This window comes from Rattus norvegicus, chromosome 17 (genome assembly GCF_021556685.1).
Source record: "Rattus norvegicus strain SHRSP/BbbUtx chromosome 17, alternate assembly SHRSP_T2T, whole genome shotgun sequence".
In the NCBI taxonomy this organism is placed as follows: domain Eukaryota; kingdom Metazoa; phylum Chordata; class Mammalia; order Rodentia; family Muridae; genus Rattus; species Rattus norvegicus.
Window position 1 is genome coordinate 56,836,302 of NC_141550.1, and position 72,089 is coordinate 56,908,390.

At 39.9% G+C, this 72,089-nt stretch overlaps 3 protein-coding genes across 6 annotated transcripts; 1 reads left to right on the forward strand and 2 right to left on the reverse strand.

Annotated features, from left to right (window-relative positions):
- Positions 1-22,553: 22,553 nt before the first annotated feature.
- On the reverse strand, positions 22,554-29,240 carry C17h7orf25 (similar to human chromosome 7 open reading frame 25). Of its 4 annotated transcripts, none has more exon segments than NM_001014010.2 (3): positions 22,554-24,441; positions 26,138-26,213; positions 29,218-29,240. In NM_001014010.2, a coding segment is annotated over 1 exon segment (1,266 nt). In that variant the 5' UTR covers positions 24,182-24,441; positions 26,138-26,213; positions 29,218-29,240; the 3' UTR covers positions 22,554-22,915.
- A 4,665-nt stretch (positions 29,241-33,905) lies between these two features.
- Positions 33,906-44,296, reverse strand: Psma2 (proteasome 20S subunit alpha 2). The gene is given in 8 exon segments (NM_017279.2): positions 33,906-34,163; positions 34,251-34,308; positions 35,601-35,674; positions 38,040-38,121; positions 39,401-39,523; positions 41,436-41,568; positions 42,192-42,268; positions 44,250-44,296. Coding segments are annotated over 8 exon segments (705 nt in total). The 5' UTR covers positions 44,291-44,296; the 3' UTR covers positions 33,906-34,046.
- A 209-nt stretch (positions 44,297-44,505) lies between these two features.
- On the forward strand, positions 44,506-47,374 carry Mrpl32 (mitochondrial ribosomal protein L32). The gene is made up of 3 exons (NM_001106116.1): positions 44,506-44,669; positions 46,047-46,228; positions 46,953-47,374. The coding sequence occupies exons 1-3, from the start codon at positions 44,543-44,545 to the stop codon at positions 47,205-47,207; spliced, it is 564 nt and encodes a 187-aa protein (NP_001099586.1). The 5' UTR covers positions 44,506-44,542; the 3' UTR covers positions 47,208-47,374.
- The last annotated feature ends 24,715 nt before the right edge of the window (positions 47,375-72,089 follow it).

The window sequence follows — 72,089 nt, forward strand, 5'->3', positions numbered from 1 at the left end:
CCTCAAATGCAAAAGCACTTACATTTGTAAAAGAAACATTACTATACCCCAAAGCACACATTGAACCTCACACAGTAATAGTGGGAGACTTCAGCACCCCACTCTCACCAATAAACAGATCATGGAAACAGAAACTAAACACAGACACAATAAAGACAGAAGTTATGTCCCAAGTGGATTTAACAGATATCTATACAATATTTCAAACTAAAACAAAAGCATATACCTTCTTCTCTGTACATCGTGGTACCTTCTCCAAAATTGAGCATATAATTGGACACAAAACTAGCCTCAACAGATACAAGAAGATTGAAATAAGGCTATGCATCCAATCAGGTCACCACAGCAGACTAAGGCCAGTCTTCAATAACAACATAAACAGAAAACCCACAAACACATGGAAGTCGAACAACAGTCTACTCAATGATAACATGATCATGGAAGAAATTAGAAAGGAATTAAGGACTCTTTAGAATTTAAAGTGCAACATACCAAACCTTATGCGATACAATTAAAGTGGTGCTAGGAGGAAAACTCATAACTTTGAGTGCCTCCATAAAGAAACTGGAGAGGTCATGCACTAGCAGCTTAACACCATCTCTGAAAGCTCTAGAACAAAAAGAAGCAAGTATACCCAAGAGGAGTAGATGTCAAGAAATAATCAAACTCAGGGATGAAATTAGCCAAGTAGAAAGAGAACTATACAAAGAATCAACACAACCAAGAGCTGGTTCTTTGAGAAAATCCACAAGACAGATAAACCCTTAGCCAGACTAACCAAAGGACACAGAGACAGTATCTAAATTAACAAAATTAGAAATGAAAAGGGAAACATAACATGAGAAATGAGGAAATTCAGAAAATCATTAGATCCTATTAAAAAAGACTACACTCAACACAACTATAATATCTAGATAAAATGGATGATTTTCTAAACAGATACCAGGTACCAAAGTTAAGTCAGATCAGATAAACCATCTAAACAGTTTCATAACCCCTAAGCTCTTATTAAAAGACTCCCAATTTAAAAAAAAGGCCAGGACCAGGTGGTTTTACTGCAGAGTTCTATCAGACCTTCAATGAGACCCAATACCAATAGTCTTCAAACTATTTCACAAAATAGAAACAGAAGGAACACTATCTAATTGGTTCTATGAAACCACAATTAAGCTGATACCTAAACAACACAAAGATCAAGAGAGAGAAAGAACTTCAGACCAATTTCCTTTATGAATATCAATGCAAAAATGCACAGTAAAATTCTGGCAAACCAAATGCAAGAACACATCAAAATGATCATTCACCGTGATCAAGTAGGCTTCAGGGATGCAGGATTGGTTCAATATAAGGAAATCCATCAATGTAATCCACTCTATAAACAAACTCAAAGTAAAACACCACATGATCATTTCCTTAGATGTTGAAAAGAGGAGGGGCAGGACCAGATGTGGGAGGAGACGGAAGAGAGGTACAGAGGGTTAGGAAATTGAACAGAGGTGTGCAGCAGAGGGAGATGGGGAACCAGGGGGTAGCCAGTAGAAAATCCCAGATGTCATGAAAGCAAGAGACTCTCAGCACACATTGGGGATGACATCAGCTAAAATACCTAAGAAATGGGAGAGAGAACCTGAAGAGACCACATCCAGAGGTTAGGCACAGCCCCTGGTTGAGGGATGAGGCCACCCACCTACCCCAAAAATATTAACACAGAATTCCTCCTGTCCAAAGGAAATGTAGGGACAAAGAATGGAGCAAAGACTGAAGGAAAAGCCATCCAGAGGCTGCCCCACCTAGGGATCTATCCCATCTGCAGACACCAAACTGCCCTAGCAATTTGGCACTATTGTTGATGCCAAGAAGGGCTTGCTGAAAGGAGCCTGATATAGCTGTCCTGAGAGGCCCTGCTAGAGCCTGACTAATACAGTTGGAGGGGCTCGAAGACAACTATTGGACTGATCATGGGTACCCTAATAGAGGAGTTAGAAGAAGAACTGCAGGAGATAAACAGATCTGCAACCCTATCAGAACAACAATATCAACCACCAGACCCCCCCACACACAAAGAGCTCTCAGGGACTAAACCACCAACCAAAGAGTACACATGGAAATGCCCATGGCTCTAGCTGCATATGTAGCAGAGGTTTGCTGTATCTGGCACTGACGGGAAAAGAGGCCTTTGGTTCTGTGGAGGCTCGATGCTCCAGTACAGGGAATTGCTAGGGCAGTGAGGTGGGATTGGGTGGGTAAGGAAGCACCCCCATAGATGCAGGGTGCAGGAGAGGTGGAATAGGGGGTTTGCAGAGGGAAGGTGGATAACATTTGAAATGTAAATAAATTAAATAACCAATGAGAGAGAGAGAAAGTTATCCTATAATGAGATAACAATGCACAATTAGGCCTTGCATAATCCTAAATAAAAAGCCTAGTACTAGGAAAGGGTTTTTCTGAATTGTTGATCAATAAGGTTCCATAGAACCCTACCCCCTAAACATTCAGGGTATTGACAATATTGTTAGTCACTTTCCAGAACTTGTCAATAAGACATATTCTTGAACATATCATATACTTGAGTCATAATGTTGATGGTGTACACGAATAACCAGATTCGTTGTAGCATTTTCTCTGTATACAGTTGAAATTCTCAACAATAGGGAAAAAAATCAAGTACTAAGAGCCCCCTAAAAGCTCAGTGGTTAAGAGTACAAGCTATGAATTACCCTAGTGCCTAGAACACATGAAACTCAAGACAGATGATCAAAATGTGAATGCTTCACTCCTTCTTTAAAAGGGGAACAAGAATACCCTTGACAGGGAATAGAGAGGCAAAGATTAAAACAGAGACTGAAGGAACACCCATTCAGAGCCTGCCCCACATGTGGCCCATACATATTCAGCCACCCAATTAGATAAGATGGATGAAGCAAAGAAGTGCAGGCCGACAGGAGCCGGATGTAGATCTCTCCTGAGAGACACAGCCAGAATACAGCAAATACAGAGGCGAATGCCAGCAGCAAACCACTGAACTGAGAACAGGACCCCCGTTGAAGGAATCAGAGAAAGAACTGGAAGAGCTTGAAGGGGCTTGAGACCCCATATGAACAACAATGCCAAGCAACCAGAGCTTCCAGGGACTAAGCCGCTACCTAAAGATTATACATGGACTGACCCTGGACTCTGACCTCATAGGTAGCATTGAATATCCTAGTAAGATCACCAGTGTAAGGGGAAGCCCTGGGTCCTGCTAAGACTGAACCCCCAGTGAATGTGATTGTTGGGGGGAGGGCGGTAATGGGGGGAGGATAGGGAGGGGAACACCCATAAAGAAGGGGAGTGGGAGGGGTTAGGGGGATGTTGGCCCGGAAACCGGGAAAGGGAATAACACTCGAAATGTAAATAAGAAATACTCAAGTTAATTAAAAAAAAAACAAAAAGAGTACAAGCTGTTCTTTCAGGAGACCCAAGTTCTATTTCCAGCAAGCATGTGGTGGCTCATAACCGTCTGTAACAATAGTTACTGGTGATGTGACATCATCTACTGATCTCCAAGGGTATCAGGCACCAGTGATGTGCACAGACACACATACAGACAAAACACACATATACATAAAGAACAGAGAATGTTTAAAAGAAACCTAGAACAACAGATTGCCCTAAGAAAGAAACTATATTAACTGATGTTGTAAAATAAAGCTTACGACATTCATGGCTTTTTTTCCCCCAAATTTGATCTTTTCTTTAGTTTCAAAGAGAACCAGTTAGTTTCCACAAGATAGTCATGCAATGTTTCCCTACTCTAAATTGACAAAAATTTTTGTGACAAGGTCTATCTCAGACAACCAGCTTTTGCAATGTTGTCAAAACAGGGCTATTGACCAAATGAAGCAATGACTCTGGCATAAATGCTGTAATACATGTTAGAAGCGTGCAGTCATACTACTATTACATAGGAAAGGCTTAGAGCACCCCCATGTGGTCAGTATGGATTAAGACAAAGCCAAGGCTTCAAAAGTGGCTCGTGCTTCCTTACTTTCTCTTTATTCCAAATGGCAGCTATGTCTGGTGTTTTTCAAGACCATTCACCACTGAATCTCACACTCATGTAGGTTAATCCTCTCTCCTCAAAGGTAATAAAAGATAAAATTCCAAAGACACCATTTTTTAAAAAGAAAAACAACCAAGCAATCGGTAACGGTGTTTCTAAAATGAGTAAGTTACACTTATGGCTTTATACATTATCTCTGTCAGATAGAAGAGTTTATGAGGATAGACATAGACTCAATGGCACACCATTACAGTAAGGATTGTGGGAGGGGGTAGCTGGGATGGGGGGCAGTGAGGTGAAACAATAGCCCTACGGTGTGACTGAACAACTTGCAAACAAGAGCAAAATCATCGTAAGACATATATACAGGACTGGCTATTAAGTAATACAAACTAAGAAGTAAAGAGAACACTAGCATTGGGGTGACTGCCAGCACAGCTGCCCTGAGTGGAAACGTTCTCCAATCTCTCCAGCTTTATTAAGTCCCATGTGGTACTGGTCAGGAAAGCTGTTGGTCTTCGAAGCCTTAATGTCCTTGACTTTCTGATATGTGGGAAGAAGGGAGTTCTGAATATTTTCCCAGTAGTTCTCTGAGACCCCTGTACTCCCTCACAACTTCCACTCCTGCAGGTAACAGGTGTGTGAATGGTGGCACTGCCTCTAAAGTTCCACTGTTTTCTTCTGCTGTTTTTTCTGTTTTCTTCTTATTTGAACTGTACAATATACATTGAGAACCAATGTTGGAAGGTGAGAATGGGAAACTATAGAATGACAAGGTACTGGGGAATTTTCTATGGATGTACTTTAAAAATAACAACTTTCAGCAAACTCTATGAACTGTGTCCAGAGTTAGAGAAATACACATCGAAACAACATTGAAATTTGATCTTACCCCAGTCAGAATGGCAAAGATCAATGAAACAACCACCAACAAATACTGACAATGATGAGGAGAGAGAGAACCCTCCTTCTGGTGGGATGCCAAACCAGTGATGCTATTATGGAAATCACTGTACAGAACTCTCAAAAAGCTAAAAATAAACAGTATAATCCTCCTTGCCATATGCCCCAACGTCTCAGCATTTACTCCATAGATCCTTGCTCAACTGTTCATTTCTGCTCTATTCACAAGAGCTTAGAAATGCAAGCAACCTAAATGTCCTTCCACTGATGAAAATGCATAAATATACACCATATATATATAAAATACTAGTCAACTCTAAGAAAAATTAAATTATGAAATTTGCTGGTAAATGGATGGAACTAAAACCTATCATATTGAGCAAGATAAACTGTAGGGTTACCAGGCCTGCCCTCTGCTCCACCATAGGGTTTGGCATGGTGGACATGGGAGTTGACTCTACTTACCCCACACCATCTCCAGGCAGGTGGGCTGTAGGAAAGCCCTGGGACACCACTCTGGGGGTGAGAGAGCACAGTCTGAGGTGTGGTACAGCTGGAGCTGGCTTGGGGGTCCCCAGGCCTGCAATGAGGCCAGGGGCTATCTGTTTCTCAGGCTCTTTAGAAGCCCAGGCGCTGCTGGATGCTGCGGAAGAGCTGAGAACGAAGTGGGGACCCACAGGCTGGATCCAGTCCAGGGCCGGCGGGGACAGGTGGGGTAAGAGGGAACTCTGGCTGGTCCCACAGGGAGAGAGTTCTTGGCTTGATGGTTGCGGGCTTGGTAGGTGGCTTGGTTTGGAGTGCAGAGAGGCCTTCTACAGGAGATTGTTTGGCAGCTCCATAGACAAAGGTCTTCTCCTTGGCTCGCCACAGTGGATTCCAATGAGAAGAGACCGTCCATGGTTTTAAGGCATTTATTGTCATAGTGGAAAGTGGATGAGTAAAATCATATCCCACTTCTCAGGGTGGGCCTGAGATTGAATGTCTTTTGTAGGGAGGACTGTCTAGGAAGGAAAAATTATTGGCTAAGCCCTCCAGGCCTTTAGGTACCTTATTAAAATGAAGATCTGTCTTGAGCCTATATGACCACAGATCACATCTTCTACATGTGGAGGTCCTTGGGGTGTTGCCCTTATATGACTGATGGCCACAAATCCATGGGGGCTGGGGCTAATGTCAGGGTCTAGGTATCTGGGAACAGGCAAAACTCCTACCATCCCTTCAGGTTGTCCAGGATTTCTAGCCTTAGCTCACTCAATCAAGGACCAGGCTGCCTTTCATGGTTCCACAGTAAACCAGACCCAGGAAGACAAATATCACATGTTCCCTCTCATCAGAGGCTCTAAGCTTCAAACCTTCAGAAATGAGTACCTGTCCTAGACTAACCAGAGAAAACAGTAGTAGAGACCATTGTCTGAGTAGGGGATAAGGGAGCAATGGCAGAATATAAAGAAATCTGACAGGGAGACAGGAAAGCAGAAGGCTAATTAGGGAGTGGGAGATAAATACAGGAGAAAGGAATATAAAATAGCAGTAAGGATGTCTGAAAAGGTCATAAGCAATCACACTGTTATCTAACTACTTAAAAAGTAAACCCTATAATACACATTAAGTCCCCATATGATTATTCATATATAATTTAAATAAATTTTTCTCATCTAGGTTAATAATGCTTCCTTCAAGAGTTAAAGACTCCTTTTTTGATTTGTTGGTAAGAGTTGTCTGAGACACTCTCAAAACATTACAGATTATTGCTATTGCCTTAAATTGCCTTCAGAAGAAGGCGAGTCCCTATTGCTGAAGATACCAGACACAGACACAGAACCCAGAGCCCTGAGCTAGAACTCCCTGAGGAGTAGCTTCTAAGGTATCAGAAGTGCTATGCAAAGTTCCTAAAATAGTAAACAAATAACAGCCCTACCCTGCTGTAATGCCTATGACCAACAATGACCAGAATGGCACAGTAACACTAAGGGTGCAGAAGTGGCACTAATACCTTGATGGTAACCAAAAACTCTCCAATTGGATTTAAGATCTTCTTAAACAAGAGGGAAATCATGCTTGATACTGGACACCTAAATCATGGATCTTGGAGGAGAACCTACAACCACTTTAGTAAAGCAGCACAACCCCTAAATACGTGAAAAACATCTGTCCTTATACCGTCAGATAAGTGTAGTTCTCACATTTGTTCAAAGAAGCAACCAATCAAACATCAGACTTGTGGAACACATTCTCAGTGGGAACATCCATAAAATAACTCCTGCACCTAAAGCTTGGAAACATTGTGAAAGAGAAGGACTGCACGATTGTAATAAAGAGGAAAACAGAGTTTACTGTGATATTGTGTCTCCAAGGAATGTTAGACTCTGCAACAAGAGTCTCACCAACATGACTGCACATAGCTGAACAAGGACAGTAATAATAAATACCCAAATCCAGGCAGGGAAAGGCCTGTGAGGCCTCAACCCTACACAAAGAACTACAGGCAAGCAAATAATGCTGAGAGCTGGAGAAATAGTTTTCCTCCAAGGAAAAGCAGATTAGTTGGTTATCCACTACCAAATGGTCAGTCCTGAAAACATACACACAGAGCATTACACAGACTGAATTTAGGAGTATATGTGTATATCCATATATCCGCATGCATATGAGAACAATTAATGAAAAAAGAGGCCATGAATTTGGAGGAGAACTAGGACTGTTATATTGGAGGATTAGGAGGGAGGCAAGTGAAGAGGGAAAGATATTAGAATCTTAAAAATAAAATAGTAAAAAATAAGCACTTAGTTTTTTAAAAAGATACTATTTTTCCATGCTTTTTGAGTTTGATTAAAGTTGCTTTCATGAGCATGGTCGTGAATGAGAAGTTAATTGCTGTATCATACCCCCTTTCTCATGGCTCAGGGACCATTGAGGAAGTGGGGACATGGGGTGAAAAAAAACTATAAAAGCAGAAATGCTATATGATTACAAGAAAACAGTATGTGTGTACTAGTTTTGTCAACACAAGCTAGAGTCATCAGACAGGAGAGAACCTCAATTGAGAAAATACCTCCATAAGATCAGGCCATAGGCAGCCATCTATAGCTTTTATTAAATTATTGTTTAATGAGGGAAGGGCCCAGCCCATTATGGGTGAGGCTACCCCTAGGTTGTGGTCTTGGGTTCCATAAGAAGACAGATTGGAGAAGCTAGGACAAGCAGGCCAATAAGTGCCACCCTTCTATGGCCTCGACATCAGCTCCTGAATCAGGTCCTGCCCTGTTTCAATTCCTGCCCTAACTTCCGTGAATAATGAACAGTGATACAGAAGTATAAGCCAAATAACTTCTTCTTCCCACCCCCACCCTCACCCCCAGGTTGCTTTTGCTCATAGTGTTTCAACACAGCAATAGAAACCCTAACTAGGACACAGCAATTTTTTTTCCATGTGGAGAGGTTTAATGAGAGAAGAGTAGAAGAGAGGAAAGGTGGCCGGCCATGGGCACGTGGAGGGGGAAATGGGGGCAAGAACAGAGAAGAACAAAGAGCAAGAGGGGTAAGAGGGGTAAGAGGGGGTAAGAGAGAGTAAGAGGACACAGCATTTTCAAGATATAATAAAGTATTTGCTCATAAAAACTCATAGTATTTGTGGCAGCATGCACAAGACCTATGCAAGCTCAAGAGAGATAAAATTCCACATTGAAAAAGGAAGGTAAGAAGTTACTGGTAACTAATAAATCCCTAGAGAGGGAGAGTTAGTTTTCTTTAGAGGTGTGTCCCTGGAAGATCTAACACACACACACACCACACCACACCACACCACACCAGTGGATGGCCACAGGGATAAGAGTATATGGACAACATTAATGGAACTTGGTGCTTTGTTGTTGTTTTGCTGCTACTGTTTGTTTTGTTTTCTACATACAACTAATGAACTTGCTGAGGAAATCGTGAAAAAAGGACCTCACTCACAATAGTTTCAAAAATACATTAAAATACTTTGGGATAAAAATATGGAAATGAAAGACTTCTGCAATCAAAACTTTAAACCCCTGAAGAAGGCAGTTGGCAGCATAGCACAATAGGTAAAAACTCCTTCTTGACTCTCAAGCTTGACAGTCTGAGTTTAACCCTTAGAAACCACATAAAAGTGCAAGAAATGAATTGACCCCACAAAATTTTCCTATGGCCTCCATATGCATGCCATACACAATAATAAGAATAATAATAAGGAAAATATCAGAAGATTGAAAGACTCCCCAGGCTCATGATTGTCAAAATTAATGTCATAAAAAAGAATATATTTCTGAAGTCAGACGCAACATAATCTCTACCATAATTTCAATAACATGCTTTACAGAACACACACACACACACACACACACACACACACACACACACAACCATAAGTTGATATGGAAATGCAAAGACTTTGAGTAGCTAAAATAATCCAAACAGAGAGAAGAATGCTGGGGGAGAGGGTGGTTACAACTTCAATCTGGGGTTACAATACATTGATGACATGTTACTAGCACAAAGGCAAACATGTGACCCACTGTAAATGAGTGTGGGTCCAGATTAAAGGCTACATAGCTCCAGCAACCTAATGCTGAACAAAGGTTTCAAAAACCTAACATCGGTGAAGAGACCACCTGTTTGACAAACAGTTCTGGAAAATTAGATCTCCATGTGTAGAACAACACGAGATCTCCCCTTCTCACGCTTTACAAAAGTCCATTAAGGGTCACTGAGCTAGCTCCTGACCCTGGCACTTGCTATGTAAGCCGAGTCACCTGCATGTGACTAGTCTTACATGAGAACCCATGTGAACCAGTTCCACAAAGTTGTTCTATGACAAGTTCCATGACAGGCACGCTCACATATACTTATCATGAACATACACACAAGTAATAATAAGAAATGAAAATAATGATTCAGAATGGAACACATACCTTAATGAAAGTTCTGACAGTCTGTCACAGAAGAACATAGGTAAAAACACTACAGTGCATGCCCATAAGCAAATACTTTCTGAAAACAAATTGAATTGCAGTCAATACATGTAAAATCAAACAAATGAAACTGAATGAAATTTAAAGGCTTCTAAATGTGAAGGAAGCTGTGGGCAGAAGGGGAGAAAAATCTTTGCCAATTATATATCTTTAACATAGGCTTAATATTTAGAATCTATAAAGAATTTAAAACATTAAACACTAAAAAAATAAATTGGTAATTGGGCAAAATAGTCAAACAGGCAGCTCTCAAAGAAAAATAAATAGCCAATAAATGCTTTAAAAAATATTCAATATCCTTAACCACTGGAAGAACTGAACCAATATTGAGAATCAATCTCACCCTAGTCAGAATGGCAATGGTGAAGAAAACAAATGAGGTTAAAATAAACTGCTAGGTCTTTAGTAAACAATGTGCTGCTAAGATTGGGGATAGGAAAAACATTCTTTTTTTTTTACCACTTTTTTTTATTAACTTGAGTATTTCTTTTTTTTTTTTATTAACTTGAGTATTTCTTATATACATTTCGAGTGTTATTCCCTTTCCGGGCAAACATCCCCCTCCCCCCTCCCCTTCCTTATGGGTGTTCCCCTCCCAACCCTCCCCCCATTGCCGCCCTCCCCCCCATAGTCTAGTTCACTGGGGGTTCAGTCTTAGCAGGACCCAGGGCTTCCCCTTCCACTGGTGCTCTTACTAGGATATTCATTGCTACCTATGGGGTCAGAGTCCAGGGTCAGTCCATGTATAGTCTTTAGGTAGTGGAGTAGTCCCTGGAAGCTCTGGTTGCTTGACATTGTTGACATATGGGGTCTCGAGCCCCTGCAAGCTCTTCCAGTTCTTTCTCTGATTCCTTCAACGGGGGACCTATTCTCAGTTCAGTGGTTTGCTGCTGGCATTCGCCTCTGTATTTGCTGTATTCTGGCTGTGTCTCTCAGGAGCGATCTACATCCGGCTCCTGTCGGTCTGCACTTCTTTGCTTCATCCATCTTATCTAATTGGGTGGCTGTATATGTATGGGCCACATGTGGGGCAGGCTCTGAATGGGTGTTCCTTCAGTCTCTGTTTTAATCTTTGCCTCTCCCTTCCCTGCCAAGGGTATTCTTTTTCCTCATTTAAAGAAGGAGTGAAGCATTCACATTTTGATCATCCGTCTTGAGTTTCATTTGTTCTAGGGATCTAGGGTAATTCAAGCATTTGGGCTAATAGCCACTTATCAATGAGTGCATACCATGTATGTCTTTCTGTGATTGGGTTAGCTCACTCAGGATGATATTTTCCAGTTCCAACCATTTGCCTACAAATTTCATAAACTCGTTGTTTTTGATAGCTGAGTAATATTCCATTGTGTAGATGTACCACATTTTCTGTATCCATTCCTCTGTTGAAGGGCATCTGGGTTCTTTCCAGTTTCTGGCTATTATAAATAAGGCTGCAATGAACATAGTGGAGCATGTGTCTCTTTTATATGTTGAGGCATCTTTTGGGTATATGCCCAAGAGAGGTATAGCTGGATCCTCAGGCAGTTCAATGTCCAATTTTCTGAGGAACCTCCAGACTGATTTCCAGAATGGTTGTACCAGTCTGCAATCCCACCAACAATGGAGGAGTGTTCCTCTTTCTCCACATCCTCGCCAGCATCTGCTGTCACCTGAGTTTTTGATCTTAGCCATTCTCACTGGTGTGAGGTGAAATCTCAGGGTTGTTTTGATTTGCATTTCCCTTATGACTAAAGATGTTGAACATTTCTTTAGGTGTTTCTCAGCCATTCGGCATTCCTCAGCTGTGAATTCTTTGTTTAGCTCTGAACCCCATTTTTTAATAGGGTTATTTGTTTCCCTGAGGTCTAACTTCTTGAGTTCTTTGTATATTTTGGATATAAGGCCTCTATCTGTTGTAGGATTGGTAAAGATCTTTTCCCAATCTGTTGGTTGCCGTTTTGTCCTAACCACAGTGTCCTTTGCCTTACAGAAGCTTTGCAGTTTTATGAGATCCCATTTGTCGATTCTTGATCTTAGAGCATAAGCCATTGGTGTTTTGTTCAGGAAATTTTTTCCAGTGCCCATGTGTTCCAGATGCTTCCCTAATTTTTCTTCTATTAGTTTGAGTGTGTCTGGTTTGATGTGGAGGTCCTTGATCCACTTGGACTTAAGCTTTGTACAGGGTGATAAACATGGATCGATCTGCATTCTTCTACATGGTGACCTCCAGTTGAACCAGCACCATTTGCTGAAAATGCTATCTTTTTTCCATTGGATGGTTTTGTCTCCTTTGTCAAAAATCAAGTGCCCATAGGTGTGTGTGTTCATTTCTGGGTCTTCAATTCTATTCCATTGGTCTATCTGTCTGTCTCTGTACCAATACCATGCAGTTTTTATCACTATTGCTCTGTAATACTGCTTGAGTTCAGGGATAGTGATTCCCCCTGAAGTCCTTTTATTGTTGAGGATAGCTTTAGCTATCCTGGGTTTTTTGTTATTCCAGATGAATTTGCAAATTGTTCTGTCTAACTCTTTGAAGAATTGGATTGGTATTTTGATGGGGATTGCATTGAATCTGTAGATTGCTTTTGGTAAAATGGCCATTTTTACTATATTAATCCTGCCAATCCATGAGCATGGGAGATCTTTCCATCTTCTGAGGTCTTCTTCAATTTCTTTCCTCAGTGTCTTGAAGTTCTTATTGTACAGATCTTTTACTTGCTTGGTTAAAGTCACACCGAGGTACTTTATATTATTTGGGTCTATTATGAAGGGTGTCGTTTCCCTAATTTCTTTCTCGGCTTGTTTCTCTTTTGTGTAGAGGAAGGCTACTGATTTATTTGAGTTAATTTTATACCCAGCCACTTTGCTGAAGTTGTTTATCAGCTTTAGTAGTTCTCTGGTGGAACTTTTGGGATCACTTAAATATACTAGCATATCATCTGCAAATAGTGATATTTTGACCTCTTCTTTACCAATCTGTATCCCCTTGATCTCCTTTTGTTGTCTGATTGCTCTGGCTAGAACTTCAAGAACTATATTGAATAAGTAGGGAGAGATTGGGCAGCCTTGTCTAGTCCCTGATTTTAGTGGGATTGCTTCAAGTTTCTCTCCATTTAGTTTAATGTTAGCAACTGGTTTGCTGTATATGGCTTTTACTATGTTTATGTATGGGCCTTGAATTCCTATTCTTTCCAGGACTTTTATCATGAAGGGGTGTTGAATTTTGTCAAATGCTTTCCCAGCATCTAATGAAATGATCATGTGGTTTTGTTCTTTCAGTTTGTTTATATAATGGATCACGTTGATGGTTAGGAAAAACATTCTTTACTTTGGGTGATTTCAGTCTTTTCGTAAACCAGTCATCTAAAGACAACAAACTCTGCTTGTGGAGACAGATGGACTCGGAGATGCCATGTTGAACAAACTAAGGCAGACTAGTGTTTCTGTGTTAATTATCATTTACTGCAAGAAGCTTCTATGATAAAAGTTGAGTTATGTAAGTGTTAGTCTGACAAAACCCCAGCATAGAGAAGTATACACAGGTACAGGTCCTACCCTAACCAAGAGCTATCTGCCATTCATAGCTTCTGGGAAAGAGAAAACTCCAGGACAGGCCTCATACTCAGGAGTAGCTGACCAACACAAAATGGACTCTGTGGCTTGTTGTTGTTGTTTTGTTGTTGTTGTTGTTGTTGTTGTTGTTGTTGTTGGCTTTTTTAAAAAGAAAGATAGAATATGAAGTTGGCAAGAAGGGAGAGAGGGTATGGGAAGAGTTTGGGAAGGAGAAAGAATATGATCAGAATATATTATATAAAAACATTAAAAGAATAATTAAAATAACAGAAAGAGGGCTATGGGGAGGACAGGTTGTAAAGAGAAAGGGGAAGGTGGTACAAGAGAGGGTAATGGAGAAAGACAAAACATTTCATGGTTTTTCTCATATGTATAATCTCCCTTTCATGTCTGTAATACACATAGATATGCGTGTCCATATACATATATGTCATATATAATATATATACATGTATATATCACTTAATAAAAATAGCCATTAACATAGAGATTTATTGTTGGTATCAGGAATTGCCCCTAGCTGTGACACCTTTTGGTCATTTTGCCATGGCAACGGCCATACATTCCCAGAAGATCTTTTGGCTCAATCCACACCTCCACCTGGGAACCTTTAAGTCGCATTTCAAATAAAAGGCAGATTCCCTGCCCCCATTAAAATCTCACCACGTGGAACCGTGTTGGTGTTGGTTTGGCGTGCTCTTTCCCCACAGGTGCGGCCGATATTCTGATATTATTAACAATACCTATATTATTAACAATACCTGGACAATGTGTAGAGAATGAGACTTTGGAATATTATACTCTGACTTTAATGGAATGTTCTCCTCAAGCCCCAAGTCTAGTCTATGTGGAAGGGGAGGGTAAAAGATATTTAAGAACCAGAGATGGTGGATTATTCCTTCAGAGAAACAGCATTTTCCAGATACAGCAGAGCTAATGCAATATCAATTCACAGAGATCATGAATGTGTGTGTGTGTGTGTGTGTGTGTGTGTATGTGTGTGTGTGTGGTGTGTGTGTGGTGTGTGTGTGTGTGTGGTGTGGTGTGTGTGTGTGTGTGTGTGTGTGTGTGGTGTGGTGTGTGTGGGTGTATAATGCAAACTCAAACTCAAGGGTGACTATTTAGGGGGAAGAAGGAGACAAAGTAATGAATGATGAAGACCCCAATTTTGAGAATGATACCAAGAATTATATGTATCACGATGACTCATCCTTGGTCCAAATCCTATTTGATAATTTCATTTACTTGTTATCGTTCAGGGTAAAATATAAGAAAACATGAAGCATAGTCAAAAACCTGCAAGTTGTACTTTATAAATCACATTTTAGTCATACAATTTGTTCAATAAACAGGATGTTAAATTAGCAGAATAATGATTTATTTTTATTACCATGTTATTTCAAATGGGTTCATGATTACTTATAATAATGAACAGTGTTGGAGAGATGGCTCAGAAGTTAGATCACTGGCTGCTCTTCTAGAAGTCCTGTGTTCAATTCCCAGCAACCACATGGTTGCCAACAACCTCTGTAACTGCAGTTCCAGGGAATTCTGTGTCCTGTTCTGGACTCAAAAGGCTCTGCATATAACTGGTACATAGATGACATATAAGCAAAACACCCATAATCATAAAATAAAAATGAATAAAGCCTAAAAGTCATTTTAAAAAATGAACAAAGGCAAGATGACTCAGTACATAAAAATGTTTGGCAACACAAGCATGGCAACCTGAGTTCAATACCAGGAACTACAAAAAGAGGATTGAGCATCTGTAATCCCAACACTCAGGTGGCAAGATGAGGGGCATCTCATCTTGGGCCATTTCATCTGGAGCAGAAAAAGCAGCAGAAACAACAGACTCAAGAGGATAGACTCCTCCCAACGTTGTTGTTCTCTCTTCTGATCTATCTGTACATATGTATATAGTGTGTGTGCCTTTCTCTGTCTCTCTCTGTCTTTCTGTCTCTTTCTCTCTCCTTCTCTCCTCCCTCCTGTCCTCCATCTCTCCCTTTTTCCCCTCCTTCCCTCCTTCCCTCACTCCTCCTCACTTTTAGCTGCTACAAGTTAAATAGCTCCATCTGTCATACACCCATGCAGCCACAATGTTCTGCCCTAGCACAGTCCTGAGGCAATAAAGTTAACAACCATACACTAAAGCTTGGAAGTGAGGAGCCAAAATAAACCTTTCCCCCAAGTAGACTTTTTTCAGGCATGTTGTCAGAGTGACAAGAAGCTAGTACCATACTTCTTAAAGATTTCTTTCAAAACCTTTCATTTTAGGGAGAAGTATTCTACTCCCAGGAGTCCTGATAGCCTTTCTCATTACTGATTCTATGTCTTGCCTTTTCTCCTTTAATAGTTTTTTTTAACTTGTATACACAGGAAATGCTTTTTGCTCAGTGACTTCCACAAAGGAGGGGTAATGGGGGATTTTTTCCTTCCAAGCAGCATACTCTCAGGCCTTCCCCATTTTCATACAACAGAGGAAATGGTTGGAGTATCAATTTGAGAGGAATACAGAGCTTGCTTGGTTCATCTCTGTGGCTTTTCCAGCTTTCCTAGGGCAGCATTCTCTATACCTCCTTAAGTTCTTCCCATCAGTTGCCTCAACTCAACTCCTACATAATGTCTTCCTCATTCTGAAGTCAAGAATCAGGAAATACACTAGCTGCACATAGGAACCACATGTTCCTTCTCAACTGCATGCAATGTTTGGTTGTAAGAAGTATGGTAGCCACTTTGAATATTTATTTCTTTTTTTCCCCAAAATCATAAATGAGGAACACTTCAAAGACCACAAACCCATCTTTTGCTATTATATTTTATATATAAACATACTTATAAATTCTATGTATATATCTATGTGTATGTCTTGTGTCATCTCTCACACGTATACACATGCACATGTACATACTACATGTTACCACTCTGTGGTGGCAAGTTTCCTTCTATTTGCTTCAACACATTCTCACTGTAAATTTAGCCAATCAAAACATAATCTTATTGGAATTTGTGAATTTTGGAAACAAGCGTTCTCAAGCAATTCAGGTCTATGTCATGTGACTGCAAGTGGTTCAGTCCAATTTTTATACAAGTTTTATTTACCTAGGAATCTCCCATGATGCTATTAAGATTGGGAGTCTGTAAAGCCAGCTGGAACTTGGGTTTCTCTTGGGCTTGTTTTTCTTTCACTCTTAACCACTACGATCAAATTTACATGCTGTGTAACTGGACAAAGTATACAATATCCTCTTTCATAGAGGCTGCAGGATTCCTATAGTTCTGGTATGAAGAATGAAAGTCATGTCCTTTGAGTGTCATATCCCTGCATGTTCTCCAGGACTGGGACCTGACTGGAGTGTTGAGGGGGAATGGAGAAAAAACAAACACAGACACACAGAGAAGCTGGGCTCTGTCATGGTAAAGCCAAAGCTTAGAAGCATGGTGTGTTTGTTAGAGTAGAACAGGCAGGCAGAATTCCTGCATTAAGATGAACAAGAAGGGGCTACTGCATTCAGATCAACAAGGAGGTGGGATTTATGGTGGTCAACTGGAACAAGGGGGCAGGTTTGGTTCATCTCCATAGGATCAGTCTCTGTAGGGGAACAGTATTCAGGCTGTAAACATTGGAGGAGGGGAGCCATGTTGGACATTTTCTGCCCACACTATCAGTATCTACACTTGTGCCTTTATATGGGGAGGGCTGAAGCCAGGGTCCTGACAAGGCCGTGCCTAAGTCAACAACACACAGTTTCTCAGTACTCCACACACTCAGAACTTCCTGTTCCCTACATGGGATTTTAGGAATAAACAAGCCTACTCTTATTTTATCTCATGATGAAGGCCAATCCTGATGGTAGGATTAGCCAATTGTTAAGGATGGATAATCTGACCTATTTTTCTCCTGGGAACAAGATTCCCACTGGAGAAATTTTTGTTTTTATCTGAGATTTGTATTCTCAAATGATAGCGTGTTACATTTTCTGCTTTATACTATGTTGCCAGTGTTAGGTATCAGACCTATGTTCATATTCTAGAAAATAAATCTGAAAACATTCCCAGTACAGTGATGCAGAGACAAGCAGCACAGGTGCCTCTCAAGATCCCGTCCTGTGTTAGCTATTGCAGCCTCATTTAAGACGCACACCATATTACTTTTAAAGCAGGAGTCACTTGGTATTTAATACTAAAATCTTACTTGATGAAGCTAACTAAAGCAGGTCATTTTGGGGAAAAACTGCTTATCTACCTACTTTAAAAATTATTTCAATTATTGCTTCTTTTGGTTTTTACATTTCTTCCTTGATTCTAACTCATATTTCCTAAGAAAATCATGTTTTAATGTGTTTCAAGAATTTTTACTTTGAGGAAGACTAAAAATATGCCCCGTTTTACACACACACACACACACACACACACACACACACACACACACACGATGACAAACCTAACTTAGACTCTACCACAGTTCACCTTGAAAATCCAATGAGTTCACTAGGTTTACCTACTTTACTTACAGAGCAATGAGTGAGGAGTTATGGGCAGTTGCTTAAATGATTTTAAAGCAGCAACCTTAGAAGGCTTGCACCCAGCAGGAATGATGTCTTCCTCATGGCTGTGTAGAGAAAGTCCCCCTCCCCCACCCTCTTTCAGAGACTCCAAAGTTAGATCCACCAGGGCATGCATGAATTGCACACAACTGGTTGGGGTTGATGGACACTCGGGTGAGGGTGCCATGACCCACCCTGCTCCTTCCTTTTATGAGAAAACATCAACAGTTACCAAGCCTAGCTGGGATAAGAACTCTTCATGGCGGTGGTTTGGCTTGGAGAATAGTCCTGTACAATATAATGATGTTGCTAAGCTTAGCAAATTCGTGTATTTGACCATCATTAGTCTTCTCCAGGGTTCTCACAGTAAGGTTCTCTTTCCTGTTCTTCGGTCTGTAGTCTTCTTTGGGCATTCTTAACTCTTTCCTATATGGACTATACTATTCTCTTTCCTCACGTCTCATTTGGAATTGATTTCTTCTTCACTCACTGTAGGAGTTATACTTTCTTTTTAATTGTGTGTATATGGTGTGTGTGTGTGTGTGTGTGTGTGTGTGTGTAAAATCATGTCACTTTGCAAGTGTAGTGGTCACAGGGTAACTTCTGGGAATGAGTTATCACTTCTACCTTGTTGAGCCAGGGGATCTCCTGTTGCCTCTGCTACTGAGCTGTTCTCCAAGATGAAAAGCCTGAGAGTTTCCATGATTTTCCTGTCTCTCCCTCTCATCTTTCTGTAGAAGGGCTGGGGTTATAGGAGTGTACAGAAACATCTGGCTTATGCAGGTGCTTAGATCAAACTCTATCAGGCATGCACAGCTAGCATTTTACCTGCTGACCTTCCAACCATCTCCTCAGCCTATAGGTACATTTCTTAATATTTAAGTAATTAAGTTGCTTTACTTCTCCAAAAGCATTTTTAATCTTTTTAGATAATGTATTTCTTAAACATACTTTTACTTTTGCCTACTGAAGACCAAGGTAGAAAAGACCAATTATTAGATAGTGATTTATTGATTTATTTAGTGATTTCCTTAAAACACTGCCTATTTGCCAAGCATGATTTACTTGTTATATACAACAGAATGATCTGGAAAAACAGCTGAAACAATCTGCTGCTGCCACTGTGATTTGTGGATTTAGAGCAGAAATTCTCAACCTGTGGATCATGACTCCTTTGAGAGTTGAACAAAACCCTTTCACAGAGGTTATATCTGATATCATACATATCAGATACTTATATTACAATTCATAACTGTTAAATCACATAAATTGCAGTTATGAAGTAGCAATGAAGTCAATTTTATGGTTGGGAGTCACCACAACACAAGAAACCATATTAAAGGGTGACAGCATTAGGAAGGTTGAGAACCACTGATTTAGAGTATAACATGAGAATACAAGCCTTTCAGGAGCTATTGCGGCTTCAATTGACCACTGCCATTTCTTTTCATGTTCACTAGTATCAGAGTGCTTATTCCAGACCTTGGCAAGACTACCTCTTTTCCTAGCACAACTGTGGGTTATTACTGTTTATCTTTTCCTTCCCAGTGTTTTAGACATTTGCTTTACTTTCTAACATGATCTGACAGTTTTTAACGGGCTACTTAACTGTACATTCCTGCTATGATCTCCATCATGTTTTTACCTTTGAATTGATCTCCTCAGTCAACTTAGGTAAGCCGTTGGTGTATGGGGTAAGCTGCAGCAAGCAGTTCCAGAGAGAGCAATTTGTTACATTCCAGGTGCCTCACTAAAGGACCACATTTATTCCTTGCACTTATTATATTGATCTCTGGAGAGAGTGGTGTTTGGTAGGGCCACAGAAATGGCCACTTCAGACAGCAGTTGCTTCAGAATGCCATGGCTGTTAACTTTCTAGTTGGAAGGATTCCAACTTCCTAGGAACTGATTCTCAGAAGACAGCAACAGAAAGCTCCCTTTTTTAAAACAAGTCTTTTTTTATATCTTAGCCCTCCTCTGTGCCAGGCAGCAGATGGCAGACCCTCAACAAATACTAAATGATATTAATGCCATGTCAGTGATGCTATTAACACAGCACGCATCTATATGTCCGAACAATCTTACTCTGGCTACAGTTATTGCCGTATCTTCCTTAAAATATATCTCTTCAAACCACAGCTTTTTATTGTTTTCTTAGAGATCTTCTGTGACCTTAAGCCAATCTTGACTACCTTGAAAAAACTAGCATTTCTCTGGCCTGGTTTGCTACCAGGCCCTCATATTCGCATTCTCTGACCACATTCTTTGTCAGACACACTTTATAAGGTTGTGGGCCTCTGTGCCGGAGGTTTTCCATGGAGATCTCTGGTCCAGCTAGGATCAGGGATTCAGGAGAAGGGAGAACTGGGGCAGGTGTTGTTCTGCCTTTGTTTCAGGTGGGGCTTAGCCAGCATGTGACAGACCAGCCAGTGAAGGGTGCAGGAGGGCTACTGGCAGCGATTTTGGGAGAGCAGATCTCTTCCCTAAGTGGTGGTGTTACAGCTCTTATAACCGAAGCTCTCAGGTGACAGAGTGATTCTTCCACACATTTAATCCTGAACACGACTCTTAAATAGTTTTTTGGATGGGTCAGTGTCTGACAGCAGGTCCTTCCTATTGGATTGGCCTGAGAGCTTGAGAAGACCTCATCTACATATTTGGGGGCATGGTCCTGTTTCTATGACTGATCTGTCTTGAGCCTATGTAACCTGTGGTCACGTCCTCACCTGTGGAGGAGGGGCTTGGGGAATTGCTCTGATTGGTCTGTCCCAAACCTCTCTACAGGGGTCTGGGGGGTGGGGGTGGGGGCTGCAGCTAGTGAGGCTTTGATTTCCTGGGAGACTAGAATGCACCTGCCATTCCTTTTAGGGTCTCCTGGGTATTTGACCTATTTAGACTAGGAATCAGGGTACCTTTCACAGCCTACCAGCCCACATAAGGCTTCACCTATGAAAGCATCAAGCATCAATATCTTTTAACCTGACCCCAGATCAAGAATTACTTCCTATGTACTCATAGTATTTTCAATATAATTTAATACATTATATTTCCATTTTTACCTCCATTCAGACTAAGTGCTCCTCATAATTACCTGCTGTCATAGCAAAATAATCCAATCATGTTTGGTACTAAATAGCACTAAATATTTTAACACCCTTATTCAATAATTCTCAACCCTACTAATGCTACAATCCCTTAATACAGTTCATTTTGTGGTGACCAACCATAAAATTATTTTCATTGCTGCTTCATAAGTAGCACCCTGTGAAAGGGTGGTTCTCAAAGAAGTCACAACCCAAAGGTTGGGAACCACTGTCTTAAATAGGTTCTCAAATTTGTAAATTTCATTTCTACAACTAGACAATACCTCCACACTCTAAACATGAAATGTAATTCAACTCTTCCTGGGGGAAATATGCTTAGTGATCTCTTACTTTCTAATTCCCAGTTTTTAGGAAAGTATATACTCACACTGTGAATTTGTTTTCTTGTAAGTGATAAAGTATGGTGTAAACTGTACTCATAGAACTTACCTTTAATTGCATGCAGCACTCATTCACTATCCCCATTACCATTTCATGAGTGATGCAATTAATTTTCACATGCTAGAGGCCATCAGAATAAGAATGGTAGTTTTTAAAAATTCAAATACTTGTAATAATGGATTGTTTGGACTTAAAAGTAAAATCCGAGTTTTAAAAAGTACATTTTCAACTTGTTCAAATTAATGTATACCTTCAGAGTTCTAGGCTGAGCTTAGGAACAGTTTCCTTTTCACAATGGTGTGCTGTCTAGTTCTATGTCAACTTGACATGACCTAAAGTTCTCAGGAGGGAACCTAGATGGAGAAAATGCTTCCATAGGACTAGGCTTTAGGAAAGCCTGTGGAACACTTCATTAGTAGTTGGCAGTAGAAGGACCCAGTCCATTGTGAGTTGTGCCATCGCTGGGCTGGTGGTTCTGGATTCTATAGAAAACCAGGCTGAGCAAGCCAGAAGGAATGAACCAGTAACCTGCACCTCCTTCCATGGCTTCTGCATCAACTCCTGCCTCCAGGTTCCACACAGCTTTAGTTCCTGCCTTGGGTTCCTTCAATCAACTGTGACTCAGGATATGTAAGACAAACAGATCCTCGTTTCCTCTCCAAATTGCTGCAATTGTAATCCCAGCTAAAATAAGTGGTATATCAATAAATAAATGGGACTCAACAGATCAAAGTTCACTTTCATTCCATATGAATTCTAAACTCTATAAACATACCCACCAGACTGTATCTGACACAAAGCAATTGTTTTAAAATTTTGAAATTTAAAAATATTCTCTATTTTCTGTAGGAATTTTAGTTTTAGTTTAATTTCTAAAATTTTTAATAGCATCAGTGTTAGTTTTAATTTGTTTAGGATTTTCTTTCTACTCATAACAAGTAGTGACTTCAGGGTCTGGAATAACTATTATCTCTCACCTTTAATCGAGTGACAAATACAGCACAATGAAAAACAGGCCGCAGAGTTTTCTCCAGATATTTAATGAATTTGAGAATCATGTAGCCATATTCCATGAAATGTGATTACCTGTGGTGGAGGCTGAAGCCCTACTGAGGCAAACAAATGCATCACAAGATAAGTAAAAGCCTTATGCAGATGTATTTCTGTTCTTACCTGCTACAATGTAGTCTGTGATGTAATACACAGATAAATAAGACAGTCTCTTGGATTTTTCTAATTTATAGACCTTAAATAGATGAAACACAAAAAAGTTCTATTTAGTTCTAAATATTATGTTTACTATAAACTTTTTTCTCCCAATATAGATGGGAAGGCCAGCCTTTGGTATAAATAACATATTTCCATGACAACACTTAAAGGATAGCATTAGTGTGCACTATCATTGGTTCGGGCTTTTGGTAAGGGAACGGCTAATGCCTCTTTACTCTCAGTAAGTGCTCTAGGCTGATGAATGAACACACTGAATTTAACACCCTGATTGTTGGCAGCTCTGACAAAACCACTATTCGCAGTCATTGTGATGGCTTTCAGGGTATCTCCTGTCCCGAAAATTGTTAAGGAACGGCTATTAATTTTTGAACTCGCCACTAGTTTCAAGGCACGCTCAGAAGGTTGGTCTGGTACCACATTGATTCGTTTAATTAGTACAGCAGCTCTCTCTCTCTCTCCTGGTCCCCCTAAGGTATCTAGAATAGATTGGAAATCCTTGACGGCAGATTCACAGGCAAACAACTCCTTGTCCTTCATAAACGCTTCCAGCTGAGGTTGAACCCGCTCTTTCCTCTCTTGCTCTGCTTGCTCCGTGAGTACTTTTTCTTTGAAGATAAAGTGGCAGCCTCCATAACTCATGGCAGACACATATGTGATTAAAGTAGTAATGTCCAGATTTACTCTTCTGCACACATCAACCTTGATCTCTGTTGGAAAGGCAACACGGGCCAGTACATTGTCTAGGTCCACTCTTGTCACCTGCAGAAGTTCTTGGCCCTCGTCATCTGACTCACTCTCGCTCAGCAGATACTCTTCGGGGTGATTTAACAGAGAGTTGACCGCGACGATGTCTCCTCTTACTGATATGCCCATATCTTTCAGCTTGTCTGCCATGGGGCTGGAGACACTGTTGTAAAATGCAAAAACAATGTGAGGGTTGCTATACTGCACTGGTTGCTGTCGACTGGCCTGGAGGAAATCTTCAGCCTGCTCAATGATGCTTTTGTCGCCATACTGGCCCCTGCCTAGCCAGATGTTATGCAGTGCTTCAGCCTTTCGACCAATGGCTTTGACCCAAGTATGACCTCCATTTGCTACGACATCCACCACAAGAGTCTGTTTTTCTCCCAAGGAATCTGTGTAACCAAAGACACGAAGAACACTAACAACTTCTTCCAGGTTCTCTGCCGATTCCACAATGGCTTTCAAGTGTGTTAGATTCGTGCTTTGTAAATGGGACTCCTTAATAGCTACCTTCCCAGACTCTATTTTCTGTAAGAATTTCAGTTCTGACTTCAGTTTGCTGCACAGCTTCGCACCACCTTCTATGCCACCTTTTTTTGACCGAGAAAGTGATTCTGCTCTTTTGATCAGTTCCTTGGCCATGGCAATTCTTTCAGAGAGCATGGAGTATGCAGACATGCTGACAGCATTATTCCTTTCATAAAAACAAGGCAAATGTCAATGTCTGTTACTGTTAGGATGATGACTCGAAAGTCCACACTAGCGACAATGTTTATGAAGACTATGAACCTGGGCGTCAGTGTATGGGATTGTGGGAGAGCCTTCCTTCCTTCTGACAGCTAAACAATGCTGTACAGTTGAGCTCTTCCTGAAGTGTGCTGGATTCTGACGCTTGTTTACACCTTTACCTCTTCAGACTACAGAATCCACAGCATGTCCTGTGTCAGGAAAAAAACAAAATGAAATAAAAAAGGAGTTTGGCAATGTGCTTTGTATCTTTATCAATAAGTAGTCTTATTTTACTATTTAATTTACTTCTGAAAAATTTTAAGATTCCAAATATCAAGGTTAAAGGTTTAAAATAGCTGCCCATACACTCCTTCAACTGAGTAACCCCAACATCCATCCCTGCCAAAAGTCCTTGTCCCCAGGAGCCTAGACTGCCCCCTTCCTCAATTCAATTCCACCACTCCAGCCAACTCCACAAATGATATTGCCTACATCTGGTCATTTTTGCAGGCAGATATCAGATGGTGTTGCCATAAAAATAAAAAAGGGTTTCTTTTATCCTGAGCTAGCCGGCACCATAGGTAGGGCCAAATGGCATCTGCAGGATATTTTCATCTCAGACAGCAAAGCGTCTCACCAGCTAAGCTCCATCCCATCTCACACTGCTGACGGCTACTTTCTGAGCCTGGCAGAAATCTCTCTACCCATCTAGTTCCCAAGGCAGGTTGCTGCCATGCCAATTTCATACAGAGACCACCTATCTCGAGGTTCTCTTACTGTGGACTCAATGCCACATGAAAGAACATACCACACAATAACCTCTGATCCAATAGATAAGATATAATTTGCCCATCTAAATAGCACAAAATCCTGTACACACCCATCCCTTAAAACCAGTCATAACAACCTATATCTATGCCCAGAGAAGAATCTTAACATCTGCAGCCAAGTTATCCCAGCTCCTCCTCTTGCTCTAGCCCTTCTCTCCTTCCTAAAACTTTTCTCCCGCCCATCCTTCCTTCTCGTCCAAAGACACGCCTCGTTCTATCCTGTACCTGCCTTCTTGTATAATGACATCAACCTCCAAGATGGTACGTCCAACTACAAGTAAACCCACTCCCCAAGGACCCACACTAACAACTCCACCATCCCTGCAACTTGCCTAAGGAGCAAGTGTCCTGCCTGCCTTCCAGCACCTTGTCCCATATACCTCTTTCACGTAGGGAGCTAGCAACTCCTACCACTAACCCCATGCATTCCCTGAGAAAGCCCTTGTCTCCATTCCTCCCTGGATATCCTAGATTTCCTCTACTAGCTCAACTATACCCATCCTAGCCAGCTCTAGACATCTCCAGTGTGCACTTCTCGTCTCTCCTCTAGGCAGACACCAGACTAATGCCTCCAACTATACCCATCCCCACAAATGATCACCTCTGTCTAGGGACCGGCATTAGACCCAAACCAACCACTCTACCTATTCCTGAGACTCACCTAGGGATCATGAATCCCTGTCTTCTGGACCCCTCTCAGGGCAGGGATCCAAGACTCACATCAATTCCACCAGCACTTAGTGTCTGAGAAAAAGTACTGAGTACCTCCCACAGACACTTGAAATTTGACTGCATCTCTAATACTATTCTCTATCAGCACAGAGACTGTGATAACATGCACAAGACCTACATAAAATCAAACCAACAAAAAACAAACAAACCAAAACAACAATAAATGTGGCATGGAGAAGGGGAAGAGGGCACAAAGTTCCAACCCTTAGCAAGAAGCTATTTGCAATTCATTTCTGCTGGGAGAGGGAATATCTGTTTTCCTCAGTGCAGTGACACTGTGTATATCATTCAAACTCCAAGGCAAGCCTTATGCTTAGGAAGAGTTGACCAACACAAAACGCACCCTGTGTTTTCTGCGTGCTTTGTTTTTGTTGTTTTGAGAGACCATGAAGTTTGATGGGAGTGGAAGGACGGCATATCTGCAAAGGGAAAGACTATGATTAAAACATATTGTATGAAAAAAGTTTTAATTTAAATAAAAAAAGGTTCAACAATGAAAAAAGATATTGAAGATACCATAAGTTAGAAAGACCATCAAGGGTTGGTGGGATTAATATTGTGAAAGTGACTATCCTATCAAAGAGCAAACTACTTATATTCAACATACTCCCCATCAGTTTGCCAAAACAATTCTTTACAGAACTTAATAAAACAATCTTAAATTTCATATGGAACTGCAAAAAGCCCAGGATAGCAAAACAATCCTGAACAACAAAGAATGGCTGGAGGTACCATCTCAGATTTCAATAATTATACTACAGACCTACAGTAATGATAACAGCATAGTAGTATCTAAAATAAAATAAACAAACAACAACCAGAAACCTCATTGATCAATGGAAAATAAGCCATTTGAATTTTGACAAAGAAGTCAAGAGTACACACTGGAGAAAATAAAGCAGCAAATGGTGCTGGTCAAACTGAACGGCTAATATAGGAGAATGAAACCACATCCTCACTTCTCACCTTACACATAGCTCAACTCCAAGTAGATCAAGGACCTCAATCTAAGACCTGATATCCTAACTCTGATAGAGGTTAAAAAAAAGGTATAAAACATACTGGAAGTCATTGGCGTAGGAAAGGACTTTCTGAACAAGACCTTTATAGTGCAGACGTTAAGAACAATTAACAAGTGAAACCTGAAACTAAAAAAATTTCTACACAGCAAAAACAAAAACAAAAACAAAAAAAACCTGCCAGAGTAAAGAGTCAGTCCACAAAAGGGGAAAAACATTTACCATCTACACACCTGACAGGGTTAATGTCTAGAATGTATAAAGAACTGAAAACATCCATAGAGAGCAGAACATTACTAAGGGGCCACAGAGAAGGGCTTTAAGGGAGGAAAGAGAACACACTGGTAAAAAGGGTTAAATGGAACAGGAATGGTTACACTGCGGTGAGAGTAAAGTGTATGGTAAAGGAGGAAGTGTGGGAAGGGAACTAACACTAACGGCCTCTCAACACACATAAACACCACAAGAATTAAGGTGGAACTACCTTACAATAGAGCAAAACAATGTCCCTATTAGACATGAGGCTGAAAAAATAAAAATCCCAGTGTCAGAAATGGATTATCTTTTGGAGTTGCTGGCCAGTGAGGCTCTGTAGATATCCAAACATAATGGGGTACTGCCAGGACTTGATGGTTAAGACCCTATTGCTAAAAACACCACCAATTTGAGTAATAGGACATGGAGAAATTGAGCTCGCACAGACCTAGAAGATTCATCCCTACTGGCTAATTTTCATCGTTCTGAAAAATATTGTGCAGGCTAACAGGAGAAAAGCAACTTTCAATAATATCCAGTTATGAATCCTCGGAGTTACAACTATGACTGGCCTGGCAAGACATAGCCATCAGTACAACACAGCACAAATATTATGGGAGTAACCAGCTATTTTATGGTTAGATTTAGTGCCACCCCACAGCATGAAACCCATACTAGGCATCAGTATTAGGCTCAGAACCTATGCTAGGCAAGTCATAGGCACTAGGGGAAAACTTATAACTTTATGGTGCTAGACAAAGAGTGGAAAACTGACTTATTATCATACCCATAGATCAATGTATTTCTCAACCCTCATCTGAGAGGTTTCAATTACAGTAGATGGTTATTAACACAATTATCAATACCCACAACTGGCCAAGGTGCAGAGACTAAAAGACTACATATAACTCTTAGTCCTAAAAGGGACATATGTGACATACATGTTACTCTCACAAGGCTCAGGGATCAATGTGAAAAGAAGGTAAGACCCAGAGGTGGTAGATAACTACAGTGAAACCTCTTCTGGATGCAACACGCACCACCTGGGCAAGCCTGAGCCAGGATGGAAAGAGGAGCTGGGCCCAGAATCCCCCAGGTAACTATTGACAATTTGAGCTGCTGGGAGAAGGAAAGACAGCTTTCTCTAGTAGTGTAGCCTCTATTATGTCACCCACTCTTCAGGGGAAAACCACACATTCGAGACTATTTACCCAAATACAAAGCCGTCTTGAAGGAGGGGTACAGTAGGTATAGGACTAATTGGGGCATCCAGAGTGAGTATGAACCAAACACATGATATGAAATTCTCAAAGAACTATTTTTTAATGTAAAAACAACTGCTTAACATTAAAAATCCACCAACTGTCCAAACAAGGGTCTCTCCTAAATTAATCATACTAGGATTTCACCTCTTACTCCTTCAATTGATGATCTTTGTTTTCTTGTTTTGTTTTGTTTTTTTTTGGGGGGGGGCTGTTGTTTGTTTGGTTTTGAGACAGTGTTTCCACACATAACCCCTGCTGTCCTGGAACATGTAGAACAGGCTAGTCTTGAGCTCACAGAAATCACCTTCCGCTGCCTCCCAAATACTGGGATTATAGGTGTGCATTACCACCCCAGACAGACAGTCTTTTAAGGAGTTGCCTCTTGATTTCCACAGACTTTAGATACCAAGCAATCAAGACTGTCTGATTTCTACATGCGATGCCAATTTGGCAATGTTTTAAAGTAACAAAAGGGACAACCAACTGGCCTCCTGTTCCCATTCTGAAGGAAAAGGTGGAAGGATTCAGAACACACCAGATGGTTAGCCTGGCTGTTGGACTATGACAAGGTGCAAGCCATGGGTGAAGTGCTTCTGCGTGAGTATGGGTCCCATCCCAGTGTGTCCAACTGCACAGCTGGGCCTGATCGATCCAACAGGTCCGGATCAAACAGGCTCCAGCTGGCCTAGTGCATAGAGGCCAGAGTAGGCAAGACTGACCCTTCCTGTCTGGACACCTGGCCTACGCCCTCCCTTTCCACCTCCCTCTATTCCCCACTCACTCCCTCAGTCCCCGGATCCTCACCAGCAGCGCCAGACCCCTTGCGCACAAGGCGAGGGGACACAGAGGCAGTATGCAGGGACAGCTCACGAGCCAGCCCTCACCTTGTTCTGCTGAGCCGTACTCTGCCTGCTGAGTCCCGCCTCCGGCATTACGTGGTTCCGGCCGGGTGAGCTCGAGTCCCAGGAGGCACTGCGGCGGCCATGTTTGTTGAGGGCAACCGGCTTCTGCCAGCAGGGGTGGAACGAGGACTGAGTCTCAATCCGAGTACTAAATGATAAAATTTATTTGGGTCTCAGGTTTGGGTATTTTTAACAAAATAAAATTTGAGAGCCATCAGGTTCCAAACGCCATTCGGAAGCACTTTTAGTTGCATCATCCTGGCCTTTACATAGAAGGAACCTTTAAATGTGCTGTCCTACCGAGGTGGGCAGAGAACTGCATAGCTTCAGGGGCTGTGGGTATTCAGCATCTCATATTCTAAACATCAGTATCCAAAGTTACCCGGGGGTTGCGGGGGTGGAAAGTTTGAGAAAGCAAAACTAATTTTAAATATTAGACTTCAATTGTCGTGTGTTTCTTGTATCCTGCCCCTTGTCCCAAGCACTGCTGCTTTAAGAGTTGAAGTAACTCAGATCAGACACAATACTAAAATCTTAAGACAGGAGCAATATCTCATTCGGTGCTTTAAATATATTAAAAATAGCGCTGTAGCCAGCGTTGTTCTAAATACATTACACACTAATTTATTTAGTTCTAAAAGGTAGGTAGATGTATTTTGCCTCTGAAGCACAGACAAGTTATTTAAACCCAATCAAACCCTGTAAATGCCTCCAGCAAAGCCTAAAACTCCTGCCAGGGTTTATCAAGCACAAATTCCAGAAGGGCTTTGAAACTTCAAGTGTGTAGATGGGGGGGGGGGGGGGGCGCCGGGGGGATAAAAAATATTCCTTAAAAGACTTCATTAATAACATACCAGAATCCTCTCTCCCATCCAGAACAGCCAGTCCATTCCTCATCCTTACCCAGAAATGAGTTTATATGTAGGTAAACAGGTGCACAACAAAAGATAGGCACGATTAGGAAGTGTGAGGTTTTTCTGACTAAAATGTTGCCACTAGCCTGCTTGCTCCTCCCATGCTCCTACCTTTCACTTCCCATCCCCTCCATCTTCTCCCTCCAAACAGTAAATAATTAAAAGACTCCAAAGAAATCTGACATTCGCAGTCTAAAGAAGGTAGGTAGGTACCAGACTCATTCACAAACTCAACACCTCCAAACCTTCTGTTTGGATTTGGAGAACAAAGAAGGCACATAGAACAGCATGTTTTCTTAAGAAGTACCTTGTAACTGGAACCTTCAAATAACTGGTTACTTTAGCCCTCAAATAAGAAGCTTCTTCATTTAAGGGCTTAAGGCACAGATAGGAAACAGCAATTCAAAGGCAGCATCTCATATTCTAAATACCAATGGACTAGAAAGTATAGTGAAGGGTTGAAAAACAGCAAAAAGCAAGGAACAGATATTCCATTAAAAGAAATTTCAGGTCTATAATCAACAAAAGTAAGTGAAAAGTAAGTGAAAAAAAATACTAAAAATTTACGAAGAAAATTTTTAATAAGGACCTACTTGGGTGTTCACCCCAATAACTGTTAAGGCAGCACATTGGCAGCACATTTCAAGTTAAAACCTGGGTGATCCAGAGAACATTAGCGTGGCCCTTATAAGATGATGACACACAAATTTGGGAAGTAAAAACTCACCAAAGGCAAATAAAATCATTGTGAAACAAAAGACAATTCCGAAGGCCACAGAGAGGAAAGTTTTTTGTCACAGAAAAGAACTGTAACTAATAAAACACTCATTGGACTGGTTGCCAGGAAATTAAAATTCTAATTTGAGGAAAGTACCAACCCCTCCCATTGAGTATCAGTTTTTATTCTTCTTGAGGCAAAGGTTAGGGTTGGGGAATTGAAAAGCTTGCAAACACTGACAGGAAAGTGGGTGAGCTGAAGTACCAAGAGTCAGTAATTTCTATCTATGGCAAGCAACTGAAAATATAAAATTTCCTTAAAGAGCTTAGTGCTCCATTATAAAGCAGACCTCCTCACTCTGCCCATCTACTTTCTCTTCCCCAATATATGTAAACTTCAAGAACATCCATGTTTCTCTGCTAGTAACTTTGCAAAGCAAAATTTATGGTTAGGAATTTGAGACAAAAGCCTTCCAGATACAAATTGAACCAAATGCTGGCAGAAGCTATAAACAATGGGAACATTATAATACACAATATAAAAAGAAACTAAAATCCACAACCTAAAATGATTTGAGTTTAAGAATGTTTAGGGAGACAATGGGTTTCTACATCAAAGAATGAGTTTCTGAAAAAACTAGGACAGAAAGGGAACAGATTAGTTTCAAGGTCAGTGAAAAGAATTACTTTGTTCAGTCTTGTGAACAAAGGAGTGGAGTTGTAGGCAGCTTTCCATTTAAGGGAGGCACAGGATAGCTGATCCTGAATCTAATGTTCCTGCAGCACTATTTGCACTTCCCTTGTCTTAAAGCTATATTTACTTTCCTCTCTGCTTTATAAGTGTTGACATTGACATTCTTCTGGGTTTCTTGTTGAGTTTCTTCCATGTAGCCCATTGTCCTGGAACACTGCAGACCAGGGTGGCATTGAACTCAGATCTACCTACCTCTGTTTTCCAAGGCCTGTACAGCCACCACCCAGTATCCTCTGTTGCGTTTTGTTTGTTCTAACATTGGCCATCAGAGATCTACCAAATTAAATAGCAGCTAAAAGAAAACCTCACCCTTTCCAACAATACACAAATTTACCAAAGTTGGGGCTAGAAAGATGGCTCAGTGGTTAAGAGCACTGACTGCTCTTCCAGAGGTCCTGAGTTCAATTCCCAGCAACCACATAGTGCTTAACGACCATCTGTAATGGGATCTGATGTCCTCTTCTGGTGTGTCTGAAGACAGCTACAGTGTACACATATATAAAAAAAAGTAAGTCTTTAAGAAGTATATCTCATATCACCAATAGCTCCTTTAAAAGAATTTTTTACACCAAAGTGGGGGAGAAACCTTAATTCAGTGGTTGTCAACTTTCCTAATAATTTTTGCTGCTACTTAGCTGTAATTTTGCTACTGTTATGATTCGTAATGTAAATAACCCTTTTCCCAAAGTCTTAGAAGATCCCTATGAAAGGGTCATTTAAACCCCTAAGGGGGTTGCAACCTATGGGTTGAGAACCTCTGTTCTAATTTCTTTGCAGTCAGATTAAAAAAAAAACAAAACAAACAAAAACCCTCTTACTGTGTTGGACTCAAATATACCAAGGCCGATCTAATTTTGTGTTTTATCTGCATGTGTATCTATACATATGTGCTTATCTGATGCCCTCAAAGGTAAGAGGAGGGTTTCTGCTCCTCTGAAATTGGTGCTATAGATGATTATGAGCCACCACCTGGGTATTTGGAACTAAGCCCACATTTGCTGCAAGAACGACTGCTCTTAACCAGTGAGCCAGCCCTCTAGTCCCTCAACACACATCTTAAACTAGAAGGGCACTGCAGAGGGTAAGACTCATCAGCAAAAGCACCTGTAGTGCAAATGTGAGAACTGGAGTCTGGATACATAATACCCACACGAATGTGGGGCAAGAGTGGCAGCCTTTTAGTGTCAGCACTCAGAAGGTAGACGTGATCTCCATTGCAAACTAGCTAAACTAGTTAGTCATCAGGCAAACTCTGGGTTTATGTGAGAGACCCTGTCTCAGTATATAAGGTAGAGTTAACTACAGAAGGTACCCGACATCAATCTCTAGTCTCCACATCACTGGTACCCACATAAACATGTGTGCTCATACACACACCACAGATACATAATAAATACATGAATAACTCCAGGTCAAGGTGCCAACTTCCCATTTCTTAAAATGTTACTGCCTCCTCTTAGTAAGATATGGATGTACTGTGATAGTAGGTAGCAAAACAGTGTATCTCAAAAAATATTCTAAAATAAAGCTATTTCTAAATTTTATGTAATGATCAAAATTGTTTCAATTACGTTTGCACCATACGACTGCCTACTTCTTCATACTGACAGTGACATTCATAAACAGTCTACTCTGTACAAGTGTCTTTTATCCTAAGATGCCTGGGGGACAGCCAATTACAGAGCACCATACTTCCACAAAGGAAAGGGGTTTAAATGCCCCAACTACTTGTTTGCTTCTAAGGACCTACTTACTTACAATGAAGGTTCTTCTCTCATTAACAAGGGAGGTGCAGCTCTGACCTTAGTAGTATCACCACTATTTATATTCACCCTTAAATTAAGAAAAATTCTACCATAATCTAGGGGATCCTTTTAAATAGTTTACCTATATAAGATGCAGAAAGGAACAGGATCTAGCACACCATGATTTATCACATGTCTCCTAGGAGACCAATTCTGTCTGATACTCCATTGCTATAGTACAACTGCAGAGTGCGCCAAGGCCTTGTTGAACCACACCCAAAGGAGTTTAACACTTCCTAGACAGTCTCGTGAATTTATCAACGTGCAGACTCTTCCACTCCAAAAGCCATGATCTATAAATTAAAGACCAAAATTGTCTTTTATGGAAAAATAGGTAATTTGGTAGTGAAAGTGCAATGAGATCTAATAAGGAAAATATATAAAAATCAGACTGACTTTACCATCTACTTTGCAGTGTAATTTCCAAAAGTCAACTACAATAAAGAAGTATGTGCAAACTTTACTCTTAAAAACTAGACACTGGTTTTAACAGTTTATTATGATTATTATTTAAAAATGTGAATCCATTAAAGCATGTAGAAATAAGTCTGCACAAACAAAACATACTTTAAAAATGAATAAGTAGAATGAGTGTTCCTTGATTGTTCCGGCACATCTTCATTACGCTATAGCAGCCAAGTAATCCCTCACTTCAGTTGGGGTGAGCCTCCTAAAGCCAGCTTCATTGCAGATCCCAACTTCTATGTTATCTTCTGTCATCTGCCCTTCAAAGCTTTCCTAATTCAGAAGGGAAGGAAATGGTCAAGTTTACAAGCAGTTCATTAGAAAACCATTTGAAATCTAGTTGGTGGATTCTGAGCTAACCTTAAGGGTTAAGATGGCTGTGTGAATCGCATCTTCCAGTTCTAAGTCTTCATTATATCTAAAGAAAAAAATTGAAAAATATTATAGCACTGTTTAGATTCTTCATGGTTATTTTAAATAAAAGGGCAGCAAAAACATGAAATCTTTTAAAAAAGCCTAACCCTGCTAAGAACCCTAAGTTGTAAAAGCATTCCCAAATCATCTCAATGAGACAGCTATCCTCAAATAATAACGTGAATGACACTTGCTACTGAACCTTTAACACCATGAAAAACTTCATTATAAAAACGCACTTTTATGTTTTAGCAATAGTACAATAAAAGTCAAACTGTTGCTAAAATCATGACGTTATCAGTTATGACACAGCATTCTGAAGACTCATTAATAGGTAAAGTTAATGTGCTTTATCATCAAGACTGAGGTTACAAATTGATTAAAAGTCTAAGACCTTTAATGACCTTAACATGAATATTACATGAAAATGATACAGAGAAGCGTCATGTGTTATACTTTAGCTATAAAAGATTCTGTCCAAAACAGCAGAGATTTCTGGAGGACAGCAACCACACTGAATTCAGAGTATCACCACAAATAATGGCGAGTGGCTTGGGGTCCACACTGACAGCAAATGTTACACAGTGCTTTATCCTTACTTTAGCAAACACATACATCATGTGATCTGCTCAATACCAACTACTGGTCTCAATTTTTGTTTGTTTGAAACAGGCCCTAATTTTGTAGCATAGTCAGGACCAGAGCCCACTGCGTAGCCCAGGCTGGCCTTAACTTATAGCAATCCTCCTGCCTTCTCCTCACAATTGCTGGGATTGCAAGCCTGAATCTCCACATCCAGCGACCTCAACTTTTAATTTTCATAAGTCACTACTAAACATTCTTCTACTCTGCATATAAGTTTTTTAATATGATGGGGGAAATAAACAAGCATCTGAGAAACAACCAATGACTGGCATGCTGTCACACCACTCAGGAAACAGAAGAGGTGGACCCTGTGAGTCAGACCACAACATGGTTTACATGGTGAGTTTAAGAGCCAGGGGTTTTAAAAAAAAAAAAAGCCAGGGGTACATGAACAAATTCTGTCAACTACTCCCACAACCCAAAATATATTTAAAAAGAATGAAACGAGGTTGAGCAATATCCTTAAGAAATAAATAATATTGCCACTACACTGAAGACTAAGAAAGCAAGATATTAAGATGTTACTCTTTTATCTCTAGCAAAACTCAAATACATAGTAATGTAATGTTAGACCCGGGAGATTAATCATTCAAAGAGTTCTGAAGCTCATTAAGATCAGTCTGCACTGGAACCTGATCTTGGGAAGCCTACCTTTTCTCAAGGAAAGTTTTCCCGTTCACGTAGTTCTTTCCCATTGCTGTGGCCTTCCAGGCAAAGTAAGCTCCCTAATCAGGAGAGACAGAGACCTTTTAAAACATTCACACAACTGTATTACTCTGGTATATGTGTTTAACTCTCTAATTGGTCTCTCACTTCTAAAGTGGTGATTATTTATTGAAACTGAATGGCAATTACACAGAATAAGTTTTGTTTCAAGGATGTAGAACAAACAACAAGAGTCATGAATAAACATAAGTTAATGACTGTGGGAGTAGTTTACTTTGGTATTTACACATATATACACACATACATATACACATACAAAACTCATCAAACAGGTAACAATGAGTTAGTGCAATTACTATATAATTTTAAAGCAAGATAAGTGGAAAGAGGAATTAAAGTAAAATATCAAAAGTAATTCAGTCCAGCTTAATGGAGTGAATGCATCTAAACCGTATCACATTATCCTGAAACCTAGGGACCCCTCATCATCTTTACTGAATAGAGATGGATTTTAATTGAAAGTATCAGAACCTTTGAGTATTTTAATGGGGTCATGAAAAATTTGGCAAAGGTGAAAGGTCTCTAAATATTTAAGAATCCAAAGAGTCTTCAGGCAGCTCTCTCCCACACTACCTAAGAGACATGTCCAAAGCTTTGCCTTGTGCATGTGCACTCTGCACTGTGTACGCCATCATGCCACACAGCACCAGTCAACACTGATTTGGGTGCTGCTTTTATAGAAACACACTGACTTGATTACAAGAAATAAAAGACAATGTTGTCCTATCATCGTTCCTCAGCTTAGATGCCACTGCTAGATTTTATTTTTAATTTAAAAATTGTTATTTGGATTGTTGACTTGCATTTCAACAAAAAATTACTAAATGAATCTTGGATTGGGGTTTGAATTTGCATTCATGTTTTAAAAGACCCTAGGCATTTTTCTAACATGTCTGAAGCTAGTATTTATGTGAAGTGGTATCCTTAGCACTGACAAATCAAATCAAAATATCAACTCTGAAAAAATGTTGAAGCTCCAAAATCCTGCAGATTCAAATATTCTATAAAGACTTAATTCTTTCTGTAAAAATAAACAAGCTCAGGCTGGAGAGATGCCTCAGCAGTTAAGAGTACTGACTGCTCTTCCAGAAGTCCTGAGTTCAATTCCCAGCAACCACATGGTGGCTCATAACCATCTGTAATGGGATCCGATGCCCTCTTCTGATGTGTCTGAAGACAGCTACAGTGTACTCACATACATAAAATAAATATAAAAATAAATAAATAAATAAACAAGCTCAAACCTGCTTGTTTTAAAAAAGAGGTATATGTACATCAAAGAATTGTTTTCAGATAGGTTTGTGACTGTCAGTATCTTACTTGTGTACCTGTTTTATATTTACCATGGTTACAATTACTTTCCCAGGTGAAAAGGGGTGGCAAGTGGAATGTTTAAAAAGCCCTACATTTAACAGCCCACATCTAGGAAACCCAAATATGCATGTTGAGGAAAGCTTACCAGGTGGGTATATCCTTTTAGAGTCAGTATAGAAAAGGACAGACAGCAAAGGTGAACATAGTCCCAGGGTCTGCCTCCCTTGACTGACTGGGAAGGCAAGACCGCAGGCCAGCCACTTAGTTTCAGAAGCTCACAGGTAGCCTCAGAATTCAATTATTTTTGCTTTGCCATTTTAACTTATAAGATAAATTAATATAAGGCTTATATCAAGAGAACTTGTAATTATCTAATAAATCATACCCAGATCCAGATATCAGCTTTCTGCTTTAGAAAGAACAGCTCAATCAAAACACCAGTTAAATATCCACCTGGTAAATTGTTGCAAGAGGCATATTCAAGGCAGTCCCAGTTGTCACCAAACTGATGGCAAACACTGTTAACACTGGCCTCCTGTTATACATCTAACTGAAGCGTTTGCCAAGGTAACAGAGTCACAAAGTAACAGAGTTCAAGACACCTAATGAAATTTGATAACTACAACACTAGTACATATGGATTCTAGTACAAGCTAATGAACATGACCAAAAAAGGGTGAAAACTAGTGTATCATACAGCTTATCAAAGACAGCACTATAAAAACGATGAATGAGCAAACAAATGTGCACTATTTATACTTTGTTAAAAATGGGGAGGGGCTTGAGAAATGGCTTAGTGCTAGGAGCACATCCTGCTCTTAGAGAGGACCTGAGTGCTAGTCTCAGCAGGATCTGACTCCTCTGTCCTCCACAGGCACCTGCAGTCAGGCACATGCATACAACCACATGCACGTATGAATACACATAACTCAAGATTAAAACAAGAGAAGGAAAGTACTGCTAAATATTAAGGTTTTATGGTTTCCACTTTTATTACATATGTAAAAGACATTTCTGATAAATATTTCAAATATATGTAATCATACTTACAGATGGATCTGACTGAAATAAATATGGTCGTCCCTCATTCCACCCACAAATAAGTAAAGAAACACCAAATGGACGAACACCACTAGAAAGAAAACAAAAATGATTTGGAATAAAAAAGAGAATTAATTACACAAGAAAATTACACAAGAAAATTAATTACAAACTAAACTGAGTTAGACTTCTTAACTGTAACTTCAAAATGAACCAATACAAAATGAATTATCTTTATTACTGTTAGGAACTGCAGTAAACTCAAATCAAATGGTTTAGTTCCTAAAAGTTCACCAGAAATTAATATTCAATGCAGCATAATTACAAAATTAAATGTTCAAGAAGTGATACATGGTGGAAGACACTAGGTCACTGATTCCATCCTAGGAAAGGTTAATGTTTTTTCTCAGAATGGGTTTGGTTTTATAGAAGTGAATTAGTTTCTATGGAGTGGACCACCCTACTGTGGGCCTCTTACTGTGTGATCTCTGGCTCTATAATAACTGTGACCCATGTCCTTGGGCCTGCAGATCTCTCAACTAAATAAAACTGGCTCAGGTATTTTGTTAGAGCAACACAGAGAGACTAAGCACACTCTTATAAATAACGGTATTACTATGGAGAAGCACACTCTAATATTTAATAAACGCCTCTTTCCTACTAGGCTTACATAAGAGCAATTACCTTTACACTAGCTCACTCACAGTATGACTTAAGAATATTGGGTGCTGGAGAGATGCTTAAGAGGTTAAAAGCCTTGGCTGCTCTCCTGAGGTCCTGAGTTCAATTCCCAGTACCCACATGATAGTTCACAACCATCTCTAACAGCAGTCTCATGTGATCATCATGGAACTGATGTCCTCTTCTGGTGTAAGCAGACATACATGAAGACAAAACACTCACATACATAGATAAATCTTAAACAAAAGAATATTAAAATTAAAATGTTATTGCTGTCTTCATAGTTCAGTCACTTCAGATTAAAAAACTGAGTACTGAGCACTAACGATTACAAAGAACACCAGCAAAGGGTTTCCTTACAATCAAGATGCTGATGTCTGCTGTTGGATAAGAACACACTTTTCCCTCCTTCTTTCTTCCTTTTGAGACAGTACCTAATGATGCAACCCAAATCTGCCTTGAATTTGCAGTGTTCCGAATACTAGGCTTATAGGTGTCTATAACCACACACTGCCACATTTTACCTTAAGAAATCATTTCAAGTCAAAACTAGAAACAACTGTTATCACAGTAATTTTCTTCATTTGTTTATACAGAAAGAATATGACTTCTACAAACCTGTTTTCCTTTACACCGTTTTTCTTCTTCAAATTCATAATGCATGTCCTCAAGTGACAAGCGTGACTTACCCTGACTGGGTATACTCTTGCATCACAGACGCTACTCGCTGTACCAGTTGGGCTGTGGGAATGGGTTCTTGGTAAACAAGGTAGTACTGCTGAGCAAGTTTCCGAGCTCTGTGTACAAGGACTCTAAAGCAATAGAAAAAGTAATTACTAACTCCCCCACAACTTTCTTCTAAGAGAACATTCTATACAAACTTAGCATGTGTCTTTCTTTAGCAGCCATCAGCTCAGTTAGCCTCACCCTTGACACCTGATTCCAGTGGATTTTGAAAAGAAACATTAAAAGAGAATCACTGTAGGAGACAAACAGAAAGAGAAGCAGGGACCAGAGCAGTTAGTAGCAGATTAAGGGAGCTGGAGAGATAGCTTAGCCATTAAGAGCATGGAGCACCCAAGTTCTACACCTAGTACCCTCGCCGTGGCTCACAACTATCTTAACTCTATTTTCATGGGATCCAATACCCTCTTCTGGTCCCTGGAGGCACTGCATGCACAGGATGCAGACACACATGCAGGTGAAACATCTGCACACTGTATTAGGGTAACAGATTTAGTTAACAAAGTGAGGGCTTTGTTTCTCCCTTTGTGACATCTTCCAGACTGCCCCCTTTCTTAAGGACAGTCTATTTATGCCACACTACAGCCATCCCAAACAGAGATGCACATGAATACACACATATAAGTCTGGGCAGTTTTGTTACTCAGCCTCTGTCTTTCCTGTAGTCTACCTTAAATTTTGCCCACAATTCAAAACTTCAAAGATTAAAAAAAAAGAACTACTGTTTACATAAGGCATGAAATTCTACTATTGTGATGGTTAATCTTGGTTGTCAACATAACTATAACTGGAATTAACAGGAATCCAAGCTCCTGTAAGTAATTTTTAAAAATCAGATTATTTGAAGCAGGAAGATCCACACCAAACCTGGGCTATTTTTTCTGATGGCAACCCCAATAAAGGACACAGAAGGAAACTCCTTTAGGCTCGCCTTACTCTAGCTGGATAGTGTTTATGCTGTTGCTGCTGCCTGTATTAAACACAACTTCTTCAGGACTGCAGGACAGACTGAAGAGCAGCAGCCTGCAGGTATCCCTCAAACCTCCAGCATAAGGCTGAGTCTGCTGACTGAACAACTACTGTACTTTCAGCCTTTCTGCCATCCGACAGCCAATGCTGGACTGCCCAGGCCACACCCTGTAAGCTCTCTCTCACAGTCACACACACGCACACGCATGCGCGCACACACACACACACACACTCTCTCTCACTCACTCATAATCAATTCTGTTCCTTTAGAGAACCTGCCAATACAACTGCATAGCAATCAAATATAGGTAAGACAAGGATTTATCCTCACCCACTCTGGCACTAATTATCTGAAGCAGGCACTTTATCACTCTCATACTCAAGTCCTTCCCTTGAGTTTTTCAGCACTAGTTCTGTGTAGTGTCCATTCTACACAGTGGTGTAGAACTTTCCATGGCAGGAAAGCAAATCATGTTTTGATAACCCCACTGGCTCATAATTCAAAGTAAAACTTTACCTTGTCTTATAAAATTATTTTCATTGTAATTGTGTATGGTAAAAAGCTGCCAATCTCTTCCAACATCCTCAGTGTAACAAGTGTTACTCTCTTTTCCAGTGGGATTCAAAGGGAGCAATTCTATCAGCCTGAGTCCTGCCTGGCCACCCAGATGCCTTCTGTCCTTAGAGACCCTTATCTCTTTGAGAAAAGCAGATACAAACAAGATATTAACCCTACATGGCCCATATTTCCTCTTGTTGCCCAAACTACTGTAATAATATATTGTAGCATGAATGCATTCGATCATTTTTAAGGTGCTTTAAAACACCAAAGCCCTTCCTACCCAGTCCTTGGATAGAGGAAAAACAGGTGAAAAAGCACGTAATTAATCACCTGTCTCACAACCATGTACCACAAGATCAACCTCCATGAAGTAACCCTTATAGGCAAACAAAACTTAGCTGTAGAAGAATTAGGATGCGTGAGGGAACATCCTGAACAGTATACCAGACCTGTAATCTGGACCCATGCCGCTGTACACCAAACCGATGTGCTTGGTTATGGGCTCCACTTTGTGTACACTCCTCTCATCATACAGGATGGATTTCTGCTTTTTCTCAGTGGCTAATACCACGCCATTTGCAGCTTAAAAAGAAGGAAACAAAATTAATATTATAATGTGTTCTTCATTAGCATTCTACTTGCAGATGCATTAAACTCAAATCTGTTGTCTTCTCTAGATTATAAAACCTTTTTCTAGATTTTTACACAACACACAAAAAAATTTTTTTCCCATTACCCAGTCTCTCAATATTTTCAGGTTTATTGGTTTTAATCTAGTTAACCCTTCTAATACAAATAAGAAATTTCTCTATAAGGGTACTAGAGCATACAATAATTCACCTTTAGATGTTTTATAATTAGCCCTTTATAAAGAAGATAAAACTCCAGAGAAAAAATAGAATCAATGAAAAAATAAAATATTAGTTTTCTGAAAATTCTACTTATAAATTATCACAATAGATTAAAATGCTATATTTGCTGTAAAATTTAAATTACTGTGCTGAATGCTATTTTCTTGAAACTTCGAAATTCTTTAATTTAACAAAAAGACCAGTAAGAATTATGTACTTAACATCTATTTCAGGAATGCTATTTTTTTTTAACTTCAAAATTCTCTAAACTAACAAAAAGACTGTTAAGGATTAAGCATGTCTGTTTCAGGTAACTATTACCAAGCATCTGAGGAGAAGGAAATATCAAATTACCTTTAATTCCCACTGAAGGGGCCCCTCCAGCTACAGCGGCCAAAGCATATTCAATCTGCACAAGTTTACCAGATGGGCTGGAAAAGAAACAAAGGCATTCTCTCTGTTACACATTATCAAATAGTACAGGCACACCTGACAGGAGGAAGACAGAGGCCAAGCCTCACTAATCAAACCTTCTGGCCTTTGAAATCTACCCGGAAGGTGTTTGGAAACTAAGCTTACCAGACTTGGATACATTCAGATGGGCACTAATTCTCTTTCCTAATGTTTTCCCCATCTCTGGTTAGCAAAGCATTCCTAACTCCTGCCTCTGTTTCACCACTCACTGACCTTGACTTCAGGCAAGTGTACTGAGTAATCAATCAAGCAGCTTCTGTACTCTTGAATCCCAGTACCCCACTGCCTCTTTCAACAAAATCCCCAGAAACACATTTTGTAGAACTCACACCAATAGACACCAATTTCTTTTGTTCATTTACCATTCTTAGCCAAATGTAAGCGGCAAGAAAACTCTTCACTTCCGTATCTCTGGCAGCTTGCACCACTCATAGTTTTAAGACTAAAAACAATTTCTTCCTAAATAGCTAATCCTTATGTTTTTTTTTAAAGTCTTTTATAATAAAGAAATCTGTTTGTGAAAGCATTCAGATGTTTGTTATAAAAGATTCAAGGTCTGAGGATGTAGCTCCTGTGCTTGCCTAGAATGCATGACACGGCATAAATAAGGTATGGGAGTGCATACCAGAATCCCATCATAGGGGAACTGGGGCCAGAAGGATAAGCTGAAAGTTATCCTTCGTTCCTGGCCATTTTAAGCCAGCCTGGGTTACCAATAAATCTGTCACAAAAATTAATAATAATAATTAAAAACAATCAGTCCCTCATGAGCTATGTCCATTTGTCTCAGCTATAAGGAAACCACTTAGGACCATATTTATTATGTTTACAAATATAAGTGGCCACCATGCATAATTTAGTCTCTGTCAACTACATAATGAAATCATTTGCTAAGGAATTTAATGGAATTCATTCAAAGACTTCAAAACACTAACATTAACTCATTTCTTACTTTAAAATTGTAAAGGGCAATTCTCAAAAGAAAGACAATATATCATAACAAAAAGTATATTAATTGTTGTTTTCAAAACCAACAAGGTTTGAGTATAGACTTAACTACTCGCGGACAACCTTGAAAAGGTTGAAATGTCAATTGTCAATGAGCTGTGGTTAGCTCATCATACATAGGTGGTAATGGAAAACCACTACTAGTTACAGTTATAGTCAACAAGTAGATCCTGGCTGCCTTCAGCTATCAGTCCTTAAGAAAATGGTTAAAACAGTCCTTTGTCTAAGTTCCTCCATGATTATTTTTTCTTAAACAGGGAACAATGGTTCCCCTTAACTGCACTTTGAGAAAATATATTTAGCCCTTTAATTCTTCCTCCTAAACATATGGGTCTAAATTCGTATTAAAGCAATTTTTTAATACATCAAGCCAAACATCGAGCTTATCAGTTTACGTGGCCACGGAAACTTGACAGGAAACTAGTTCCTTCATTTCGTTTGTACTTCTTAAGCTTTTATAGGAGCATAGGTGAAACCGAAAGCAGGCTGAGCTTCAAAGCACATTGTTGCAAAAACGGAGACTAAAACTCAGATTTAACAGTAAATAAGGATTTCGCAAAAGAAAAAAGACATCTCACGGGTCCCATCAGGAGTCAGGGTTTTCCGAAGCTCTCGCTCAGGCCTAGCTTGGCCAGTAAGGAAATCCTGGGCCTGAATGGACCAGCTGAAAACAGGCTATCTCAAAGCACCTTTTTTCTATTCTAGAGAGGGAGAGCCAGTGCTTGGCTTGGGGCCTCCAGTCCCTCAGCCTCCAATCCCGTCGCCCCAACCAGGGACCAGGCCTGGCGCTGAAAATGACTCTGCAAAGCTACGAGTCCAGCTCCATCAGCACGCGCTCCTGCGCAAACACAAGCCAGATCCAACACAGGGACCATGTCTAGGGCGCTCCTGTGATCTGCGACACATGGAACCTAGGGTCCCCCGGGGTACCTGAATGTAGTCAGCGAGAAGCTGTAACCGCGTTCTGCCATCTTTACCCGGAAAGTCGGAATACAGCCACGCACATGCGCAGTAAGTCTGTTTCCTTTAATTTTTTTCTCTTTGCTCTGATTGGAGGAGAGTCAGAAGTGCCCAGGGGCAACTGGAAGTTGGAGTTTTTAGATCACAGCCAGCCTTTGACCTGTGCGCATGCGCAGGGAACCTGCGCATGCTCTGATCAGGAAGGCGGGGAAGTGGGCGGGCTTATGCATGCTCTCCGCCCACGTCCCGCTCTTGTGAGGAACATGGCTCCTTCGCTGCTGCTGCTGTCGCTCCCGTGGCCAGTGCGTTCCGGACCGCTACATAGGTGCTGGGAGCTGCTGCAACGGCAACTGAAGCAGACATGGAGTGGCTTTGCCAGTCCTCAGTGGGGTAAGGAGAGAAGTCGTGGAAAGAGGGTTGGTGAGGACTTCCGGGTTGTAGGACAGAAACAGCGCATGCTTTTTGGTTGTTTCGTTAATTTTTTTTTTTTTTTTTTTTTTTTTTTTTTTTTTTTTTGGAGACTGTCTCCGTAGCCTAGGGTGGTCTAGAACTCACTGTATAACCCAGGCTCGCTTCGAGCTCCTGATATCTTGGGAGCTAAAATTTAAGTTTTCCTGTTATTTGCAACGTATCCCAGAAGTGATAATGCCCAGACAGTCTGAACAGAGATATATTTTAGTATTATAGCTCAAGCGTAGTATAATCAATAATTATCTCCATGTGCTACCTGAGATAATCAGTTCAATCCACTCGTTGTCTAATAGGTTGAGAAAACTCCAAGGTCAGTCCAGCAGTATAAACGACTGTTTTGTGTAGCAATATTTCAGGTTAGCTGAGAAAGAATGCCACTATAGAAAGCTTTTACTCGTTTTTGTTTTTGTTTTGGCGGGTGGGCGGGGAGTGAGAACATTCCTCTCCATTGTCCAGTCTGCTTATAAGCTGCTGATCTCCTGCCTCAACCTTATTCTGGGATTTCAGGGGTATGCTTGTACACTTTAACTAGTAGTAAGAAAGTTCTCAAAATTGAGCGAACATTTCCAAGTCTGAAGACAAAAGAAAGGGTAAAGAAGTGATCTTAGCAATTTAGAAAAAAAAAGTGAAACACTTGATAGTCTCATAAATAGTAAATCTTTTCTTAGCACATAGGAAAAGATTAAATATGAAGGAAGAATTTAGTGACTTTAGGGACCTACCAGGTTAAAAAAAAACTGAGCTAACTAGATCAGGATAGTATGGTACAGTTGATGGCCATTGTAGTCATCACAGAGATGGTCAAAGTGCATATAGGGAATCTCAAGATTAGATCACCTGTACACTACTTATTACTAAACCACAGTATCCCATATTACAGATGTGAGAAATGCTTGGTAGACTGGTTGCTTTGGTAGATTGCACTAATAAAGCACTCCACTTGAATTATTTTAAGTTGCCTTTTGTATGAGCTTTAGTATATTTTAAAAGCTGGGGCTTATTATTAATGTTGTTGTGTTTAACATTCAAAACTATGTCAGGCCAGCTATATGGCTCAAAAGGACCTTGTTGCTTAACCTCAAGACCTGGGTTCTCGCTCCATGACCAACATGATATAAGGAGAGAACTAACTCTGAAGACTGTCCTCTGACCTTCACATGTGCATATATACACAGAACACATATAATGTATAATTTTTTTGTGTCTAGTGACACTGCACATGACTGTTAAAGAAAATAGTATCTGTATTCATTTAGGAACTCAAAGTTGATTCAGTATCTCTGTTTTGTTTTATAGCACCAGCACTAGCAGTCCAGAGCCCATCCACCCTCACGGAGCTAGCATATGATACCAGTAAAAATAAAGAGAATTCCAGCTTTTTAGATAGTATCTTTTGGATGGCAGCTCCCAAAAACAGACGCACCATCGAAGTTAACCGATGTAGGAGAAGAAACCCTCACAAGCTTATTAAAATTAAGGTAATGTGTGTGTGGGTGTAGGTGTATGCTTGTGCATGCACATACACACTTTTCCTCAAGTCTAACACTGAGTAACCTGATGTTATATTTGTGTAGCCCAGGAAACCAGCCTTATAATAGTCTTCGCATCTCATCTGTCTCACCCTGGATTGAGAAGCAATCTAACTTTCCCTTAATGTTTGAAGTTACTCTTAATGGATCATCCCATTGTGCTGATGGGCTCTTTGTCGGTTATTTATTATTTGAAGTTAGAGGACTGATAGAGCTCTTAATTGAAAAGTCAAATGAGGTCTTTACAAACAATTCTTCTGAAAAGTCTCCAAACGTCTTGACTGTGCTTTTAGTATTTAATGTGGAATTCAATAGACACACATAATGAAAATATTCTACTCAAGCTGAAGAATTCAATAGACACATGTAATGAAAATATTCTACTCAAGCTGGAGACTAGACAACATGATTTGAGAGTTGTTTATCCATAGGGTATATGAATAAAAATATACTAGATTGGTAAACTTGAGTTCTAGTCCTAATTTTCTTACTGATTTAAACTCAATGTTATTATTATTTTTTTTCAGTTTTCCTGTTAAAATGAAGTTGAACTAGATAATATATAGTTTCACGTAGCATAAACAGTATCAGCTACAGTGTCAGCATGTTAGAGTTCTTGCTGGTGATTATGTATTACGATGCCTGTTATTAATGTTTTTCCTTTGTTTTAAAGAACAATATAGACATTTGCCCTGAATGTGGTCACCTGAAGCAGAAACACGTCCTTTGTGGCTATTGCTATGAGAAAGTAAGCCAAGAGACAACTAAAATCAGACAACAGATATGGGCTCAAGAAGGGGGACCTTTCAAAGCTCCTTCCATCGAGACTGTGGTACTGTACACAGGAGAGAAACCATCAGAAAAGGATCAGGGCAAGAGGATTGTTGAACGAAACATAAAGAGACCATCGTGGTTCACCCAGAATTGAGCTAAAACCTTTAAAAAGATAATTTAATAGTAAGGCAGTCTTCACTTTAATGTTGTGCCTGCTTTCAAATTATCATCGTATTTTGAAATGGATTTTGTTAGCTGTTATTTTTAAATGAGGTAATTTGAAGACTGTATCATGAATAAACTAAGCACGTTTATGTAAGGGCTCAATGGATTAATTTGTGTATTTCTATAATGCTGAGGTTTTTTGTTTTTTGTTTTTTTTTGATATTCTTTTATTTACATTTTAAGTGTTATTCCCTTTCCCAGTATCCCACCTATAAACCCCCTATCCCATCTCCCCTACTTCTATGAGGGTGTTCCCTGACCAAACACCCTCACTTCCAACCTGCCGTCCCTGACATTCCCCTACACCGGGGAGGCAGGGGGGCGGTGGTTGAGCCTTGGCAAGACCAAGGACTTCTCCCATTGGTGCCCAACAAAGTCATCCTCTGCTAGATGTGCAGCTGGAGCCAGGGGTTTGTCATGTGTATTCTCTGGATTGTGGACTAGTCCCTGGGAGCTATAGTTGGCTGGTATTGTTGTTCTTATGGGGTTGCAAGCCCCTTCACATCCTTCAATCCTTTCTCTAATTCCTCCAGTGGGAACCCCATTCTCAGTTCAATGGTTAACTATAAGAGTCCACCTCTGGGATTATTTCTGTCTTTCTGTATCTGTTGAGGCCTGTTTTGTGACCGATTATATGGTCAATTTTGGAGAAGATATCTTGAGGTGATGAGACGAAGATATATTCTTTTGTTTTAGGATGAAATGTTCTATAGATATCTGTTAAATCCATTTGTTTCATAACTTCTGTTACCTTCACTGTGTCTCTGTTTACTTTCTGTTTCCATGATCTGTACATTGCTGACAGTGGGGCGTTGAAGTCTTCAACTATTATTATTGTGTGATGTGCAATATGTGCTTTGAGCTTTAGTAAGATTTCTTTTATGAATGTAGGTGCCCTTGCATTTAGAACATAGATATTCAGGATTGAGAGCTCATCTTGGTAGATTTTTCCTTTGATTAATAGGAAGTGTTCCTTATCTTTTTTGATAACTTTTGGTTGAAAGTTGATTTTATTGGATATTACAATGGCTACTCCAGCTTGTTTCTTGGAACCATTTGCTTGGAAAATTGTTTTATAGCCTTTTACTCTGAGGTAGTGTCTCTCTTTGTCACTGAGGTGGGTTTCCTGTATGCACCAAAATGCTGGGTCCTCTTTACGTATCCTCCTGTTAGTCTATGTCTTTTTATTGGGGAGTTGAGTCCATTGATGTTAAGAGATATTAAGGAATAGGAATTGTTGTTTCCTGTTATTTTTGTTGTTAGAGGTGGAATTATGTTTGTATGGCTCTCTTCTTTTGGGTTGGTTGCAAGATCACTTTCTTGCTTTTACTATGGTGTAGTTTCCCTCCTTGTGTTGGAGTTTTCCATCTAATATCATCTGTAGGGCTGTATTTGTGGAAAGATGTTGTACAAATTTAGTTTTGTCATGGATTATCTTGGTTTCTCTATCTATTTTAATTCAGAGTTTTGCTGAATATAGTAGCCTGAGCTGGCATTTGTGTTCTCTTAGGGTCTGTATGGCATCTGCCTAGGATCTTCTGGCTTTCATAGTCTCTGGTGAGAAATCTGGTGTAATTTTGATAGGTCTGCCTTTATATGTTACTTGACCTTTTTCTCTTACTGCTTTTAATATTCTTTCCTTGCTTTGTGTATTTTTTGTTTTGACTTAAGTGACAGGAGGAATTTCTTTTCTGGTTCAATCTATTTGGAGTTCTGTAGGCTTCTTGTATGTTTATGGGCATCTCTTTGTTTAGGTTAGGAAAGTTTTCTTCTATAATTTTGTTGAAGCTATTTACTGGCCCTTTAAGTTGGAAATCTTCAATCTCTTCTATACCTATTATCCTTAGGTTTGATCTTCTCATTGTGTCCTGGATTTCCTGAGTGTTTTGGGTTAGGAGTTTTGCATTTTACATTTTCTTTGATAGTTGTGTCAATGTTTTCTATGGTATCTTCTGCCCCTGAGATTCTCTCTTCCATTTCTTGTATTCTGTTGGTGATGTTTGCATCTGTGGCTCCTGATCTCTTCCCTAGGTTTTCTATCTCCAGGGTTGTCTCCTTTTGTTATTTCTTTATTGTTTCTATTTCCATTTTTAGATCCTGGATGGTTTTATTCAATTCCTTCACCTGTTTGCTTGTGTTTTCCTGTAATTCTTTATGGGATTTTTGTGTTTCCTCTTTAAAAGTTTCTACTTGTTTACCTGTGTTGTCTTGTATTTCTTTAAGGAAGTTATTTATGTCTTTCTTAAAGTTCTCTATCATCATCATGAGATGTGATTTTAAATCCAAATCTCGATCTTACAGTGTGTTGGAATATCCACTATATGCTTTGGTGGGCAAACTGGGCTCTGATGATACCAAGTAGTCTTTGTTTCTGTTGCTTGGGTTCCTGTGCTTGCCTCACCATCTGATTGTCTCTGGTGTTAGCTGGTCTTGCTGTCTTTGACAGTGGCTTGACCCTACTGTAAGCCTGCATGTCAGCACTCCTGGAGACCAGCTTTCTCCCAGTGAGACTGGGTACGGAGATTTGTGTTACAGATTCAGCTCCTGGTGCAGGCAGAAACAGGAAGGATCCTGTCCCAGACTGCTCCTGGGTTCCTGTGTCCTGAGGGCTCTAGTCGGGTTCCTCTTCTGCCAGAAATGTGAGCAGAAGTGTTGGTTTCCCCTGAACTCTCAGGATTGTCCACACTTCTAAGAGTCCATCTCTCTACCCTATGGGATTTGGGTACAGAGAGCTATGTTACCAGGTCAGCTTTGGGAGCAGGCAAAACTGGAAGGCGCTGGTGGGTTTTAATTAAACCTAAAATTTCCAGACCAAAACAAAAAGAAATAAAATTCATAGTAAATTATATAAACTATATTTGAATTCTTGATGATTTTTAAATGATAGTTGTGTCAATGAGAAAAGAATTTAAGACTCTAAATACACTCCTGATACACTTCTTTGTATTTAGCAGTAGATGCAGAAGGACATCTTGAATATCAGGTCAGCCAAGCTACAAATAAGATTCTATCTCAAAAAAAACAAACAAAAAACAACAATAACAACAACAACAAAAGCTTTAGAACAATTTACTTTTTTTTTTTTCCCCCCGGAGCTGGGGACTGAACCCAGGGCCTTGCACTTGGTAGGCAAGCGCTCTACCACTGAGCTAAATCCCCAACCCCAGAACAATTTACTTTTTATGGAACATAGTATGCTAATTAAATAATAGAAGTAGTTTTTCCATTTTTTTATTCATCAAAATCACATTGTCATTGTAGATGCTTGTGAGATTGGAGAAAGTTTTTTAATGACAATAATTTTCAGTATATAGAGAAATATACTGTGGGTATATATTCTAGCTTCTTTACCTTTTTAGCTTACTTTATATTTAGTATTTTTATTAACTTACAGCAATAACATCTTTAACATTTTTCAGTCTGTTTCAATTCTATTTCAATCCTTGGGTCCTCCTTTAGCCCAAGCCTTGCTAGCTTTTTTTTTGTCACTCCTAATACAACTAAGATAGCTCACTGAGGTAAGAAAATTACAATTACATGAACAACAAAAATTTAAACCACAATAAGTAACTTGGAATGTATTTAAAACAAAATATATACCATGATAATTTCCGCACTTACTAATTGAAAACAATTTCAACTCTGTACTTTTTTTTTAAAGAAAAGAAATACTCAGTTTTTCTCATGTCAATCTTAACCTATAAAGTATACTTGTATCATAAGGACTAGGGGGATGCTTCTTTGAAATGAAGGTGGTGTAATGACATCATCCATGTGGGCATTCTACAGACAAAATTACCAATTTCATGGACTATATTAAACTAATCTAGGGAAGTCAAATCTTTTAAACCTAGAGATCTCTGGTAAACAGCTCTTTGAAGAGTTGACTCAGTCCAAGAAGGAGAAAAAAATAGTTACAGGTTCTTGGACAGTTAAGGCCCTCCTCCAGAAATTAATGATTATTTTTATTTTGGCAAGTTGGGCATGTGGTATATATCCAACTTTAGTTGTGTTTACATGAAGTTAAATTCTTCATGAAAGCCAAGGTTCATTGGGTCATACATTGTATGTAGTCTGTTAGTTCCTTGGTATCATGTGTTGATTGATATTGACTGCAAAATGTACTCTAAGCAAATCTTTTATTTAGGCAATTCATAAGAGTTGAGCCCTCACACATGGGTCTAATTCCCTTGGAGGAGTATGCAATTTTTAAAGGTTCCTTTTAAAACACAAATCATTTTTTCATACTTTTTATTTGCCAAACCCAAGATAAACCTTTTAAATAAATACCCGGAGTGGGGCCATTAAAGTGCCAGTTGGTGAAAATGTGGTTCCATCCTGTCAGATCTATTTTCAATGTCTACTCCCCCAACTGCCACTCCTTCTATATGCAGTTGGAAATATTTTTTGGTTTTTTGTTTTTACACTTTTTATTGATTTTTTTGTGTATGAATTTCAATTTTGTACTCTAATCACACTCATCTCCCTTTCCCTTCATATGTGTCCTCCCCTCTAACAACCTATCAATACTGGATTCTTACTGGTATTTCTCTCAGAATGGGTCTGCAGAACTGGCCCCTTCATGTGCTCCAGTAATTCATAGATGGAATAGGTGTTGGGGTGGGCCAACTCAAAGCCCTAAATCTGGGCCTGGATGATAGCTAAATTGGTCAGCCTACCAGCTCTCCTGCCCTTACACTATTGAGGCCAACTGTCCCACACCCACTCCATCAGGGCTAGCTCTCATGGCCTTAGGACTGGCTCTCCTGTGTCCATGTCACCAGTGTCATTTCTACCAAGCTCCCTCCTCTACTTCATTTGCCGGTCCAGGTGCTGGTCACTCTCCCCAGTGCTGCAGCAGGCAGGGCCAGCTCTCAAATACTGCTCAAGCTTCTGGGTGTCTTCCACCTGCCGACAGTGCTGGTAGCCATCGGGGGTCTTCTTGAGTTGCTAACATAAGGAAAAGATTTGTCTCTCAATGGTTTTAAATCTGTGCTGAGGAACTCTACTGCCAACTGACTTACTGGTACACTGAATGAATAGACTGCTACAACTCTTCTTCAGCTACAGTTCTTAGGTAGCAGTATCATTTTAGGGGCTGTGTTAAGAATAACAACTCCATCTATCTCTGACAAAAGTGCTTTTTCTAACTGCTTTTCTTTACTGATTTCCACAGCAAAGGGCATCTAGATCAACCTCATGTCCTTGGGACACCGTGGTCCACTCTTCATGGAGTATCTCTTCACTTCACTGAAAATACTCCTTAGAGGGCTCATGCTTTTGTGTTACCTGCCTATGTTTCTCATGTATCCCCACTGACCTGTGTATTTGTTCATCTTTTCCAAGTTCATGAAGTCACGAGTGAGAGTTAAAGGTACAATTTAAAAGTGAATGGCAAGAAAACTAGAGGGCCAACATATTTGAGTCACCTGGACCCAGGTAGTCAAACTCAAAATAGCCTTACAGCTTCTACCTTTACACCACATTAGGAAGTGCCATAATTCAGGTAAACATCATCATGCAACCAAAGTATAGGGCAGCAGTTAATTGCAGTCTTCTCACATAATAAACTGTCAGACCTAGCCATGTTATAGAGATTGCTTGCTTCTATCACAGCCACCAGCCTATGGCTGGAGGGCAAGGTTACCTCAGGGGAAGAAAGCAAACTGTAGTATTGAATGAAGACCAGCAGCAGCAGGCAGAAATGAGACTCCCGATCTTGTGTTCAGGACTTCTCTTAATTCCACCTAGGAGTCAGGTGATAACTCTCCCAACCTCTTTTCCTCTCTACATTCTTAGGGACTTACAGATTGCTTAATTGTAAGTTCTTTGGCTTGATTGGGTCTGCTTTGTTTTGTTTTTTTGTTTGTCAGGATAAATGAGCTCAGGATATACACACTGCTTCTCTAATACTAGGACTTACTGGCTAACAAGAAACACCTCGATACTATCTGAATTCCATAGTTCTAATCAGGAGCAACTCCCTTTCCGCTCCCACATGATAGTTGACCATATCTGTAGTCTTTGTGGGTTGTTACAGCTGTTGAGGTCAGGAGCTACTGGATTCTGTTGAGTAGAAGTCATTTTGCCTTATCAATAAAATTAATATTAAAATTAATTCTATCTTGAATTTTTCCTGTGACAATGTTTTGTCCAGCAGGCCTCCCCGTGCCATCCTATCTTTTCCATATTGTAAACTCAGTGATAAATTTTATGTCTGTGCTGAAAAGTCTAATTTTCCTTTTGTCTCTAGGCTCAAATATCCAAGTAATGCAAGTCGTCTATTAAAATATCACTGAAACCTTCAACACATCATAGCCTCAACATTTCCAGTCTCTTTCCTTAGATTAGCTTCTCTGATTGCCTAATATTTTGAGGTTAGAACATTTAAAGCACTGCTAGTCACACCCACCCCTACCAGCTAAATCTGTGCCCTACTTCACCGCTTCGAAAACAGTCAAGTTACTTCAGCCAAATTCTAGTCATCACATTGTTTTTTCCTTTCCTTCTCAAGCATAACAGTGAGCAATACCTTGACTCTATACTCTGTTTCCAAAGAGGTACTTGATTTAGAGAGATAGGAAGGGTGAGGTGAGGTGAAGAGACTACACTGGGGTGGGCCCAGAAATTACCTAGAGAATGTAGGTCTGGCTGTTACCTGTACTGAGTGATAGACCACGATGGTGATGACCAAAGATATAGAGAGAATGAATAGAAATTGACACATTTCAGAAACACGCTAGGTTTTGTGACTATTTGGTGATGCAGGGTCCAGAAGGTGCAAATGCTGCTGCCAGCAGGCTAAAGAGCTCCCTATGCTCAATTAAAACTGGGTTCTTGGGTTGGGCCAGATGGTTCAGGTAGATAATTTGAGTTCAATCTCAGAGAGCCACATGATGGAAGGAAAGAAACAACTGTCAGATGTTGTCCTCTTATAACTGATCTGGCAGAAATGAAAATATCCTAAAGACATTTTAGCTGCCAAACTATTATGACAGTAGACACCAAGAAATTGAAATTTCTCCCAGTGATCTCTTGTGGAGAAAGAAACACTGAGACTTGTTGCCAGAGGAATAAATATCTTGGTTTCCAGAAAAGATACTTTACACAATGCTAACAAGTTGTCAGACTGCCTTGCAGATTAAGGATGAGCCCCAGATGACAGGCTACAACATGGATGGGACTGCTAAAATGCATATCCCTGACCCTCTATTTAGACTTTACCCTGAAGATGTGCTGGAAGGTCTCCCTGAATCTCTTGGGCCTTTTTCCCAATATGAATAGTCCCACATTGAATAAATCTCTATTCATTTTACTTTTTAATTTGACTGTTTTAATTGACTTTTCAAGGATGGGTCACTGAACCAAGCTTCTTGAGTCATGGACTGTAAGCCCAAGTTTAGAAACACTCTGACACCCACACGTGACTTGGAAAGTACACATGTGTGATCTAAATAAATAAGTAATACATAAAATGTAATGAAATGGAGGCGAGTTCTTGACTATGCCACAGAAAAGAATTTTAGTATGATGCTAGATGTAGCAAAATTCTTAAGATCATTTAAAAATAAGGGAAAATAAAGCCAAACATGGCAGTCTACACCTTTAATCTCAGCATTCAGGAGGCAGCAGCAGGGGGATCTCTGTGAGTTTGAAGCCAGCCTAATGTATAAAGTGGAATCCAGGATAGCCAGGACTATATAGAGAGAGGCCCTATCTTAAACAAAACAAAATCAAAATGAATTATGGAAAATATGAATTTAAGCACAAATGGAAGAGAGATGTGCTTAGGTGTCATATACAGATGATAGATACATGGTAGATATATAGATTTCTCCCTGAAATTCTTATATATTAAACTGATGCAATGTATAACAAAGATTAAAGATTGTGATAGAGTTTAAAAATTAAAGTTTAAAAGTTGAGTAAAGTATGTGAATTTTAGTTTATGTAATTTTTAAAAAATTTTTTCTTATACAGACCACCCATGCACGCTTAGTGTTTCATTTTGTTTTGTTTTTAAGTGGAAAATGGAGATGCATACCTTTAATCCCGGCACATGGGAAATAGGAAAGCAGACTTCTGTGAGTCTGAGGACAACCTACAGTAAGTTACAGACCAGCCAGGGCTATGTAGTGACAACAGCAGAATCACACGTGAGAGCAGAAGGACAAAGTCTAGTCCTGGTAAATATGGAAGTTGTTCAATGTAACCAACTTGTCACCAGGTTACTGGCTGGCCACCCTCAGTAAAGTACCATACCCCGGGCTCAGGGTTAGTCTCTGATACTGACTTCAACAGCATTCATAGCCGAGTCAGACTTGGTAAGTGGAAATCCATGTTATAATGTCCACGCACAACTTCCATCTCTGCCACTGTAGTCACTTGGTCTGTGGGCCTATTGGGTAATGACAGGGGTGGTCTGGAGAAGAGAGCAGTCGTCCTGTTGACTTGATGTTGGCTCCTGGAACTTTTTGATGAGCATTTACATGGCACACAAGCATCTTGACCCCCTGGGGAGACCTAGCTGTGCAATTCTTCCCCAAATGTCTTCCTCTTTAATTTTCTAATCATTCTCTTTCCAAGTTCCTGTCTATTGAGACAAACCATTAGCTACAGCCCCAAGAATCAGTAAACAGTCACACATCTGGCCATTTCTCCTTCCAAGCAAAATGTACAACCATGTTCCTGGCTCAAAATTCTGCCCACTATGAAGATTTTTGTCCACTAAGGTCCTTCACACACAGTTGTTTCAGAAGGAGGCTATAATACTTGAGCTGTCTACTTCTAGGTAGTGCCTGGATGGAGTACAGAGTTATCTGTAAAAAAGGCTTCAACTCAATACGAGTCACTTCCCAGTGCCATGTGAAGGAACAAAATGGGCTTCGCTTTTCTTTTCCCTTCCAGGTTTAATGTTATGTAATGTATTTAAATCCCTATTCAAATAAAGCTTGTTTTCAGAAATAAAAATTAAAAAAAGGCCCTAGTTTTCTTTCTCAATCAACTCATTGTAGTGCACTGGCCAATGCTTGGGTTCAGAAGGTATTTATTGTACAGGAATAGAAACCATAGACATTGTGACAACCTCTTTGTATAACTTGCTTGTGTTCCAACCCCAGGACCTGCTCAGGCCCAATCCTATATACCATTTCCATTTGATGATTCATTACTGCTGTGAGTGTCTAACTGAAACAGATAATATCCAGCTCATAATGAACACTTCTGGTCACATTGCAACATAGAGACCCATTTTCAAATGTTCTATTCCCACTAAGGACCAACAACAACCCAAAAACTGTCTATCACAAGAGCAGTTGTCTACAAATGAGAGTATCACTTTGCTCCAAAGGCCTTCACTGTGATTCACATACAGGGACTTATCATAGATTCCAAACAGCATCTCCCTCTGCCAGAGACACCTAGAGTACCATAGAGACTGATAAATTACACAGACCAAGAGACAGAGCAGCATAGATATGTTGAAGAGCCTTATCCTGTTCTAGGCCCCACTCAAAACAGAAGCTTTTCCAGTCACTTAATATATGGACCCAAGTAACAGATCCAGAGACAGATGCTATCTCTGAAGTCCAAAAAGTGCCCAATAACTGTTGTGCTTCTTTGTTGGTGTTTGGAGAGGCTAGTTGCAACAACTTAGCTTTCCACATAAAAAGATTATGTACACATAACCACTGGATTCCTAGAAATCTCACTGGGCTAGAAAGCTCTTGATTTTCAGTTGTATTATTTACCACATAAAGCACATATGTTTTATCATCAAGTCTAAAGTGATTGCTACCCTCTGTTCACTTGGTCCAATCAATATAATATTGTAGTATAATACCTTGTGGAAGACACAAGCAATGAATATCCATTTGAACTGAGTTATTACAGGGCTTGAGAATTGATATACCCTTGGGAAAAAAACTGTGAAAATATACTTCAGGCCTTGCCAGCAAAAAGCAAATTGTTTCTGGTAGTCTTTATGGATGGATATAGAGAAAAAAGTATTTGCAGTCCATGGCTACATACTACATATCAAGTGATTTGTTAATCTGCTCCATTGAATAAACCACATTTAGCACATTTAGAAGGTACAATTGGAGTCATTACTTGGTTAATTTTCAACAGTCACTGCCTTTTTCCATGGTCCATCTGCCTTCTGCACAGGTCAAGTAGGCTTGAAGGAGGTGTGATGGAAAACACTGCTCCTGAATCTTTGGAGCTTTTAATGGTGGTACTGACTTCTAGAATCCCTCCAGAAATGCATATTGTTTTGAATTCACTATTTTCCATGATAAAGGTGACTTTGATGGCTTCCATTTGGCCTTTCCAAACATAATAGCCTCCGCTCTACAGCTCAGGGAATTAATGTGACAATTCTAACTTCTAAGCAAATCTCTTTCAATTACACAATTGGGCACTGGGGAAATAAAGTATCACAAGACGAGTTCAGGGTTCTATTATCCCAAATTTGAGTCAGGCATTAACCAATAATCAATCATTAATCAAGAAAATAACCAAGGGAAGAAGTCAAAATATTACCATTTGCAGATGCTATGATAGTATAGGTAAGTGACTCCTAAAGTTCCACCAGAGAACTACTTAAACTGATAAACAACTTCAGCAAAGTGTCTGGGTATAAAATTAACTCAAACAAATCAGTAGCCTTCCTCTACACAATAGAGAAACAAGCCGAGAAAGAAATTAGGGAAATGACCCCCTTCACAATAGTCCCAAATAATATAAAATATCTTCATGTGACTTTAACCAAGCAAGTGAAAGATCTATGCGACAAGGACTTCAAGTCTCTGAATAAAGAAATTGAAGATCTCAGAAAATGGAGAGATCCCCATGCTCAGGGATTGGCAGGATTAATATAGTAAAAATGGGCATTTTGCCAAAAAGCAATTTACAGATTCAGTGCAAGTCTCATCAAAATTCCTACTCAATTCTTCATAGAGATAGAAAGAACAATTTGCAAATTCATTTGGAATAACAAAAAACCCAGGATAGTGAAAACTATACTCAACAATAAAAGAACTTCTGGGGGAATCACCATTCCTGACCTCAAGCAGTATTACAGAGCCATAGTGATAAAAACTGCATGGTATTGGTACAGAGACAGGCAGATAGATCAGTGGAACAGAATTGAAGACCCAGAAATGAACCCACACACCTATGGTCACTTGATCTTTGACAAAGGAGCCAAAACCATCTAATGGAAAGAAGATAGCATTTTCAACAAATGGTGCTGGCTCAACTAGAGGTCAGCATGTAGAAGAATGCAAATCAATCCATTCTTATTGCCCTGTGCAAAGCTTAAGTCCAAGTGGATCAAGGACCTCTACATTAAACCAGATACACTCAAACTAATAGAAAAAAAAGTGGGGAAGAGCCTCAAACACATGGGCACTGGGGAAAATTTCCTGAACAAAACACCAAGGGCCTATACTCTAAGATCAAGAATGGACAAGTGGGACCTCATAAAACTGCAAAGTTTCTGTAAGGCAAGGAACATTGTCATTAGGACAAAACGGCAACTAACAGATTAGGAAAAGATCTTTACCAATCCTACAACTGATAGAGGGCTAATATCCAAAATATACAAAGAACCCAAGAAGTTAGACTCCAGAGAGCCAAATAACCTTATTAAAAAATGGCATACAGTGCTAAATAAAACATTCTCAGCTGAGGAATATTGAATGGCCGAAAAGCACCTAAAGAAATGTTCAACATCCTTAGTCATAAGGGAAATACAAATCAAAACAACCCTGAGATTCCACCTCACACCTGTCAGAATGGCTAAGATAAAAAACACAGGTGACAGCAGATGCTGGCGAAGATGAGGAGAAAGAGGAACACTCCTCCATTGTTGATGGGATTGCAAACTGGTACAACCACTCTGGAAATCAGTCTGGAGGTTCCTCAGAAAATTGGACATTGCACTGAGGACCCAGCTATACCTCTCTTGGGCATATACCAAAAAGATGCTCCAACATATAACAAAGACACGTGCTCCACTATGTTCATAGCAGCCTTATTTATAATAGCCAGAAGCTGGAAAGAACCCAGATGCCCTTCAACAGAGGAATGGATTTTAAAAATGTGGTACATCTACACAATGGAGTACTACTCAGCTATCAAAAACAATGACTTCATGAAATTCATAGGCAAATGGATGGAACTGGAAAATATCATCCTGAGTGAGGTAACCCAATCACAGAAAAACACACTTGGTATGCACTCATTAATAAGTGAATATTAGCCCAAAAGCTCAAGTTACCCAAGATGCAAACCACAGATCACAGGAAGCTCAAGAAGAAGGATGACCAAAATGCAATGCTCCCACCCCTTCTTAAAAGGGGGAACAAAATATCCATAGTAGGGGATATGGAAGCAAAGTTTAGAGCAGAGACTGAAGGAACGGCCATTCAGAGCCTGCCCCACATGTGGCCCATATACAGTCACCAAAGCCAGATAAGATGGATGAAGCTAAAAAGTGCATGTGGAAAGGGACCAGATATAGATCTCTCCTGAGAGACACATCCAGAATGTTCAATACAGAGGTCAATGCTAGCAGCAAACCACTGAACTGAGAACAGGATCCCACTGGGGGGAAATTAGAGGAAGGATTGAAAGAGCTGAAGGGGCTTACAACCCCATAAGAACAACAATACCAACAAACCAGAGCTTCCAGGTACTAAACTACTACCCAAAGACTATACATGAACTGACCCAGGGCTCCAACTCCATTTGTAGCAGAGAATAGCTTTGTTTGGGCAGCAGTGGAAGGGGAAGTCCTTGGTCCTGCCAAGGTTAGAACCCCAGTGCAGGGGAATGTCAGAGGGGGAATGGTAAGGGAGGTGGATGGGGGAGAGGGAGGGTGAGAAGATGGGGCTTATGGACAGGAAACCAGGAAAAGGAATAACATTTGAAACGTAAATAAAGAAATATATCTAATAAAAAGAAAAGAAAAGAACCTACAGACTTTGCTACCAGAAACCACATATCCTTCAAAGTGTCACATAAACAGCTCTGATAGGTGGTATGCCCAGATTGCAAATTCCCCAAAGACCAGGAGAGACCATCAAGAGTCTGCCATGTATGCAAAAGCAAATAGTCTTTAGTAAAGCTCGAACTTGGATATCTAAACCTCTCTAACACAGTGGATAAGTGTGGAAGGCCAAGAGCTGGTAAAGTCCTGTCTTTTTATCATGGTTATAGGTTGGGTAGGGTCTTTCCAACTTGGCAGTTGGTTACATGTTTGGTTGACATTTAAAGGTTATAAGTTTGGTGCAATTATATTGGCTAGCAATGCTTTTAACTGGCTATGAACAACGGGGGTCAGCTTGAGTAATCTTATCCAGAATGTTAGATTCTGTCTTGCTTGACACTAATTAGTTGTTGTTGGGGTGGAGTGGCTGTTGCTAGGGTAGAGTAGCTGTTGCTAGGGTGGTGACTAAGGGTAGAGTTGTTCTTGGAAGAAGTCATGGTTTTTCTAGTAACTGAGTTCAAACTTGGGGCAAGCTAAACATAAGATGGGATGGAGTGTAGGTACAAAAATGGAGGCTATTAGGCTAAAGCTAGAACAGTAAGGGTGGTTTCTTTAATAGGCTTTTACAGTGTGCATCTCTTTCAACATTCCTACTTTTCAAGCTCCCAGAACAGCCTAAACTCTAAGTATCTGGTGGATGTTTCTAGCCCAAAATTTTAAACATTCCCCAAATCAACATGACCATTCTACTACACCAATATCCCATGATCCTGTAACAATTTCTGGCCTGTTTGCCTTCTTGATTGTTATGATCAACACTATGGCCAAAAGCGACTTGAGGAAGATAGTGTTTATTTCAGCTCACTAGTCCATTGTTGAGGGTAGCTAATGCAGGTACTCAGGGCAGGAACCTGAAAGCAGGAACCAAAGCAAAGACTATGCAGGAAAGTGGCTTTCTAGCTTACTCTGCATAGCTTATTCAGCCTGTTGTCCTACTTCCTCCAGGACTATCTGTCTCTTTTTTTCCTTTGGCTTTCCATCCTTTATTTTCCCTTTCTTTCTACCTGTCTTGAAAACATGGATTTATTCCTGGCTTTTTAGTTTAAAGAACATAATGAGGAGCCCTGGGTGAGATGAAGGCAGATTATGGAAGGAGAGGGGAGATACACATTTTCAACAAGCCATCTGACTAAGCTTTGGAAGAGCTGATAGAGGGAGCTTAAATCCATGGGAATGGATAAGATTATCTAGACCTGAAGCTTAAGGAGAGAAAATTCTGCATACGTGGTGGAAGGAAAGCTTAGTGGGGGGTTATCATCCTGTACTGCTGCAATGCTTTTCTGGGGCAATCCCATGTGTTCAGGTGCTTCTACAAAGAGGAGTAACAGGATTTTAAAAGCATCTAGTGGAGTTTGGCTCAGCAGTTAAGAGAACTTACTGTTCTTTCAGAGGATTTTGAGTTGAATTCTTAACCCACATCACAGTTCACCATTGCTTGTAACTCCAGTTCCAGGAGGATCCTTTGGCTCTGTCCTCCAAGGTCATGGGCTCTCATGTACATGTATCCTCTCCTTGTCCCTTTCCTCAACATATAATAAAAAATACGTATTTTTAAAAAGCAACTAGTGGTTGTAACAAATGGACTTAGTTTGTGACATTGACAAAAGCATTTTATTTCAGTGTTGGTAGCACATGACAGATTGGAGTTGGCTGAAGAATAAATGTTTACTCAGTTGGTAGAGGCATCATTCCTAGAGAGAACTTTCCCAGGATTTTCTTCTACCAGGGAGTGAAGAAACAAGATTGAATCCAGAAGAAAAGAAGATTAAAGGAGTTGCTGCGAAATGGGAGATAGGGTAGGGGACAGAGAGGGCTATCAATGCATTTTATTGTTGATGGCAATTATCTTGTAAAAAGAAGGCATGGGAACAAAGACAGTGATGGCAAACAAGAAAGAGTTTGTGTCCCAGAGAACTCAATAAGTATTATTAATTATCAGTGGAGATTTTCCTGTAAACAAGGAAAACATAGGCACAGCAAAGATGATTGGGAGCAAGAGACAGAGATAGGTGGAAGAAGAAAGACAGAGGAATAGCCCCCATCCTCTTTAGCACAATGGAAAAAGCTATGCTTACTCTCCTTGCAAGAGGAACTGTGTCCTCTGATGTAACACCTGAAGGTCAGACTAAAAGATCTAGGCCAACAGCAAGAAGCTAGAAGAAATGTTTCTCTTCCAAGAAGTCTGACTCACTATCATCCTTTTGGGGAACATGTCTTAAAGCTGAGGTCTCTGAATTTGTCCTCACTGCAGCTCCATGTATAATTTTTCTTCTCCTCCCTGGCCACTGCTCTTATATTTAGACAAGCAAGTAATTTTATCTAATGTAATGTATTAATGACTTAATGGTCAGTATCATATGCCATGTGTTCTCACAAAGACTTAATTTGTTATTTTTGTTGACATGGTATGAAGGACAGGACCATGAAAGTATATATTTGAATTTAGCACAGAATATGTTTTACAGAAGATAAAAATTATCAATTGAGAAGACACATTATTAAATTTTTGAAAATACAGTATTTGTAGTAAATTTTCTCATCTAAAATCCCATCTTTCCTATCATATGTCACTATTTAATATGTTAAATCTAATTATCAATACATACATTATTTACACTGAGTCAAATAAGTTGTTTCCTGTTTTCTATTGTATCAAACATTTTACATATATTGTGACTAATCCCTAAAATAACACTAATGAGGAAGATAGTAAAAATCATTGTGCTGTTAATTCAGTGTTTGTATAATTCAGGCACAGTGCTAAGCATTTTACATAGATTATTTTCTAAGCTTGTGCAACATATTATAGCATTTTGGCCTTTTCTTTGATATTTCCTCATGTCTTTTATCTTTCATTTGATTCCAAAAGTCAATATATTTTACTCATTTTCTAAGAGAATTTCCTTCTCTTAGAAGAAAGAGAGTGTATAAAAGTAATTTTTATTTGCCTGTAGTAACTTTTGCCTCTGAGGCTTACTACCTCAGTCGGCTAAACTAGGGCTTGACCTAGAAGCTTCTAGCCTCTGTACAATGTTTTAGCCTCTAAGTCTTGCTGCTAAATATGGTCACCCTTTCTTGTTCTTTCTGAACTCTGTTGGTTGTTTGAACTCAGCTGTTCTGGCTCAAACTCCTCTCCAAGCTGACTGACTCAATCTGGCTTCTCTCTGCCTCTCCTGAACTGCTCTACTTGACCTCAAACTAACTCTAGCAATCTGTTCTAATCTTCCAGCTCCTTCTCATTCCCTGGCTCTTTCTGTGTTTACCTGTGTCTACCTTGTTCTCTTTCTTTCTACCCCTGTCACTTTATAACTGTCCCAGTAAAACTGTCTCCTTCTCCTCCTGCCTCTGTACTGCATCTTAAATAGATTCCCTTCCCTCTCTATTCTCATGACAGTTGAGCATGTCCTATTCTGTTAAATATTTCTCTGATTCATCATTTTTTCTGCCACACAATTAGAAGTTACTTTCAAACATGGGTGCTTCCTTCTACAAACTAACTTTTCCTTCATTTTTTAGTATTAAAGGTATATACTAAGGGCATGTTTATTTTCCAGCCAAAGGGACGATAAGTGTGTGCTAAGGCTGAGCCACACCACAACTAGAAACAACTTTATTCAGTAAATAACCTAGTCTCAGGGTTCATATTGTAATCAAATATCCTGCAACAAGAGTGAGTTGAAATAAGAGAAAAATTCCCCAAAATTTAGCTCCTCAGTAGGTCAAATAAAAAGACCTGAAAGTGAGGGAAGGGGAAACTTGGGAGAGGGACAGGGATAAGAGAGGAGAATGGGGAGTAAGCAACTAAGTTCGTAATATAAAGTATGTAGCATCAACAGTAAAAAATAAATAGTTTTGGGAGAAAGGGTTTTGGAAAACTGGGTCCACCATGAGTTTACTTATTAGCTGGACTTCCTTGTCTTAAGGAAAACATAAAATAAGCCTTTGAGCCAGAGGAAGGGAGAAGCAGTCCCATGAAGGACACAGTTAGATAACTCGATGTTTCTGTGCAACCCATCCAGTTCCCAGTCATTCCCCTCAGAAGAGGCTTGGGTTGCTTTGAGTGAGATGTCTCCCGTAATCTTGGGCACTTAAATACTTGTGGCACTATTCAAGAGGTTCAGGAGGTTGGAGAACATATGTCATAGGGATGAACTTTGAGAGTTAAAAGTCTAATTCTAATTAATACTAAACCCACCTTGCAAGGGGTACTCCGTTACCCAAAGTGACTGAAGCAGTCAAACTTGAATGCTAGATCTCCACCCAGATCAGAGATTCTTGGCCAAAGTCCTATTCTATTCTATTCTATTCTATTCTATTCTATTCTATTCTATTCTATTAAATTCTACTCTAACACCAAAACCTGTTTCTGCCCACTAGGAAGACCCTCCAAACTTTCAAACATTGACAGATTTTTTAAAAGTGGATACATGGATGAATGCTGCTTTACTCTGTATCTGAGCCAGATGCATTATTCAAGGATCCAAGTAGAATGAAGCTACTCTAGGAGGTGTAGATTTGGGAACAGTAGCAGAACCATCAGTGGGGTTTAAAACTCGGGCCTAGGATGAATAGAAGTTCTATATTTCATATACTCCCTGCTTTGGAGTGAAGAGTGGAGCTGAAGTTCTTTCTAGTTATCAGTCTCAATTCTGGATCTACCTCAGTACCCCGAGCCACATCACTGCCCTAACATGCCACTTTCGCTTGGGAGACTATTTGTAGCTCAGAAAACATGGAAGAAGACAGAGTGTGTGCATATTTGCCCTGCTGAATTTTGCTTTTGCCAATAAAACGTGAGTTGTTAGGAGGCAGAGTGGGCCTCTTTTTATTCTCTCTTCAGAATTTGTTCAAATGGATCCCAAAGTCAGGAAGAAAACAGCTCAAAACAGCTCTTAGCTAACTGACAGGGTGGTAAAAATAAAAAGGGGTGGGGGGACTGAAGCAAAAGAATCCATAGATAAATATCTGAAAGGAATCAGCAGGGGAAAGACTGGAAACTCTTATCCACTTGGGCTTCATTCACCCACAGAATCATGCTCAAAACATTCCCAGTTAAAGCCAGGACATAGAGGCACAAGCCTGTAATCTTGTTATTTTCTGTGAGTTCAAGGCCAGTCTGGTCTACATACCAAGTTCAAGTATATCTAGAACTACATAGAGAAACACCATCTGAAAGAAACAGAATAAAAACAACAATAACAACAAAAATAATCCAAGTTAAACTTGGGAGAGAAGACTACATATATGGCCTACAAAAGATCTTGCAAAGCCTGCACCTTTCTCTTTTAAAGCCATACCACAAGCCAGGTTTGGAACACTTCTAAGCTCCTCCGTATTTCTCCTTCAATGAGCTATCTCCTTCCCTTAATTAATTATATAGGTTACAAAGCCTCCACGAAAACCTGAAAAGAAAGTGATAGGACAAGAAAGGCTTCCAGAGTAGCTGATCTTACAGAGACAATCAATGATTCATCTGTATTGTAGGGGTGGTGGCAATACTGGGGACCAAATTCAGAGCCTTGTTGATCCTAGGCAGGTACTCTACCAATGAGCTACATCCACAGGCCTATTTTTACTATTTGTTTTGTGACTGGGTTCCACTACATTGTCCAGGCTTTCCTTGAACTCACTCTGTAGCAGAATCACATCTTTCATTTTTTTTTCACTTGGAATGTTCTTGCTTCTCCATCAAAGATGGTTAGAATTCCAGGCCTTCACCACCCAGCCCAGCTCTCTATATATTTGTTCTAATACACTTTATGATGGAAAATTCATATTCATTAGGTCTGTAGGCCACTCCAGTAAATTAATATATCTGAGAATGGGATAGCAGTGATACAGAAAAGTTTTGAAGTATCTTTGGGTTCAACAGACCATTTGTCAGCACTTGGTGAGGTTAGTTAGGGTTGCAGAAAACTCAACAGTGACCATACAATTCCCAAACCAATGGCTTTCCAGTTTTTGTTTCCCAAATTCAGAGAAAGAAATTCACAGAGCAGAAGGTAAGTTTTAGAAAGAACTATATTGTCATAGGAGGCTATAGAGAAAGAAACAGAGTCCCTGGGAAGATGATACCATCAAAGTGCTAGTCTGGAATGTTTTTATGAATGTGTGGTAAAGACTGGGATAAGTTGGAGAGAAAATGGGATGGCCAACCCAGTTGCCCTACCCATAAGATATGTTTACTACTTCTCTCTCTTTCAGTTGGGTCTTCATATGTATAAGTAACTTTTATTCTCCTGTTGTACTTGTTGTCTGGGAGGGGATGTTTGCTATTTCTGCTGTTCTAGACATAATCCTGGAAGGTTCTAACCTCTATACAATCTTATCTAGGCATAGAGGTTTTCAGTCTCTGAGACGCTGAGCAATAAGCTCACCCTTTCTAGCTCTTTCTGAACCCTGGCTGACTGGTTCCACTCAATTGTTCTGGCTCTAATTCTTCTCCTAGCTGACCTGTTCAATCTGGCTTTTCTCTTGGCCTCTGAATTGCTCTGCTTGGCCTCAAACTAACTTTAGGAATTTTTTCTAATCCCCTGGCTCCTCATTCTTTTGCTCTTTCTGTCTTAACCTGTGTCTAGCTTGTTTTCTCTTCAATCTGTCTTTGTAAAACTCTCCTGGTTAAAAAAAATGCCTCTTTCTCCTTCTCTGTGATGCTCTACTCTCCCTCTCAACTATACTGTGCTGCTCTCCATAAATGCTACTGTATTCCTGCACTGTACTCTTTTTATCCTGTACCTTCTGTCTCTTCCTTAGGTAGAGTCTCTTTCCTCTCTCTTCTTATGAGAGTTGGGCATATCCTATTCTGTCAAATCTTTCTCTGATTTGTCATAATTTTTGCCACTCAATTAGACATCACTTTCAAGCCTGGGTGCTTTCTTCTACAAACGAATTTTACCTTCATTGTTTGCGATTAGAAGGATGTGCTAAGGGCTAAACCTCTCTCTAATCAGAAACAGGTTCAAATGTCCTGTAACACTCATATAATTTTGGATCAAGGCTAAGAGATAACAAGGAATAAGACACCATGACTCTCTCTGGCTTTCCTGGACTCCCACAAGGACATTCTCGGGATTGCTATCTTTGGGTACCTGTCCTATCTGACTGTTTTCCAATCCCTCTTCTTATAAATGGGGGCCCTGATACCCATTTATAAGTCAGAGTGCCAATGCAAAACCAAAGTTCTCACCTAAAAGAAAGTAAGACATAATTAATTCTAAAACCAAGTATGAGTGAACCAAGCCTGGGAATACAATTTCAGTTGCCCCAAATACTGGATTCTGATGTGGTGACATGAAGATTTTATGATAATAGAATAAATAGAATCATATATCAGGACACTTTTCAAATACATCAGTGGATCTGTCAGGTAAACCAGTTACATCAAAGCAGTGAAGTCTCAGCTGCAGACTTCAGATAATATCTTGTCTTCCTTAACTTTTGCATTGGTAGAAAGTATGTATCTGTACATTCCAGAAAGATTTACCTAATGGTCACTAACATACTGGATCAAACAAAGACAGAAAAATCAATGATTATTAAGGGAGCTAAAAATAGACTAAGACAAATCTACTTCTCAACCTTTGATATCACAACTCTCCACAATTATTGACATATAAGTCAGTCAATTAATGTTATAAAATGTTTGAGGTAACTATAACTCCTTCCCAACCCCTGGAACTTCAGTCAGTAGAATTATATGTAAAAACCTAATAATTCCTGACTGTAATCTAAAGTGAATTAAGGAATAAGCTTGTGGGACTAAGCTCTGAAGCTGTCTCCAGACAGTAATATATTGAATTATATTAAAGGATACCAGCAGAATTACTTTGAGTGGTGAACCATTTGCTATTCATGTTCTTGTGTCAAGAGTGGGGAGCTGAATTCCTAAGGGTCAGTCAAATGTTTTCTTTTCTTCCTATCCGGTGTCAGAAGAGTGCACGTCCACATTGTCTGATGAGCTACACACTGTTATAGTGACTGTTTTGAAGCCATCATCACAGCATCATCACAAAATCGTCACAGCATCATCACAGAATCGTCACAGCATCACCACAACATCACCACAACATCACCACAGAATCATCACAGCATCATCACAGCATCATCACAGAATCATCACAGAATCATCACAGCATCATCACAGAATCATCACAGCATCATCACAGAATCATCACAGCATCATCACAGCATCACCACAGAATCACCACAGAATCATCACAGAATCATCAAAGAATCATCTCAGCATCATCACAGAATCATCACAGCATCATCACAGAATCATCACAGAATCATCTCAGCATCACCACAGAATCATCACAGAATCATCTCAGCATCACCACAGAATCATCACAGAATCATCTCAGCATCACCACAGAATCATCACAGCATCATCACAGCATCATCACAGAATCATCACAGCATCATCACAGAATCATCACAGAATCATCACAGCATCATCACAGCATCACCACAGAATCATCACAGCATCATCACAGAATCATCACAGCATCATCACAGAATCATCACAGCATCGTCACAGAATCATCACAGCATCACCACAGCATCATCACAGCATCATCACAGAATCATCACAGAATCATCACAGCATCACCACAGAATCACCACAGAATCATCACAGAATCATCACAGAATCATCACAGAATCATCACAGCATCACCACAGAATCACCACAGAATCATCACAGAATCATCACAGCATCATCACAGAATCACCACAGCATCATCACAGCATCATCACAGAATCATCACAGAATCATCTCAGCATCACCACAGAATCATCACAGAATCATCTCAGCATCACCACAGAATCATCACAGAATCATCACAGCATCATCACAGAATCATCACAGAATCACCACAGCATCATCACAGAATCATCACAGAATCATCACAGAATCATCACAGCATCATCACAGCATCATCACAGAATCATCACAGCATCATCACAGAATCACCACAGCATCATCACAGCATCATCACAGAATCATCACAGCATCATCACAGCATCATCACAGAATCATCACAGAATCATCACAGCATCATCACAGCATCACCACAGAATCATCACAGAATCATCACAGCATCATCACAGCATCATCTCCTCAGATTCTTAGTCAAATTCTAATAGTCAAATAAATGAGAACAAAGGCAAGTATTACACTGAATAATTTCAAACGCTTTAATTAGATACTCACCTAACTCTTCAAGGAGGTAAGCCTACTGCTGCCCCTGTGCCTTAAGTAGTTATCTACTTAGTAGATATCAAGCAGATTAGCCTGCCACTGACCCATGCTTTAAGACACAACCTTCAAGGAAGTGGATCTAGCACCTTCCCTTGGGTTATGCATTGCTGGAAGACTGTTTCCAGAATAGAGAATGTAAGAGTCTCATGGTATACTGACTGAGCTAGCCATCTGGTTCTGAGAATGTCAGTAAGTAAACAAATTTACTGTGGATAAGCCTGGCAAAACTGCTTCAGAGAAGTGATAGACTAAGGTAGAAAACAACACATTTACCAGATATACCCTTGACATGAAAGGTTACAAAGCACATGACTCCAGTCAGACTGTGAGAAAAAACATTACACAGACCCAGATTAGAGTTTCCCCAGAAAAACTAGTGTATATGCATGTTTATTTGTTTATGTGTGCATTCATGTGTAAATATGGGTACATGTGTATATTTGTATGTGCATGTTTATATGAGTATATGTGAGAGTGTGTATGTGTGTGCATGATTTGCACATGTGTGTGCATGTGTATATGTGTGAGTGTATATGTGTATGTTCATGAATATTTGTGACTGTGTGCCTGTATGTGTATGGGCTAATATATGTGGAACTATCTTTCTGTGTATGTGCAAGTTTATGTGTAAATATCTCTGTATATATGTGTGTGCGCATGTATGTGTGATTATATGTAGATGTATGTGTTCTTGTATATTTATGTGTGTGAGCACATGTGGTTGGGTATACCTCTGTATTTGAACATATGTATTTGTACGTGAAGATTATCTGTGTGTGTTTGTGCATGTTTGTGTATGTGAGTGCATGTGATGGTGAGCTTTATCTATGCTAACCCAGTAGTCTATCAATTGAGCAACTTCCCTACCCAAATGGTTTTCCTGGATTTATTTTTATTTGTTTTTATCGCTGTAAAGCTAACTGATAGGCTTGCAATGATAGCAAGTTCTCTATCACTGTGCTAGTCTCATTCTTTGGGACATACTTTGTATGACCAGAACTTCATAAACTACCCACTTCAAAGCATACCTTGTGAACCTATTTCTCTAACCAGACACATCCTCTGAAGTATTTCGTGTATATTTGTCAAGGCTTTCTAGGAGTCTTCTCAAAGAATGTGGGAAAAATGAAGCATGTCTTATTTGAGTTAGAAAATAAATTACACAGCAATGAATAATAAAAACAGGAAATACTATTTAAAATAGAAAATAACACAATATTTTGAGATTAAAAATTAAAGAATACTCTTTGGTTTGTGGTTTAGTCCTTGAGAGTTCTGGGAGGTCTGCTTGGTTGATATTGTTCTTCAGATGTGGTTGAAAAACCCTTCAGCTCCTTCAGTCCTTCCCCTAACTCCTCCATTGGGGAACCCATGCTCAGTTCAATGGGTGGTTGCAAGCATACACATCTGTATTCGCATCTGTATTCATCAGGCTCCTGTCAGCAAGTACTTCTTGGCATCAGCAATAGTGTCTGGGTTTGGTGTCTGCAGATGGGATGGATCTCTAGGTGGGGCAGTCTCTGGATGGCCTTTCCTTCAGTCTCTGCTCCACTCTTTGTCCCTGCATTTCCTTTAGACAGGAGTGATTCTGGGTTAAAATTTTTGAGATGGGTTGGAGGCCTCATCCCTCACCTGGGGACCATGCCTATCTACTGAGGGTCGTCTCTATAGGTTCTCTCTCCTCTTTGTTAGATATTTCAGCTAATGTCATCTTCGTTGTGTCCTGGGAGCTTCTTGCTTTCCTGGCATCTGGGACTTTCCAGTGGCTACCCCCATTTCTCCATCCTCTACTGCTACACACCTCTGTTCAATTTCCTGACCCATCTCCTCCCACACCTGATCCTATCTTCCTTTCCCCCTCCTTCTCCTCTTTCCCTCCCAAGTACCATCCCTCTATCTCCTGAGAATATTTTGTTCCCCCTTCTAAGTAGGACTGAAGCATCCACCAACCACAGAGTAAACGTGGAGGGACCCATGGCTCCACTTACATATGTGGCAGAGATAGCCTTATCTGGCATCAATGGGAGGGGAGGCCCTTGGTCCTGCGAAGGCTCAATGCCCAGCATAAGGGAATGCTACAGTGTTGAAGCAGGAGTAGGTGGGCAGATAAGCACCATCATAGAAGCAGGGGAAAAGGGGGAAGGCAGAGGGGGTTTGTGGAGGGGAAACAGGAAAGGAGGATAACATTTGAAATATAAATAAATAAAATAACCAATAAAAAGTCTTTTACTGCAAGAAAAATGAAGTTATCATTGGCTAATATTATTGATGAAAATGTAAATAAAATGAAGGAAATTCAAATAATAATAATAATAATAGTAAAACTTACATTAAAATACCAGATGTGAAAAATTAAAGAATATACAAAGATCCATTACCAAAATATTAAATTATTCATATTAAACTTATTTCTATTAATATTATTTATAACAGCATTAGTATAGAACGGGTTATGTGTCATGGTGTAGCCACAACAGGGCTGTTCTCCCCTTGGG

Excerpts from the sequence above, each read along its gene's own strand:
- Mrpl32 (NM_001106116.1), top strand. The coding sequence starts at position 44,543 with ATGGCTCCTTCGCTGCTGCTGCTGTCGCTCCCGTGGCCAGTGCGTTCC. Across the intron at positions 44,670-46,046 it reads CTTTGCCAGTCCTCAGTGGG|CACCAGCACTAGCAGTCCAG; the intron begins GTAAGGAGAGAA and ends TTTGTTTTATAG. Across the intron at positions 46,229-46,952 it reads ACAAGCTTATTAAAATTAAG|AACAATATAGACATTTGCCC; the intron begins GTAATGTGTGTG and ends TTTGTTTTAAAG.